The sequence below is a fragment of the Emydura macquarii genome, unplaced genomic scaffold (assembly GCF_026122565.2).
Source record: "Emydura macquarii macquarii isolate MOO-44397 ecotype Brisbane River unplaced genomic scaffold, CSIRO-AGI_Emac_v2 contig_1002, whole genome shotgun sequence".
NCBI lineage: Eukaryota > Metazoa > Chordata > Testudines > Chelidae > Emydura > Emydura macquarii.
In genome coordinates this window covers 1,952,879-2,021,452 of record NW_027131139.1, presented here as the reverse complement: position 1 = coordinate 2,021,452, position 68,574 = coordinate 1,952,879, and the positions used below count along the sequence as shown (strand labels likewise).

General features: G+C 58.9%; 2 protein-coding genes across 2 annotated transcripts; one reads left to right on the top strand and one right to left on the bottom strand.

The window, feature by feature from the left end:
* Positions 1–4,490: 4,490 nt before the first annotated feature.
* On the bottom strand, positions 4,491–9,727 carry RETN (resistin). Its single transcript, XM_067544643.1, has 4 exons — positions 9,641–9,727; positions 6,938–7,075; positions 5,256–5,333; positions 4,491–4,891 (listed from the first exon to the last, which is right to left on the bottom strand). The coding sequence occupies exons 2-4, from the start codon at positions 7,056–7,058 to the stop codon at positions 4,758–4,760; spliced, it is 333 nt and encodes a 110-aa protein (XP_067400744.1). The 5' UTR covers positions 7,059–7,075; positions 9,641–9,727; the 3' UTR covers positions 4,491–4,757.
* Positions 9,728–17,219: 7,492 nt separating this feature from the next.
* On the top strand, positions 17,220–62,332 carry STXBP2 (syntaxin binding protein 2). The gene is made up of 19 exons (XM_067544636.1): positions 17,220–17,310; positions 41,587–41,636; positions 46,441–46,522; positions 47,135–47,211; positions 48,164–48,242; positions 49,055–49,158; positions 50,224–50,372; positions 50,927–51,011; positions 54,364–54,494; positions 54,588–54,695; positions 55,440–55,497; positions 56,024–56,089; positions 56,725–56,805; positions 57,131–57,269; positions 57,705–57,811; positions 58,326–58,415; positions 59,818–59,903; positions 60,255–60,412; positions 60,959–62,332. The coding sequence occupies exons 1-19, from the start codon at positions 17,274–17,276 to the stop codon at positions 61,036–61,038; spliced, it is 1,767 nt and encodes a 588-aa protein (XP_067400737.1). The 5' UTR covers positions 17,220–17,273; the 3' UTR covers positions 61,039–62,332.
* Positions 62,333–68,574: the final 6,242 nt, after the last annotated feature.

Genomic DNA, 68,574 nt, shown 5'->3' with positions numbered 1-68,574 from the left:
CCAAAGGCAAGACTGGCTCTCTAGCCCTTAGCTAGGGCATGCCACTGTGAGGTGCTAGATCCCTGTTCAGATTCCTTCACTCAGGCTGTGCGGGGACTCGAACCAGGGAGCTCCCCGGCCCTCTGACGGCCCTGAGCAGGGAGCTACTGGTGATAAGGAGGTCTGGCTCCTCTTCTGCCCATGTGCTGTGCTCACCAGCCCCATGGTGCACCCACAGCGTTGGGCCCCACATCCAGGGTCAGCTGCTGAATGCAGAACTGCTCCGACAGGCACCTCCCTGCAGGCTGGGGCTTGCCCCACATGTCAGTGTTAGGATGACACAGCCATGGCCCTCAGGGTGACAAATTCACACCCCTGAGCACCATGGATCGGCCCACCTGCCTCCCATCGGCTGCACGTGAGTCTTTCCTTTGGGGGAGGCTACGCCCAGAACTGCCAGAAGCTCCCGAGAAGTAGGGGGGGAAGCCACCTGCACCCAGACTGTGCCCCGACCCCCGCACTCTGCCCCTGCTCCCGAGACCCCTCCCGCACTCTGCCTCTCCCCCCGAGACCCCGCCAGCCGCTTGCTCCTCTCCAACCCCCTTCCCGTCAGTCGCCCTTAAGTCAGGAAAAAAGTGGGAGGGCATAGCCGCATCAGCACAGCAACTCAGATTGATATCTGCAGGGGCTCGGGAACGGAGGGCCAGGGGCCATGGCCCCATCCCTTTCTTTCTGCCTTATGGGTGTGCCACGGGAGTGGGAGGGGGGGGAGAAGGGGACGGAGAGAAGCTAGTGGTGGGCGGAGCCTCACGATAAGAGGCAGAGTGGCGGAGGGAAGAGGCGGAGCGAGGGCGGGGCTTCAGGGGAAGAGGCCAAGCAGGGGTGGGGCCTCGGAGCGAGGGCGGAGCACAGGCGGGGCCTTGGGGGAGGTTGGGAGGGGGAGCCGCGTAAGGTCTGAGGTCTTGTTCTTGAGCTAAGCAGCAGCAGCCGTGTTAGGAAAGCCAGCGGCTGTAAGCTACGTAGCAGGTGTCCCATCTTCACCTTCCTGAAATGACAGCAAGACAATGTAAGAGCGGGCTGGTAAGAAGGTGCTGCTGGCTTAATAGCACCCACCAGCACCAGCCAGCTAAAAAGGTGTAAAGAAAACCTTGTCTGAGAGCGTTCAGTCTGGCACGGAATCACTGATCAACAGTGGTGGCTGTAAAATCTACACGTCATTGTTTTGTCTTTATGGTCCCCACTTCTCCATGGTTTATCTGAATGGTTTCTGTCTGGTTCATAGATTCATAAATATTTCAAGTGTGCAATTCTTAAATCAATGAAGGTGGCCGGGTCTCATTGATTAAAGAATTATTTTGCAGTCTCTTAGGATTGGTCAAAGAATTATTTTGCAATCTGGTTGGTTATAAGCTAAGTAAGACTCAAGTTTCACTATAAAAACTGGGGTCTAAGAGGGGGACCAGCTGGAAGAAAAGGGGAACAAGAAGACTAAGAAGGAAAGACCTGAAGGAAGAAGAAGAATCCATCCCCAAGACACAGCCCGAGATCAGAGCTGCTAGAATCCTCTGCACAATTGTGATGTGCAGAACCCAGACGAGACTGACCCTGCCTGGCCATCAAGGAAAGTCCGCCTGCCTGATCATAGAATCATAGAATATTAGAGTTGGAAGGGACCTCAGGAGGTATCTAGTCCAACCCCCGGTTCAAATCAGGACTAACCTCAGCTAAATCATCCCAGCCAGGGCTTTGTCAAGCCGCAGCTTAAAAACCTCCAAAGATAGAGATTCCACCACCTCCCTAGGACCGGTGAGCACAGCATTGTACGCTTAGCTTGTGTATTGTGTTTGGTGATTGTTAATAAATAGAGGTTAAGGTTATTACTGTGTCAGACTCTCTCACTGATAAAAGCTCCTCAAACCCACAGTGGTATACACCCGAATTGGGAAAGGGTGTGGGTACTTATATTAACTGGGTTAGTTTCACCCCGAATCCTACAAATTGGGTACAGGTGACCCTGAGCCCTAGAGTGTGAATTGGGTAGGGGAAAGTACGTTTCCCCCGGAGCCCTGTGGACTGGGAAAGGGTGGGATGCCCTCGTGGGTGGGTAACAGCAGGGCCACGGTCCAGGAGCTAGTGGTTCCCCCCAACTTCTGGGGAGTTTCCAGCGCTCCTGTTCCCGCAGCACAAGGCAGCGGGCCGGTGGCGTGGCACCAAAGGGAAGTGACCCGCATCTGGTATGTGCGCCTGCATGGCCAGCCATTTTTATTTGGGGAGGGTTAGCCCGTGGCTGCAGCTCTGCTGCCAGAAGAATATTTCTGTCGTCGCTGTCACCGGGGAGGTGGGGTTCGGGCAGCGATGGAAACACCGCTGCCATCACCGCAGGAAGCATTTCCATCCGCCACTGCAGCGCCCCTAGTGTAGACGTGGCCCTAGGCACCAAAGTCCAGGAGAGGGGCGGGGCTTAGACCACACCCTTCTTTTCCCATGGGCTGGCTGAGGTGGCTCCCATGGCGTTTGTGGATGCCATTCTCAGGCACATCCTGGCCCAGCACCGCCAGCAGGGGTCGGCGCGCTCCACAGGGGCCAGGGCGAGTGCTGAGCTGTGGCAGGGCGCAGCCCGGGCTGGCCAGGCATGAACGTTGCTGGCCCCTGTGGGCTCTCTGGGGCAGGGCTCCTTTTGGCTGCATGTTCCTCTGGGGTTTGAACAGCAGCTGGTGCCATGGGGGCCTGGCCCATAACTGGTTCCTGACTGCTACCATAATGCACCTAATAGATCATCATAGTGCAGCACGTCACCGTGCCTCTTAAATTTGGGGAGGCTGGCTCCACCCCAAGGCCCTGCCCCAATCTGCCTCCTCCCCCAGGTCGCACCCATGCTCTGGACCAGGCGCCACCCCTACATGGTCCCATCCCACGGAGTCCTCCCCCACCAGCACTGCTCGCTCCTCTCAGATCCCCCCACTCTCGCTCCGTTTCTTCCTCCCCAGCTCTGCCTCCTCTCCTGAGACCCCCCCCACCTGCTGCTTGCTCATGTGGGGAGGAGGGTAGAGGGCAGGAGGCGGAGTGGGGACAGGGACTCATGGGCAGAGGCCGAACGGTTGCTTCTGTCAGTGTGGGCTGTTTGGGGAGGCTTATAGATAATGTACAGCACCTGGCGCAATGGGGGCCTGGCACATGACCGGGGCTTCTGTGTGCTACCATAACACCATTAATCACAACATCCCCTCTTGATTTAGCCGATGTCTCTAAACCCAGACTTGATGTCTTTCCAGAGGCCCAGATCCTAGCCCCCACCTAACGTGCCTCTGCGCTGAATCAGATATCTGCATAGGCAAATGGGCCAAACCCTGCTGTCCGTGCTGCCCCTGCACCTCCACCCGCCTGGACGCTGCTGTGATGGGCACCTCAGAGAAGTCATTCGACAGGCACACAACGGGGGTCAGCTTCTGGCTTAGCATTTGGCCCTGGGGACCTGTGGGGCTGGGACTTGCAGGCGCCAGCCAGCTGCGTGAGCAGCCAGCGGGGACACCTGCAGCGGGGGGCCCGGTGTGAATTCTGTGTGAGGCGATGAGCTCCCTGTGTCCGTACCAAGCTGCAAACTCCTTCTGGAGCGCGGGGACCAGCTGCCGCCTGTCGTGCTTTTACCTCCTGTGATGTTCCAAGGGCCAGTGGCAAAAGGCTGATGGTGCGGGGTCGTTAACGCAGGACGATCCTCCTCTGTTCTGCTACGGCCACGCTAGACAACAGCCTGCCTCCCCGTGGTTTGTCGGGGAGGGGTCGCCTGGCCACAAAGGCACCTGGTCGAGGTCTGGGGGTCCCGGGGGAGGCTGAGATTGGTGACAGGACGGCAGGGGCTGATGTATTTAGTGCACAGGTCTTCAAACTGTGGGATGGGCCCCTCTGGGGGGCAGAGGAACATTAGGGGGGGTGCAGCAGGGCCTAGGCCAGCTCTGCTCTGGCCCCACCCTGCAACCGTAGCTCTGGTCTGGGCTCCCGGCCCTGCTCCTGGCTGCCGAGCTGACCGTGGTTCCCTGGCTTGGCCCGCGGCCCTGCTCCCAGCCTCGGCCGCCACGTTCTAGGTCCCCAGTGCCTGGCCACGGCCTTGGCAACCGGTTGCAGCCCCTGGCCACCGCAGCCCCTCCTCGGTCTCCGGCCTTGGCCCCCAGCAGCCGTTCCCAATGCAGCCCAGTGGGAGGATGTGGGGGCACGGATGGGGGAGGGGGGGCGTGACCTAAAAAATTTGGGGACCACTGATTTAGGGTCTTCGTCCATTTTCCCCAGCTAAAGAGGAGGGGCTCCCCAGAGTGACCCCTCGTTGCCCCCGCCCAGCTGCTGCAGGATCCCGAAGAGGTGAGGGGGACCCTGCTGTGTGAATTCAGACAGACCCTGAAGGATGCCCTAGAGACAGGCGAGCCCCAGAGGCCATGGGAGAAACCAGCGCTGCACCTGCAGCGCTGAGACCCAGGGAAGCTCAGATCATCCAGGAGGGGTCAGTGTCTGGACCCCCATAGCCATCTGGTGAGCCACCAGCAGGGGCAGCCCGACCTGATCTGGGACAGAGGCCTCGAGCGGGGAAACAGGCGAGGGAGGCAGAGCTGGGCCCCTGCCCGTGTTCTGACCCTGGTACCAAAGTCCTGGAGGGCAGGGGAAGAAATGAGCCAGAGAAGGCTCAGCAGACCCAGATACAAGTTTATTCATTTCACTGGGCACCAGGGGCACAGCACGGCTCTGCGCCAGGGCCCGCGCGCGGCGGGGCTGCCCCAGGCTGGGTCTCGGCCTCACTCGAACCCTATCTTGCAGCAACGCGCGGCCGTCCAGTCGATGCCGCTGCACTGGCAGTGGCAGGTGGAGTCGGTGCGAATGTCCCAGGAGCCGCAGGCCATCCCGCAGGCGCAGCCAGTGGGCTTGTACCCTGTGGGGGGGGTAACAGGGGGTGGGGTTAGGGGAGCAGCTGGTGGTGGGATGGGAGGGTGCGAGGTCCCCTGTTTTCTCCTCCCCACACCCAGAGCATGGCCCGGGGGCTCCCTTCCAGCCAGGCTACTAACCAAGCAAGGGAGGCCAGGGAGAAATGCCAGGGCCTGGCCCAGGGGCCCAGCTCCGCAGCCCCCATTGCCCCCAGGGCCCTGGAGTGCTGCGAATGGCACTGCTCCAGGCACCGGGCATTGCGTAGGCACGTCTGGTCCATCGCTGCCCCACCTCCACCCCCGCCCGGCATTGCAGAGGGGCCGGGATCTGTGCCCCAGGGGGCTGGGGGGCGCGCGGGAAAGTGCTCTCACCTGCAGGGCAGGAGACAAGTGCCCCACGGGCCGAGACGTCCTGGCAGACTAGCTTGGCTTTGGCCAGGGTGGAGGACACTGTAAGGCAAGAGACAGAGATGGGCGTTAGCCGGCAGCTGGGCCATTGGAGGAAAAGCTGCCCCCCCGCCCCCTCCTTAGGTGGAGAGAGGCTGCCCCTGCCCCCACTGCACTAGCCAGGTGTAACCCAACCCCGCTCCATGTGGCGCTCTGTCTCCCCCGAGTGGTGGCTGGGCTACATACAGCCCCAGCGGCCGGCGCTGGGCGCTCTAGCTAAGGCACCAGAAGTTCCTGGTTTGAGATCCGGAGATCCTGGGTTTGATGCCTGTTGCCCACAGCCCCCCAGAAGAGCGTTACCCAGGGGGAAGTCGCTGGGCATCCAGCATGACCCCCACGGGCTGTGAACAAAGGGCAGGGACGGAGGTAGCGGAAATAACTGCTGCCTGCTTCCCCCAACCAATGCACCCACGTCTGGGGGAGCAGCCGCCAGCCAAGCTGTGCTGGGAAAGCCGCATGGGCTGGGCGAGCTGAGAGTACTGCAGCCCATATCAGGCACCACTCCCTTACCCTCCTGCAGCCCCAGGTGCGGGGTCAGCAGATGCGTGAGAAGAGGGGCTGTGAGAGATGGGTAGCGACCCCAGCCAGCCCCGCTCAGCCCCTGGGGTGCTGTGCAAATGGCACCTCCAGGACCTGGTCTCCAGACGCTCCCAGGGGGTGACCAACCAAATGCAGCAGGTCTGTGGCTAAGGCACTAGGCTGGGCCGCCAGAGAGGTGGGTTTCATTCCTGCCTCTGCCACAGGCTCCCCATGTGACCTTGGGCGAGTCACTTAGTCTCTCTGGGCTTTGTTCCCCTCTGTGCAATGGGGATGACTGTCCTTCACTTGGCTACTCGATGTGCCAGCTCTTTGTGGCAGGGACCGGCTCTCACCATGGCCCGGGCAGCGCCTGACACGACGGGGCCCAGAGCGCAGCTGCTGGAACAGAGCGAATACAAATGCTGGCTCCGTGCTCTGCTCAGCTCTAAACTGAAACTGAAGAATGTCAGGAAACCACAAGGAAGCCAGCCCTGTTTACACACTGAATGGGGCTGGCTGGGAGCAGAGCTGGGTTGGGCAGTGAGAGAGTTTCCCCGGTGGGTGGGCAGGAGCAGGGATTGAACCTGGGACCCCTGGAATCTCTGCTGCCTAAGTCAAAGCCCCAGGCCTGTCAGCTCAGAGGCAGCAGCAGAAAGGATGTGGCCCGACCACTGGAGAGCAACAGGGATCTAGTGCGGGGTACAGATAATTTTGCTCTTGTAATTTTGCTGGTTCCACATTCCTCTCCTGTGGCTTTTCTAGGAAATTCAACTGAGCGGCTTATGTGTTGTACCTGACTTGTCGTCTCCCCCTTCCTTGGCACCATCTCCTGGGTGTTCTTACTGCAAACACTTAGGTGCCAGGGGCATTAGGTGCCTGCGGGCTTTGGCAGCAGCAGAACAGGAGTTATGTGGATCACAGGGTGTCTAACCGGGCCGGAGAGGCTAAGTGACTTACCCAAGATCACCCGGGGAGTCTGTGGCAGAGTCTGTATCTCCTTTCGCTGCAAATTCCCATCCCCCTGCCGCCCCTACCTGTGAGCACCCATCTCTGAGGGGGCCCTCCTCCCCGGTCCCCAGGACATTTACCTATGGAACTGATCGCTGACTGCACCTTCAGATCAACCACGTTGTCAATGATGCACTGAGCACCCGTGTAGTGTGCGGGCACCAGGAGGGTGAGAAGCAGGAACACGGCAGCCTTCATCATGCCAGGTGCTGAACTACCTGCAGGGGAAAGATCCGGCCAGTGCGTGAAACCCCAGGACAGGAGCCGTCTGGAACCCGTGGCTGGAGCCAAGGCACGCACACAAGGCGGTGGAGCGGGGCACAGGCACAAGAGAAAGTCACAATGCCAGGGGAAGGGTGAGAGGGTCGGGGGGGTTCGTCAGGCAGGCCCAAGGGGGCAGGGAGGGAGAATTGGGGAACAGGAGAATGTGGGGGGCTGGAAGGGATATTCAGAGGTGGGGGACTGTGACCGTAGGACACAGGGGAAAGGGTTTGAAGCAGGAGACTTTGAGGGTGGGTGGGGAGGCAAAGGATGGAAATGGGGGGCACTGGGGAGGGCTGGAATGGCACCCCCATCCTAGGGGCTAGCAGAGCAAAACTGCCTCCAAGCTGCCAGTGGGGACCATGTGCACTGATGGATGGATGCCTTTTCAGGCTGAAATTGCCACACACACACACACACACGTGCATACACGCACACAGCGGAAGGGGTTTCCCACTAGAGGTTTGGCCCCTTGGAATTAGCGCCTTAGAGAACTGATCCGCCCAACCTATCCCCAAAGCAAAATTAACGTCCCCACAAGAAGAGCCTCGTCTCTCTGCTCCAAGCTGCAGCTGTGACACTCAGGACACGATTCTAAACCGGTTTGGAGAGAGCCGTGCGGGTTGCAGTGTGGACGTTCTCAATCCAATGGAATCTCAGTTTGGTGAGGGAAGCCACTTAAACTAAACTGACGTACGTCTGGTCCAGCTCAGGCTGGGGCTCGGCTATGAACCAGTTTTGTACTGAGTTTTCCATTCGAGACTGATCTCATTCACGCCTCCCCCACACCGCGGGTGGATGCAGCTCTAATAGTATAAAAGCATTTACAGAAAAACAGATTTGTTTGTAATCAGTGCCATTAAATCGGTGCAAAACTGGGTTCAGACCAGTCCTAAATGGGATTCAAACCAGATTTACATTGATTTAGTTTAAGGGTGACATTTTCAAATGATTTAGGAGTCTAACTCCCCTTGACTTTCAAGGAGACAAGGCTCCTAAAGGCCAGATGGCCAAAGCCATTTAGGCACCTAAAAATGGAGACAGGCACCTAAGTCACTTTTGAAAATGGAACTTTGGCTCCTAAATTCCCTCAGCTGCTTCTCAAAATTTTATCCCAAGCTGATCCCCAGCCGAATGGAGAGGCATTCAATTTACATTGGATCCAGAGCATCCCCACTGTGCCTGAAACCAGATTAACTCCATCAGTTTAGAAAGCCATTGAAAATCAAATCACAGCCACCCTGCCATGGACGAGGCCCAAGGGAGTGGGGCACACGCAGGAGCCATGCCCAAAACCCTGCCCCACGGCACTGAAGAATCTCTCCCGACTAACAGTACAAACTCACCGTCTCGCCCAGTCTTGCAAGATGCTGCTTCTGTTCACAAGCTGCCCCTTTAAATAGGAGCAGCTGGAGCAGAGGTGGTGAAATCTCCTGTCCCACTGGCCCCATCCCCTAGTGTGGGGCAATCCCAACAAAGAACACTTCTCTTGAAACTTCCCTGTTTGCTCAACCCCAGCCCAGCCCAGATAAGGGTTGTTTATTTTCTGTCCCACTCCACACTTAACAGCTGGGACCCCATCCCCAATTGTGGGGCAATCCCAACAAAGAACACTTCTCTTGAAACTTCCCTGTTTGCTCAACCCCAGCCCAGCCCAGATGGGGTTGTTTATTTTCAGAGTCAAATTCCACCCCTTGCATAACTATATTACATGAGGGGCGTTACACCAGCAGAGCCTTTGGCTTTGAGGATCTGGACAGCCTGGGGCTCCCCCCCCGTGGGGATTTCCCGGGTATTGTAAGGGGTTTGCTGGAAGGCAGGGCCACACTGGCCTTGGAACCGGCTAACTGCAGATTGGAGATGAAGGAGACTAAGGGTAGGTCTGCAGCTAGAGGTGTAATTAGCTTTGCTTGAGTTAAATAGCAGGGTACCCAGGGTGGGGCAGGAGGCAGAATGGGCGAGCTGCCCCGTGCACGTGTTCCGGATCCTGGACAGGATCATACGCGGGGTGGCCAGCCCTGGGTGCGTTGGGCCCTGAGAAGTGGACCAGTCTCTGACCAGGCGTCTGTCTCGGTTGGATTCACTGGCGCCCCGGAGGCTCAGTTTCAGAAGCATTGAGAATGCGTGGCCTATGCCTGAGGAAGAGCGGGACCCCCGGGGGGTCTGGCCCACTGCAGGGCTTCTTTCGAGGGACTGTTTACAAGCTGGGACATAGCACAGGCCCTGTGAGCTGGGAATGGAAGCCAGGAGTCCTAGTTCCCAGTCCACTGCTCTAACCCAATAGACACAGGCCCCCCCGCCCCAGATCTAGTGATGGAACCCAGGAGGCCTGGCTCTGGCTCTAATCCACTAGCCAGGACAGAGAACCCAGGAGTCCTGCCCTGACCACCAGCCTCTCCAGTGCCCAGATACCCCAACCGTTGGCAAAGGTGAAATCCCAGGAGCAGAAGGCACCATTGACATGCTAGACCCAGGCCACAGTGGCCTTCCTGAAGAAGTGAGTGTGTGTAGGGGACACTCACCTGCCACTCTGAAGGTGCTGCCTGGAGGTGCTGGCAGGGTGGAGGAGGTTGGCTCCCCAGACCCTCCTTCACTAGTGCTGAAGTCCCAGATCTCAGGGTGGGGCTGGAGGCAGAATGGGCGAGCTGCCCCGTGCACGTGTCCCGGATCCTGGACCGGATCATACGCGGGGTGGCCAGCCCATCCCGCCTCCTGCGCTGCCAAGGCTACACGGCTATTTTAGCCAGCTAGCTCAGTCGGTTCCTGAGCTGGGAGTTACACCTCTGGGGGAAGTACTGGAGATGGGCTAAAAATGCACTGGCGGGAACGGTAGCCCAGCATGGGGCTGGGCAGGGAGGGCAGACAAGCAATCGGAGTCCAGCTTTCTAATCTCTTGCCAGTTGCTGGCGTGAGCCCCGTCGTCTCACACAGTTTCAGCCAGAAGAAGCCATCAGAATCCAGTCTGAGCCGTGTAGCACCGGCCAGTCCATGTCACCCACACGCCCCTATTGTTGAGCCCAGTGACTTCAGTTAGACTTTTCAGCCCTGAGGAAACTCAGAAAACAGGAGAGATCCAGGTGCCCCCAATGGCCAAGGCCTCTGTGATGGCAGGGAACTGATTAGGGGAGATATGCCCAGCTGATCCCAGCAGGCAACCACACTCCACACTGCAGAAGAAGCAAAAACGCCCCACAGTCCCTGCCAATCTGGCCTGGGGGAAGCTTTCTTCCTAACCCCAAACCTGGGGTCAGCATGACCCTGAGCATGGGAGCAAAGACCACCAGCCATAGACCTGAGGGCCATCCTGCCAGCCCCAGGGCGACTGGCACCTCTAGGCATCATGGCAAGAATCAGAACCGTTCCCATGATGGCGCTGCGCCACTGACATGCAGAAGCAACTAGCCTGAGATCTTATGGTCTAATGCACTGTACTAGCTTCTGTGCAGACATGGAAGGAGAGACAGTCCCTGCCCCCAGAGAGCTCACAGTCTAAAGAGATGAAGGGGAAACTGAGGCAGAGAGAGAGGAAGTGATTTGCCCAGGGTCACCCAGCAGGGCAGTGGCAGAGCAAGGAATAGACCCCAGCCCTCCAGAATCCCATCCCAGTGCTCTAGCTAGTAGAGAACACTGCCTCTAACGCTAGGGAAATGAAAGATGAGGCAGGGACTTTCCAAAGGGCATGCAATGCAAATCGGGAAGACCTGACTGGCTTGAGAAGCTGAACAGATGGTGTCTAGTTCCTGCCATTCTTGCTGCTAAATAAATATCCCAGAGGTAATATAGAAGTGTTGTAAATAGTGAGCTTACAGCACAGCAGGAACTAGAACCCAGGAGTCCTGACTCCCAGCCCCCCTGCTCTAGTCCTGGGTCAAAGGGGAATTTTCAGTAATATTGTTAGGATGCCTACGCATGCCTCAGTTTCCCTCTGAGCTTTGCATAGCTACCCAGTGGGTGCAGAAGAGTTAAATTTGCTCTTGGGGTGGCGCAGAAGCCATGAGATGGTGGGTCACGTAGCTGGGGGGGGGGGGAGTGAATGGGGCATGAAAGGGCTGGCTGAAACCGCCCCGTATCAATGGAGGATCCAGAAATACAGTGGGAACTCCAAAGACGGACTAATTGACACCTATCCGCAGGCGGAACATGTGACCTCAGCATGTGTCTGGGGGAGGAGGAGAATGGACTGAGAGGGGACAGAAGGCTGCCCCGCTCTCACCTGGGACTGACAAAGAGGGCCAAAAATGGATTCCACGGCAGCTTGGCGGGGTGGTCGCCGGCGTGGCCAGGATGGACGGTGTCGTAGCTTTTGCTTCTCTGTGCTAAACTAGGAACTTCCCAGGCTGGGTCCCAGCTGACTAATAAACCCGACTGCCTGAAAAGGCCTCCCGGTGTCACTGCGCACCCTTGCTGGGTGCATTGGGCCCTGAGGAGTGGACCGGTCTCTGACCAGGCGTCTGTCTCGGTTGGATTCACTGCAGCCCCGGAGGCTCAGTTTCAGAAGCACTGAGAATGCGTGGCCTATGCCTGAGGAAGAGCGGGATCCCCGGGGGGTCTGGCCCACTGCAAGGCTTCTTTCGAGGGACTGTTTACAAGCTGGGACATAGCACAGGCCCTGTGAGCTGGGAATGGAAGCCAGGAGTCCTAGTTCCCAGCCCACTGCTCTAACCCAATAGACACAGGCCCCCCCCCGGCCCCAGATCTAGTGATGGAACCCAGGAGGCCTGGCTCTGGCTCTAATCCACTATCCAGGACAGAGAACCCAGGAGTCCTGCCCTGACCACCAGCCTCTCCAGTGCCCAGATACCCCAGCCGTTGGCAAAGGTGAAATCCCAGGAGCAGAAGGCACCATTGACATGCTAGACCCAGGCCACAGTGGCCTTCCTGAAGAAGTGAGTGTGTGTAGGGGACACTCACCTGCCACTCTGAAGGTGCTGCCTGGAGGTGCTGGCAGGGTGGAGGAGGTTGGCTCCCCAGACCCTCCTTCACCAGTGCTGAAGTCCCAGGTCTCAGACACCGGGGGTTTGCACTGGGCTCTTGCTAGGTGTGCTGAGGCACTTGGCAAGGCACTGTGCTTCCATTGTCCTAGCCCCAGGCAGCTGCACACCCAGCCCCGCTCCCTCAGCAAATAGATTTCACACACACCAGAGCAGCCAGGTACTGGCCGGTGTAGGCAGCACATGGCAGCCTTTCTGCCAGGAGCCGTCGGCAGCAACAAGTGCAGCAACAACTGAACACTTTCCCCAGCCCCCCTAGCCTCTCCCACAGCACTGAGACCAGGGAAAAACATGGAAGACTTCATTAAGAGGAACAAGCACAGAGCTGGCATCCAGGAAAACACAGCAGCCACAAATCATCTCGCTACCTGCACTGCTTCTCCTCCCCTTCCCTGCTCGACGGACCATGGAGGGCCTTGGCTCTCCCGCAATTTGCCCCACACAAAGTATGTCTACAACTAATAACTAACCCACCCATCCCTGCGGTACCTTTGGCGGTGCCCACCCCAGTTTGCATCATCCCAGAGCCCTGGAGTGCACTGGGCTGGCCCCCCGCCAGCTCCCGGGGAAGCTGCCTAGTTCAGTACAGCAAGTTTGTGGATGACACTAAGCTGGGGGTTGTGGTAGATACGCTGGAGGGCAGGGATAGGATACAGAGTGATCTAGACCAATTGGAGGATTGGGCCAAAAGAAATCTGATGAGGTTCAACAAGGACAAGTGCAGAGTCCTGCACTTAGGACGGAAGAATCCCATGCACAGCTACAGACTGGGGACCAACGGGCTAAGCAGCAGTTCTGCAGAAAAGGAGCTGGGGGTTACAGTGGACAAGAAGCTGGATATGAGTCAGCAGTGTGCCCTTATTGCCAAGAAGGCTAATGGCATATTGGGCTGCATTAGTAGGAGCATTGCCAGCAGATCGAGGGAAGCCCAGAGGCTGAGTATTCTGACTGGAGCTAGCAGGGGGCAGCAGGGGCACACATACACTCGGTGCCACCGACTTGGGTGTCCAAGTTGAGGCACCAGGGGCCGGGATTTCAGAGGTGCTAAACACCCACAGCTCCTGTTGACTTCAGCTAGGCTCATGGGCATTTATGGTACGTCTATACCGCAGTTACACACCCACGGCTGGCCCATGCCTGCTGACTCTCAGGCAAAGCAGCTGTTTAATTGTACTGCAGACGTTCCAAGCTCTGGGACCCTCCCACCTCGCAGGGCCTTAGAGCCTGATCTCCAGCGTGACCCCAAAAGTCTACACCACAATTAAACAGCTGCTTAGCATGAGCCCCGCAAGCCAGAGTCAGCTGGCACGGGCCAGTCACAGGCGTGTAATTGCAGTGTAGACCGACCCCTTAGTGCCCCCAGCTGTCTCTGGGTGGGCACCAAAACCTGCAGCATCCAATTCTGGCCATTTATTCCCTACTGGAATTCCCTACCTGGACCTGAACTCTCAGGGCAGCACCACCTCACCATCTATGCTGGGATGGCAGCTGCCGGAGCCAAGTGGGTCCTCTTGGTTTGATGTATCGTAAGGGGCAGCACATCGCTCCGGGAAAGCTCAGTAATTGGATGAGTCTATTCAATTACAGGAAGCTGCTTCTAGCCAGCTCAGCATGAGGCGGCTGCATTTTGCCTGGGTCTGTGTAACAAAACTAAATCACAGTGGCTGGTGGAAGAAGAGCAATGAAAATGTAATAAGCATCAGTGGCAGAGCTAATATGAGGCCGGGGGCAACCGCCCCCCTCCGCGGCCATTAGGTATATGTGCGGCGCCTTTTCAAGCCAATAGGTATAATTGAAGGTGGAACCACCAATGCCCCAGCACCCTCTTGGTTCCACCATTGCTCAAAACCTGGCTCCACTGCTGCTAAGAATCCAGAGGTTATTGAGGAGGAACATGGAACTGACAGCATCCTTGCTTGGAGAGCCTATGCTTTGCAAAATAAGATATGGATTCTCATTCACCCAGCACTGAAATGCAGCCACCTCTGGGGTGGAGTGCAGCAGCAATGTAGTAACACAGCAATGTTATACAGGGATCACTTACCCGGCACTGAAATGCAGTCACCTCTAGGGTGCAGTACAGCAGGTGTGTTCCAACATACAGCAAGATTGCAGAGAACCACTTCCCAGGGCTAAAATGCAGCCGCTTCTAGAGTAGAGCACAGCAGCTATGTGACAGTGTGTTCCAACACTGCACAGGGATCACTTGCCCAGCACTGGAATGCAGCCACTTCTGGTATAGAATGCAGCAGCTGTGACACTACTCACAGCTTAGTGCAGGACGTGAAGAAGGCTCTCACATCCATTTGAAAGTTCTGGGGGAGTTTGCAGAGACAGAACACGCTGTTAACCTGAGCTGAACAGCAGCCAGGACATAATAGATTGGGTCTGCGCTGCGGGTAACCAGACAACAGCTCTGCCATGAGGGCATTTGTTCTGATTGACTGAGGGAGGGATGGGGCAGGAAGCCAATCAGGAATCATAGAATATTAGGGTTGGAAGGGACCTCAGGAGGTATCTAGTCAAAGCAGGACCAACCCCAACTAAATCACCCCAGCCAGGGCTTTGTCAAGCCGCACTTAAAAACTCAGACTCGGGGAATAAATTCCTTCTCCAAGACGCTTTGCTCCAGGACCTCAGAGCCCAGCCATTAATTACTGCACCTCCCAGCAGGAAGAGAAGGTCTCTGCATTCCACATGTCACAAACGGACAGGGCAGAACGAACCCAGTCATAGAATAAATCAATTGCACAGAACCTGGAATAGAACCCAGGAATCCTGATTGCCACCCCCTGGCTCTAACTGCTAGAAGCCATTCCCTTTGCAGAATCAGGATAGAACCCAGGGGTCCTGATTCCCAGCCCCTGCTCTAACCATTAGACCCCACTCCCTTCCAGGAGCCGGGGCTAGAATTCCGGCATAGTGCTGTGCCACTGGACGGAGATACTTTGCTGTGTGCAGCTGCTTGGCTCATTCGGCCTTAATGGAGAAATTCTGTAGTCATCGGGGGCCCTCTGGTGGCAGGAAGTGACTCAGTGGGACTTAGACGTACACTCCGAGCTGTTACGTGAATCATCCCCGCCATGTCCCGGACTGGGAGGCTCCAACGCAGGCAGAGAGCACCCAGGGCAGCTGGAAGGCGAGTTGAGGTCAATAGAGTTGGATGCCAGCAGGGAAATGTGACCAGGAGTTAGAGGGTCTTGGAGCAGCCTTGGCTCCAGCAGCATCCAAGGGGCAGGGCTAAGGACTGAGCCACGCGTGGATCAAAAGTACGCCGCTCAGCACCAGAGACCCAGGCCTCTTCTTCTTGAGCCAAAGAAGGAGACCACTTGGCTGCAAATCAGTAGTAGGTTGTTATCCTTAAATTGGCCAGAGCGTAGCTCCCATAGCAGCCTTGGGCCAGCCCAGAGTAGAGATCCATGGGGACGTGCCCAAGCCCCCACAGAGTTGCATCAGCTGCTGCCATGTAACTGCCAGCTCCCCATGGCCATGATGCCCAGCAAGGCACCGGGCAGCACATTCCTAGTGCCCCTTGCAGCTGTTCACTGACTCGGCTACTGGGGAGGGAGGGACAGGTGAGGACAGGCTCCCCACCAGGGGAAGGGCTGGGCCGGCTGGAGGGGGCTGGCCGAGTTCTGATTGAAATGATTGATGGTTTCAATGCTCCTGGGATTTTCTTGGGTTAGGAATGAAGGTCAAGGCACCTGGAGCCTTGTTACCAGAGAAGGCCGCACCCCGTGTAGGCCAGGCAGTGTGCCCACAGCAGAAATCAGAGTGCCAGGAAAGGCTGATTTGAGTGGATATGACCAAAATCCATGGGGCTCTGAGCAGAGTGGGGCTGGAGTTGGAGGGTGAGCAACCTGGGGGTGGGGAGCTGGTTGGAGTTGGGGACGAGGGGCCTGGCAGGGGGAGGGCTGGCTAGAAATGGGGGGCCAAGGGACCTGGCTAGGGTCTGCTGCCTAGAAATGGGGGGCCAAGGGAACTGGCTGAAGGGACAAGGAACCCAGCAGGGTGCTAGGGGAGGCTGGCTGGAAGGGGGGGGGGGTGGCAAGTGGCCTGGCAGGGGGGAGGGGAAGCTAGGTGGAGGTGGGGGCTGAGGGGCCTGACTGGAGGGGAGGGGGGGCAAGAGGCCCAGCAGGGGGCCCTGACTGCAGTGGGCTGAGGAGGCCCCGCTACCCCTAACCAGCCCTCGCTCTAACCCTGCCCGAGGCCCCCGCCTCCCCCTACACCTTGCATGACCGCATGGGGCTCGCTGGGGACCTGCATGGCCCCATCACTAGATGCCTGCCCACTGATGCCCAGCCCTGCGGCACGGCCACCACCTCACCGACAGCGAGGTGCCGGCACCCTGCACCCGCTCGCTTTAGACCAGCGCTCCTCCCCCTTTGTGGCTGGAGGGCCACAGTTCTCATTTTTACAGCCCCCAAGGGCCGGCAGCGCCCCCCCCCCGCAGGCAGAGGGAAGGAGTCTGCGCTGATCTCCTGTCCCCGGGCTGCAGCCGGGAAACCGCACGCGTCCTGTAGCCCGTGGGTCCACCTGGGTCCCTAGACAGCAGCTCCCTTCTGCAGCTGGGGGATCAGTGCCCGCCGCCCTCTGGCTCCAGCAGGACCCCAGCGCCTCGGGACCCGGGCGGACGCTTTGCCGGCTCCGGGGCAGCGGAGCGCTGAGCTCCCAGCACCTGGCTGCGGCAAGGGGCCTGCACCCCTCTGTAGCCCCGCAGCCGCTCGCTGTGCAGCCAATGGGGCGGGAGCAGTGGGCCACTTTTAAAGCCCCCCCCAGGCCACTTTTGGCCCCTGGGCCATGGGCTGGGAACCGGCGCTGTACCCCCCAAACCGATGCTGTACCCCCCAGTCCGGCCCGGCGCTGCCCAGAGCCATGCAGGGAGGCACCGGGGCCAGAGCAGAGCCAAGGCAGAACCCAGGTGTCCCGGCTCCCAGCCCTGCCCCGCCCCCCAGCTGAGCCCCTCCCACCGCCCTTGGGCCGGCAGGGCTCGAGGGGGGCGTGTCTCGAGGGGCGTGTCCCCGGGCTCGGTGGGCGTGGCTGGGAGGGGGCGTGTCCGACAAGTGCAGTGGGCGGGGCTGAAAGGGGGGCGAGCCCCGTGACCCCGCCCCGCGCTCAGACCCGGAAGCGGCGGCGGTCCCGGGCGGGGCAGCAGGAGGCGGAGATGGCCCTGGCCGGGCTGAAAGCGGTGGTGGGCGAGAGTGAGTGGGGGCCCGGGCCGGGTGTGGGGCAGGGGTGAGATCTGGGGGTATCTGTGCTCTCGGGGTCCGTCGGAGCAGCGAACCGGGGCTCCGTGGCTCCGGCTAGGAGAGTGCCTGCCCCCCCCGAGGGCTTCCCCCCCTTGGCAGCTGGGTCTGGGGGTGTCCTGCTCTCACTTCCCCAGCACCCCAGCCTGGCCGCTCGGCATCTGAGGGGGGGGTCCAGGACTCCCCAGTGCTGCCTGGCACCCTGTGTGGGGCGGCCTGGGGACCACTGGTGCCTTCCCCCGCTCTGCCCCCCAGGGTGATCAGGGAGCCCCCTATGACACCTGGCCAAGCATTGCTGGCTTTGGATGAAAGCCGCCCCGGATCCTGGAGCGGGGCCCAGGCTTTGCATCCTCACCCCTGGAGGGGCACTTCCTGCCTCAGGCCTCGCTTTCGGTCAGTTCCTGAGTCTCTCTGACACATCTCAGGACAGGTCGAGCTGCAGGGATCTCAGCACTCGATTGGCAGGATCCAGGCCCTGAAATCTGCTTCCACACATTACTGCAAACTTTGGGTCCAAGGTCTCTCTGTCTTTGGTTCCTGTCTGGCCCCCATCACTGTAGTATCTGGGCATCTCACACTCCTTGGTGTGTTTAACCTTACCATCCCCTGGCTATTAACCCCTGTGTACAGGGGGGCAATTGAAGCACAGGGAGACTAAGCAACTTGCCCAGGGTGTCACAGTGAGTTTGTGGCAGAGCAGGGAATTGAACCAACAGGTCTGGCAGAGCCAAGGCTCCAGTCTTCACCACTGGACCATCCATCTTCTCTTGCAGCTTCCTCAATCCTGTCTGCTCTGTGTGGATGTGAAATGCACTTTGTGAGGTTTTGTCCTGCTGTGCTGTCTGCAGGTTGCTGTGCTGAGCCCCAGAGATGGCTGCATTTTACATAGTTCATAAAGAAATATAGCCACATTTATAATTGTTATTAAAGTCTCAGTCGCACCAGGCCAAGAGACAAGAGATTAAGTAAGAGAGATGTAGATTCTAAGTTTTGCCATTGCTCAAGGCCACACGCAGTCAGTCACTAAACTCTGTCCCAATTTCCCCATCACTGAAGAGGAGCTGACAGTTACCCTGCAGGGGAGCGGTGAGGATTTACTCAGCTGCTGTATCAGTCTGTATAGCATTTTCCACGTGCAGGGCCCTTTACAAGTGCTTATTAGTATTGCTTTTACCACTGCTTTAGAGTTCCTGTCCATGATGCACCAGCCAGATGTCGTTTCACGTTGATGTAACATCCATGATATGGAAGGGATAAGGATCTGTCCCCATCCATTATGTTGTCTCCTTAAGTTCCCTTGCACACCTTGTCCTACTCGGCTTTGGACTGGGGAAGCTCCCCAGGGCTCCAGACAGAGGTACAGGAAGACAGACATCAGGTGTTTTCTACAGGTTTGACTCCGTTTTAAAGCCCAATTTAAAGCCCTGCTTAGGGGGAAAGAGGAGAAACTGGCAAGAAGTGAGAGGGTAGCAGCACTGATCCCACAGTCTATCATGCAACAGATGCATGGACAATTAATTAGTTCTTATGACACCCCTGTGGGAGAGGTGGATAAAGATTAGAGCTAAGCTGGGCCAGGCTAGTCAGAGAAACCACCAGGTGAAGTTAGGATTTGTTGATATTGGGCAGGGACCGTCTCATTTGTTCTTTGTGTCCAGCTCCTAGCACAACGGGGGCCTGAGCCATCACTGGGGCTCCTAGGGTAGGTGCCACTGCAGTGCAATGCGATGCCACTGCTCCAGGCAAGGGAGCTCCTGCTGGTCTAGTCTCTTCCAAAGAGCTGATTCTGACGTGTCTGCGCTGTCCTCTCTCCAAAGGCTTCGCACTGCTGCTGCCTTGGGACCAATCTTATTTAACCTTTTTATTACTGAACTTGGGACAAAAAGTGGGGAAATAAAGTTTGCGGATGACACGAAGTTGGGAGGTATTGCCGATACAGAGAAGGATCGGGATATCATACGGGAAGATCTGGATGACCTTGTAAACTGGAGTAATAGAAATAGGATGAAATTTAATAGTGGAAAGTGCAAGGTCATGCATTTAGGGACTAAACAAACATTTTTGCTATAAGCCGGGGACGCATCAGTTGGAAGTGACAGGAGGAGGACGTGGGCGTATTGGTTGATCACAAGATGACTATGAACTGCTAATGTGATGTGGCCGTGAAAAAAGCTAACACCCTATCTGATGCATCTTAGGACTGCATTTCCAGTAGAGGTAGGGAGGTGTTAGTATCGTCATACAAGGCGCTGGTGAGACCCCATCTGGAATCCTGTGTGCAGTGCTGGTCCCCCATGTTTAAGAAAGATTAATTCAAACTGGAACAGGTGCAGAGAAGGACTACTAGGGTGATCCGCAGAATGGAAAATCTGCCTTATAAGAGGAGATTCACAGAGCTTGGCTTGTTTAGCCAGCAAAAAGAAGGCTGAGGGGAAATATGATTGCTCTCTATAAATACATCAGAGGGATGAGTACCAGGGAGGGAGAGGAATTATTTAAATTCAGCGCCAATGTGGAGACAAGAACTAATGGATATAAACTGGCCATTAGGAAGTTTAGATTTGAAATTAGATGCAGGTTTCCAACCATCAGAGGAGTGAAGTCCTGGAATAGCCTTCCAAGGGGAGCAGTGGGGGCAAAAAACCTAGCTGGCTTCAAAACTGAACTTGATCAATGTATGGAGGGGATGGTCTGATGGGACAGCCTAGTTTGGCAATTGACTGATCTTTGACTACTGGTGGTAGATATGCCAGTGGCCTGTGAAGGGATGTTAGATGGGGGGTTCTGAGTTATTACAGAGAATTTTTTCTTGGGTGTCTGTCTGGTGAGTCTTGCCCACATGCTCAGGGTTTAACTGATCGCCATATTTGGGGTCAGGAAGGAATTTTTCACTAGGGCAGATTGGCAAAGGATCTGGGGGGTTTTCGCCTTCCTCTGCATGGGGCAAAGCTCACTTGCTGGTGGATTCTCTGAACCCTAAAGTCTTTAAACTATGATTTGATGACTTTAATAACTCAGTCATAGGTTAGAGGTTTATTACAGGAGAGGGTGGGTGAGGTTCTGTGGCCTGCATTGTGCAGGAGGTCAGACTAGATGATCATATTGGTCCCTTCTGACCTTAGAGTCTCTGAATCATTCCTCTGTAAAGATCCCGTAAGATCAGCACCTGATGCTCCAGTTAAACAGCCATCAGGGGAATGCGTGAAGCAGAACGTTGCTGTCTTGTACGCTTTATCACCAGCATCAAATCCAGTGGTCAGATTTTGTGCCCTAAATTGATGTGAAGAGGTGTCATGTTACTAAGGCCTTGTCTGTGCTTGGGATTAGCGCCAATTCAGCACACAGGAGCCAGCAACCAGTATAGGTATAAATCCCACAAGCGATGAGGAAAGCTGTAATCTGACTGTTTAAAATGCAGGTAAAGCACAGTTTGCTATAATGCAGCTTTTCTTGTCCACTTTCATATGTTACACCCATTTCCCCCAGCTCTCCTGTCTCCATAGACTGTCAGCTCTTTGGACCAGGGACTGTCTGTTCCTCTGTGTTCTACACAGAACACTTATGTGTTCTTGGTTGGTCCCCAGGCACTACAGTACTCATGATCCCCAGCTTTTATATAGTGCTTTGCGTCAGCAGAGCTCACAGTGCTTTGCGGAGGAGGTCAGTATAATTAGCCCCATGTTACTGAAAGGGAAACTGAGGAACAGAGAGAGGAGGTGACTTGCCTAGGGTCACCCAGCAGGCCAGTGACAGAACCGGGAATAGAACCCGTGTCTCACGAGTCCCAGGTCTGTGCTATGGCCACTCGGCTACCCTGCCTACATTGGGTCTTTGTGCCTATTGTTAGTCACCAGTGGCTGAATCCCAAGTATAAACCAGGCCTAAAACTTTATCATCCCAAAATGTCCTACAGAGCATTTACTGAACCCCCTCAACTGGTCGAAATAAGCAAAGAGTAGCTGGTGGTAACATTGATCGTATGCAGCGTAACAGTTAAGCATGCTACAATTTGCTTCTAGTTTGTAACAGGTTGCGAAGAAAAGGGTCACGCTTCATTTTAGGTATCCATTTCTAAAGGGTTAATAAATAAGAGAATTTAATCAATGGGTAATCAATTGCAGAGTCTACTAGCTGGGTAATACTGGTGCACTTCGAGCCATCACTTATGCTATTCATGTCTAACATGCTTATAACTTCTGTTAACTAAAAGTCTTCAAATACAGGCTGGCTGAAAATAGCTAACTATATATCATCCCTTATCTCCCCCTCGGTTTTGCTCTAAGTACTTTACTGCGGAAGAAAGAAGGGTTTAGTCCGAAGCCTTTTAACATTAAGTATAGCAGTAAGGTTTGCTGCAAAAGCAAGGCAGAATTCAGCCGGAAAAAATGAGCGAGCAGCAGGCAGGGTAATCCACATAGATTGGATTCTTGAATAACAAGAACGGGCTGTAACTTTAAATTCCCTCTGTTCAGGAAAGCTCTGCAGTTCTTAGGTATTTTCCCTCACTCCCCTTGTTTTATCAGTTGTTTGTTCCCGTCTTTGAACAATTCCATACCTTGCACTCTGGCGTGTGGCTCTGCTCTATTTGCTTGCAGTGCATGGCTGTTATCAGAAGCAGGTCGTAGAGGGGAATGGAGGGAGAGCTTGGAAAGAATGTTTTATCCAGGCCCAGGGTTTGATCCGGCATAGCCTGGCCTCCCCTTCCCTATTATTGCGTTGTGATGCTGGCTGTGATCGGAGTTTCCAGGCCTCTGATTCTATGCTGTCACACGCAGGCTCAGCCTTTCCCGCTCCAGAGAAGAGCAGCGGGGATGGGAGATGGTTTGGGGGTGAACTTAAATATGGCTAGAGGCCACAGAACTGGGAGTGTTTAGTCTGGCAAGGAGACGAGTTAGAGGAGTCTTGAGGGAGACAGTGAAATGGGGAGATGGGTTTGCAGAACCAAATCTACAACCATGGCAGGTTCAGGTCTGTGGCCCGTTTCCATTCCAGGACACTGAGATCCCAGTGTAAAAGCACAGAGAGATCAAAGGCACCAGTGCCGTCCCAGCACTGACCTACCAGGGCTGCTTTCTTATGCTGAGAATAAACGAGGCGTGAATGGCGGGTAGATACAGAACCAATAAAATAGAGGCTTCTGTGGATTGCCAGCAGCGAGCCTGCAGGGTTCCCAGCAGCACTAGACCCAGGAGTCGGGAGCCAGGGCTGGATATCGGCACAGGGAATCATATTTGAAGTCAGATGCTAACCGAGGACGATCTGACGACATGTCACAGGATGTCAGCAGATCAGTGCAGGAGTTCCCCTCGTCTGCACAGGGAAGCATTGCACAGCTGGCCAGGCGCGGCAGAGACTCATGCACTCGCCAGGAGCTGCGGTTCTGTTGTGGGCTGGAAGGTTCAAGGCTCAGAGCGACCCAGACACCAGGTTATCTCTAGATCAGCGGTTCCCAACCATGGCCTGGGGGCCAAAAGTGGGCCGGGGGGGTCTTTCAAAGTGGCCCGTCGCTCCCCACCCACTGGCTGCAGCAGGGAGCACAGCAAAGCGCTCTGCCTGGGTCCCTATGTGCTGGGGTCCCTGCCGGAGCCAGAGGGAGGTGAGCACGGATCTTCCGTCTCCTTGGCTGCAGACGGGAGCCACGGCCTAGGGACCCAGGTGGAGCGCACGGGACTATAGGATGTGTGCGGTTTCCCTGCTGCAGCCAGGAGGACAGGAGATCAGTGCAGAGGCAGCCTCCTCGCTGGACTCCTTCCGTCTGGCTGCAGTGGGGGGGAGAGGGGGCTGCTGGCAGAGACTGGTGACCCTTCAGGGTTGTAAAAATGATACCTGTGGCCCTCGAGCCAAAAAGATTGGGAAGCAGTGCCCTAGAGGTCTGAGTGCATAAAGCAGCCCCTGAGTTCAATGCAACGCAGACTTAAGGAGAGGAGTGAGCGATCCGTGTGAATAAAGAGCAGCGTGGCTCGATCCTCACTGCAATAGGGAAGTATTAATGCCTTTGTCCTAGGCACTGGTGAGGCCTCATCTGGAGTATTGTGTACCCTCCCCATCGCCCGTGCTCCGGGGAGACGAATTCCAGCTGGAGCAGGTGCAGAGAAGGGCTCTTCGGCTGATCAGAGGAATGGAGGGGCCCATCTTACAAAGGAGGCTGAAGGCTTGTTTAGCCCAGCACCGTGCAGGCTGAGGGATCTGATCACCCTATAAATACAGCGGGAGGAGACTGGACACCAGGGTGGGGGAGGATCTAGTGAAGTTGAAGGTCCATGTTGGCCAAGAACTAATGGGGGTAAACTGAGGCTGGAATTGACGAGCAGGTCTATGATTGTCAGAGGGGGGAGGTCCTGGAACAGCTCAATGGGGAGAGACAAGCGAGCTGGCTTTCTGCAGAGGATTGTATGGTAGGGCAGCCTGCAGCAGCCAGGCGCTGGACTCAGTGAGCCAGGAGGCTCCCGCGGGTCTGATGTCCCCGTGTCATTCGCGTAGGAGGAACCCCGCCGTTGATGCAGACTCACGAGACTGTGCCGTGTTTGCTCAGAGCAGCTGTCATCAGAGCTGGGGCGCAAAGGGGAGGCGGGGAATTGAGAGCTCTTTCCACCCGGGCTCAGGGTTTGGAGGAGCTGGGTCAGGTCCGAGTGCATCGCGTCACGATGCGGGATTTGATCTGACTCAGACACTGCTGGTCAGGCTCTGTCTCCAGCTCCAGGGACGGGCAGCCTGGGGCTTGCATGCGGGGAATACGGTGCTACAACCCGCGCTCGGGGAGTCCTGGCCCCCCCACACAAAAAGGCAGCAGTGTGCAGTGAGGTCCTGGCATCTGGCTGCTGGGGTCCGGCACCTGGGGAAGCCGGGGTCATGCTGCTTGCACCCGATACCAGGAGAAATGGGTTGCCATCCGTGTTAGATGGCGTAGGCTGAAGCCTGGCCTCTCCGGGGGGCCTGGTGGAAGCTCAGCCGCCTGGCAAGCAGAGTTCGGGGGGCATCCCAGAGGTTGTCACTACTGAGCATGTCACGTCCCCGTGTCCAGCACCATCTACCTCTTCCTTCACCTTTTCTGCGATGAAAGGGCATCGTCTTCGCTTGCTAAAGCTCTCCAGGGCTCTAGCCCAGCTCTGCTGGTGACCTTGGGCAAGTCCCTTCTCTCTGTGCCTCAGTTTCTTCCTCTGTCACGTGGGCATAGTACCTCCGCAGGCAGGGCTGCATGCTTGGAAGCTGAGATCAGGTCAGCGTTGCTATTTGGTGTCTAGAACGATGTTATCTGTAGCAGGAAAGGGCTGAGTGAGAATACAGGGTCTAGAGAGACCAGACAAGGGCATCCTGGACCCAGCCCCTGGTCATGGCACATGATTGGGACAAAATGATCTGAATCATGGAGATAAGATGGGAGTGGATTTGAAACTCGATACACACTTTCAGCGTGACATGGTGGCAGGAGGCCAGTGCTGTATGCACAGGGGCAGCACATTGCAGGACAAGGGGGAGGCAAGCTGTCTGTCTGTCTGCAGGTAGCCTTGTGTGACTACTCTTGGAATGCCACTGGCCAGTTTCTGGGACACATGTCCAAGGGGGCTCTTGGCAAATTGGCAGAGGGGAGCTAACCAAATGGCGCTCTCTACCAGCGGGGTGAAGCTGGTCTGAGCAGGAGATGGAGCTTCCTCGTGGGCTGGTCCCAGACTGGGGAACTGCCTGCCACATGAACTAGGGTCCATCCCAAAACTCCCTACCTCCTTCTCCAAGTGCCAGGCACCCTCGTCCGACTGGCCTTCTCTAAGCACAGAGCAGCGTGTACTTTCAAAAAACAAAACCTGCCAAAACAAACCCATCCTTGGTGCACACGGTTCTCCCTGGGGACAGAAAACAAACTACAGGTGGCAGGTGTTAGTCCCAGCTGACGCAGAGCGTGCAGGCACTGAGCTGCTGTGGTGAGGAGCGTAGGCGAAGAACAAAGGAGCGAGAGGTTGGCCTGGGCTATCACTAAGGGCTAGCGCTGATTGCTATGCGCTGCTCCCCGAGCTGTGTGAAAGGCGTCAGGCCAAAGCCGGGGAGATCATTATGCATGTGGCAGGCAGAAGGAGAACTGAGAAGGGCCTGCTGGAAGAGAGCTGTTAGAGGGGCTTAGATACTGGAGGTGGAGATTGGCCAATTATACCTGTTGCAGCACAGAGGGGAGGGAAAGTTAGTGCCCACCCGCCCCCATGAGCTGCTCCTGAGTGAGGGGCAAACTAGAGACAGTTCTGGGCCCCTCTCTGCCAAGCTGTGTTGTGACTCTCCAGCATTTGGGATGGGGACCTTTATAAACTCCCGTTTATAAAGATGGGCAGGATCCCCTGGGAGGCTAATATGAGGGGGAAAGGAATCCAAGAGAGCTGGCTGTATTTTAAAGAAACCTTATTAAGGGCACAGGAGCAAACCATCCCGATGTGCAGAAAGAATAACAAATATGGTAGGCGCCCAGCTTGGCTTAACAAAGAAGTCTTTGATCGGCTTAAATACAAAAAGGAAGCTTACAAGAAGTGGAAGCTTGGTCAGCTGACTAGGGAGGATTAAAAAACACTGCTCGAACATGCAGGAGTGAAATCAGGAAGGCCAAAGCACAATTGGAGTTGCAGTTAACAAGGGATGCGAAGGGTAGCGAAAAGGGCTTCTATAGGTATGTTAGTATCAAGAAGAAGGTCAGGGAAAGTGTGGGCTCCTTACAGAATGGGGGAGGCAACCTAGTGACAGAGGATGTGGAGAAAGCTGAAGTTCTCAATGCCTTTTTTGCCTCTGTCTTCACAGACAAGGTCAGCTCCCAGACTACTGCACTGGGCAGCACAGAATGGGGGGGAGGTGAGCATCCCTCAGTGCTGAAGGAACAGGTTCAGGACTGTTTAGAAAGGCTGGATATGCACAAGTGCATGGGGCTGGATGCAATGCACCCGAGGGTGCTGAGGGAGTTGGCTGATGTGATTGCAGAGCCATTGGCCATTACCTTGGAAAACTCGTGTCGATTGGGGGAGGATTGGAAAAAGGCAAATCCAGTGTATAGTGCCCATCTTCAAAAATGGGAAGGAGGAGGATCTAGGAAACTATGGACAGCCTTACCTCAGTCCCCGGAAAAATCATGGAGCAGGTCTCAAGAAATCCATTTTAAGGCATTTAGAAGAGAGGAAGGTGATGAGGAACAATCAGCATGGCTTCATCAAGGGCAAGTCATGCCTGACCAACCTGATTGCCTTCTGTGATGAGATGACTGGCTCTGTGGATGTGGAGAAAGCGGGGGGCATGATATACTTTGACTTTAGCAAAGAATTTGATACAGTCTCCCACAGTATTCTTGCCAGCAGTTTAAAGAAGTACAGGTTGGATGAATGGACTATGAGGTGGATAGAAAGCTGGCTAGATCATCTGGCTCAATGGGTAGTGATCAACGGCTCATTGTCTAGTTGGCAGCTGGTATCAAACGAGTGCCCCAGAAGAGGATCCTGGGACCAGTTTTGTTCAACATCTTCATTAATGATCTGGAGAAAGGGGTAGATTGCACCCTCAGCAAGTTTGCAGGTGACACTAAGCTGGGGGGACTGGTAGATACACTGGAGGGCAGGGATAGGATACAGAGTGATGTAGACAAATTAGAGGATTGGGCCAAAATAAATCTGTTGAGGTTCAACAAGGACAAGTGCAGAGTCCTGCACTTAGGACGGAAGAATCCCAGGCACAGCTACAGACTGGGGATCGACGGGCTAGGCAGCAGTTCTGCAGAAAAGGAGCTGGGGGTTACAGTGGACAAGAAGCTGGATATGAGTCAGCAGTGTGCCCTTATCGCCAAGAAGGCTAACGGCATATTGGGCTGCATTAGTAGGAACATTATCAGCAGATTGAAGGAAGTGATTATTCCCCTCTATTTGGCACTGATGAGGCCACATTTAGAGTATTGGGTCCATTTTTGGCCCTCTCCCCCCCACCCCCACCCCACTACAGGAAGGATGTGGACAAGTTGGAGAGAGTCCAGTGGAGTGCAACAAAAATGATGAGGGGGCTGGAGCACATGATTTATGAGGAGAGACTGAGGGAATTGGGCTTGTTTAGTCTGCAGAAGAGAAGAAAGGGGGATTTGATAGCAGCCTTCAACTACCTAAGGGGGGTTCCAGGGAGGATGGAGCTAGGCTGTTCTCAGTGGTGGCAGAACTAGGAGCAATAGTCTCAAGTTGCAGAGGGGGAGGTCTAGGTTGGACATTAGGAAAACCTTTTTCCCTAGGAGGGTGGTGAAGCACTGGAATGGGTTACCTAGGGAGGTGGTGGAATCTCCATCCTTAGAGGTTTTTAAGGCCTGGCTTGACACAGCCCTGACTGGGATGGTTTAGTTGGGTTGGTCCTGCTTTGAGCAGGGGGTTGGACTAGATACCTCCTGAGGTCCCTGCCAATCCTAATCTATGATTCCGTGTGCCAGTCCCAAATCTTCAAAAGTGGCTTCTGTTTTTTGGGTTCCCAGTTGTGATGCCCAGGCCCTGATTCTTGCAGAAGTTCTGTGCACCTGCAGCTCCCATTAACTTCAGCTCTGGAAATCAGGCATTTGTTGAAGGCGACACAGAGAATCAGGCTGAACTGAGAGGAAGGGTGGCCCAGTGACTAGAGCACTAACCTAGGGAGCAAGAGACCTGACTTCAGTTGACTGCTCTGCCACAGATGGCCTGTATGACCTTGGGCGAGTCACTCAGCCTTTGTCCCTCAGTCTCTCATGTGGATGGTAGCACTGCCCTGCCCTGCCCTGCCTCGCCCCGCAGGGGGTTGTGACGCTAAATCCAGTAACGACTGTGCAGTGCTCAGGTACTAAGTGATGGGGCCATGGAGCTACCCAAGATAGAGCTGGGAATAAAACTGAACCCAGGAGTCCTGACTCCCAGGCTGGTGCTTGTCCCTCTGGGGCTATTCTGAGTGGGACATTCTGGAGTCTGATGCAAACCCCGTCGCTCCTTCTGATTGACTATTTCGTGCTGCCACTTTGTCTCGAGCGGTTTCCTGTTGCCCCGAAGCATTCTGTTAGCTGGGCTGTGTGAAGCCAGTCATGCCATCTGCTAGGAAATGAGTTTGCTGGGTCTCAGCCCAGTCCACAGTGGAGAGGGGGTATTGTGGCGTGTTCTGTTCTCATCCCTGCAGAATTTCAGTGCCTCCCAGTTGTTCATTGAGCTCTGTGACTAATCTCTGTCGCATGAGATTCATTCTCACCCTTCCCCAAGGGGGAGAATCCTGGGTGCCGGGGAGGACTTGCTCCATCGTTTACCTGTCCACACTGCTCTGTGTGTGTATCAGAAAAGGCCGGTCAGGGGAGGGCACCTGGCACTTGGGGTGGGAAATGGGGAGGTTTGCGTGGCAGGCTGGGACCGGCCCTGAGGGAAGCCCTGCCTCTTGCACAGACAGCTTTGCTCCGATGGCAGAAAGTGCCCTGGGGCCCGACAAGCGGAGCTGTGGTTGGGCTCTTTTAGAGATCCTGGGCACAGGCCCTGGAGCGCCTTGGAGAGAAGGACTGAGCCCTGGACCTTGGCTGGATTGGCAGCCCAGCGGCCAGCTGTGGAGCTGATTCTCAGCAGAGAGGCCAAGACAGAACGGGCTGCGGAGATTGAGCTCGGCTCCCCTGCCAAGTCCAGCCGGGGCCCAACTGCAGGGGGCTGTGTGTGCGTGCGTGCGCGTGCGCCGCGGTCCGTAGACGGAGAGCTCAGTCTCAGCACTGGCATCACAGTCCCTTTCACCGGCGCAAGCCCCCACGCCCTGGCCGATGGGGACGGCCCTGGAGCACGTTGCTGCCTGCGTGCTGAGCCCTGCGCAGCTTACTCTGCACCGCGCAGCAGCAGATCCCGGCTGCTCCAAGAGCACCAGAAGCAGCCGCACTTTGGCTTAATGTGGGAGCTTGTGGACCGTGTGCATGTGCCTGGCGTTGCTCCTGCCAGCTCTGGGCGAATGGTTAGCAATACAAGTCTCTCCACATGCCATTGCTGCGGCCAGCCCTCTGGGCAGGGAGAGCCGTTCCCAGCTGCCTGGCGTTCCAGCGCTGGCTCTGTAGTGCGTGCAGTGCTGGGGCGGCGGGGGTTGTGCTCTTTGTTCAGTTAAATCATGCGTGTCCGCAGCATCTTCCGCCTCCCAGGGGGCCAAGGCGCTTCGCGGGGTCCACGTGTCCCAGCACTGCTGAAATGCAGCCACCTCTGGGGTGGAGAGCAACTGTTTGGAGGACGGCCAGCGCAGTGCAGGGAGGGGAGATGGATGCCGATTCCTACCAGTGCTCTGGGACAGCCGGTGTCCACGCAGAACGGACAGTGTCCAGTTAGGGTCTCATCCAGCAGACGTCGTCAGTGGAAGGGGCTCCAGGATCTTATCTGGGACGCTCCTAATTGTGAATCAGGAAGTCAGTTACAAATCTTCAAAATCCCAAAAGTGATCGAGGAACCTAAATCTCCTGGGCTGAGGCTCCTAAGTCACGAAGGGCTTTTAAAAACTGTGCCCCTGCTGGGACCGTCTGTTCATGCAGGTCTCTGTGTGCTGGGGCCTGGCTGGCCCAGGACGGTGGCAGAGAGCTGTGAAACGCCTCCCAGGAGAGCAGTCTGCGCCCAGGTTGGGGTGGCAGCGCCTGGGAGCTTTCCCCGCGGGTGGCTCTTGGCTGGCTGTGTGAATGCACTGGTGGATGCAGTTCAGCCACTGGTTAGCAGCCAGGCTGGGATCCAGTCTGCCCTGGGCTGTCCCTCGAGGTCCGGGTGGAGGCACCGCAGTGTGGGGTGTGAGGGCAGGTTACTCTGGCATTGCCCAGGCTGCGCCTGCCCAGTGGCTCGAGGCCTGCCGGGCTGGCATCCATTACCGAACACTGCACCTGACTGAGGCTCCAGCCTTAGCAATGAGTCTTGCCAGGGGATCTCCTCAGCCCCTTGGCCTTCCCCCGGGTGTCACTGCCCAGGGGGTCCCACCGTGAGTGGTCAGCGAGTGGCGCCTGGCGTGGGCTGCCAGCCGGGTGGGAGGGTGCTGCTCCCAGTGTGCTGGAGCATCCCGCTGGCACGAGCTGGTGGATGGAAGCTTAGAGCCGTGTGCAAGGAATGTTGTGTCTTCTGACAGGCCCTGCGTGCCGAGCCGTCCTGCCCTTGCATCGCTGACACCTTGCGGATGTGCTCTGACTCCCTGCTCGCTCCATCAGGCTCTGTATCATGGGTGGGAACAGAACCCAGGAGTCCTGGCTCCCAGCTCAACCACTAGATCCCACTCCCTTCCCAGAGCTGGGACTAGAACTTAGGAGTCCTGGCTCCCAGTTCTTCCAGTGCTCTAACCTCTAGACCCTAATCCTCCATAGTGCTAGGAACAGAACCCAGAAGTCCTGGCTCCCAAGCTCCCTGCTCTAACCACTAGATCCCACTCCCTTCCCAGAGCTGGGAACAGAACCCAGGAGTCCTGGCTCCCAGGCCCCCTGCTCTAATCCACAGCCAGGAGTTGTGGGGGCAACAACGTAATTAGTTTAAAGATAGGAGTGGGCTTGTGTGGTGAAGCTGCCTGTGGTGGAAGGGCTGGGCTTGGCTGCCCCGGTGTGGGTGTCCCTTCTGCTTCACATCTTATGTTCCTAAAATCTCATGTTTCAGGGCGACAGCCAGTCGCCTGCAGGGGTCAGGAAGGGAAGTTTTCCCCTGATGCTTTGTGGATGGATTTTTTTGGTCTCCTACCTCTGAAGCATCGGGGATGGCCACGGCTGGAGATGGGACTGGGCAGGGTGGGCTGGGGCTCTGAGGTGGCACCGGGCTGGCTGGTCCTTGCCCCCATGCTCAGGGTCTAACTGATCGCCATATGTGGGGTGGGGAAGGAATTTCCCCCGGGTCAGATTGGCAGGGGCCTTGGAGTTTTATGGCTTCTCTGCAGCGTGGGGTGCGGATCATTTGCCGGGTCATCTGGATTTCCTCTCCCGAGGGCTGTGATTCTGGGCTCTGATTTCGGTTGCTGGGCTTGGCGTGCGGGTGCTGGGTCGTGCTGGCCACCAGGAGGTCAGGCTAGAGGATGGGGTGGCCAATTCGGGGGTGAGGCTGGGGCACTGGACCCTCGCCAACGACGACAGGCCTAGGCCAGCCAAAGCCCGGTGACGCAGGGGGTCCCTGGCAGACGTGCGGGCGGCTGGCAGCAGCGTTGGGGCTGGTCGCTAATCCCCTGGCATAGCCCTGTACCAAAGCCATTAGTTCCTTAGCGGCTTTGCTATTCCGTCTGCAGCATCTGCGCGGCATGACGTGTTTGCTGGCATTGGCACCAGCGCTTGGCATGCCCCAGCTGCCCCAGGGACTCGCTGACAATGAGCCCGTTCAGCCGACATCCTACCTAAGACGCTGGAGACCAGCAATAATGTGCTCTTCTGAAACCTGTCCTTCGGCACCGTCATACAGCGTAGCTAGCTGGCAGCTGCTCTCCTCCCCAGAAGTGGCTGCATTTCAACCATGCGGAGTGTGCGCTCTGGAATCGTAATGGCTGTAGAAATGGATGTTGGGGTATAGCAAATGACTGTCTGTGTGTTTTCACGGCCTCTTGACCAAGGGGCTCCCCTTCTCTCTCGAGCGGTGGGGGGGAACTAGACGCTGATCTCTGTGCATTATGGTGGTGATTTTCGGAAGTGTGGTTGTTACCCTAGAGCTCGTGTTTGAGTCCCTGCTTTGGTGTGTGTCCCTGCCAGGCTCTAGCTAGTCCCACGCCCATTGCGGGGTGTGCTTGAGTGTGGGGACTGGGGGACTGGCTGGCTCAGAGGGACAGGACTGGCCGGCACTCATTCAATCCAGGCCACTGGTTATTGATGGGTCCCCATCCTGCTGCTGACAGCGCTACCTCTTGGGAGCTCCCTGGAGATTTGGGAGCATACCATGCGGATTGGGGGGCAGCAAATGGTTGCCTGAGTATGGGCAAAATGCTTACACTGCATCGCTGTGTGATCTCGGTGAGTCCCTGCGCCACCTGTTGCCTCAGTTTCCCTATCTGGAAAAATGGGTTATATCTCCTTCCCGGGGGCTGGGTGAGGCATTCTCTCAGCAAACCCCTCTGTCCCACTCTCCATCCTTGTGCTCAAGGATTCAGGCTGAGTTGAAAACACAGGGAAGCTTTCAGGGAAGGGAACAGGACTACCAGCCTCTGGCCCTTGCTAGGTAGCACAGGGGGTTCCAGGAAGCATTGGGCACTGCCCCTGCCATCCCATGGGGGTTTTTGCAGCCGTGGGACACTCCAGTAGCATCCGTGAGCCTGTCTCGTCTGCCTAGCGATGCTGCCCCGTGCTGTTGGGCTGGGTCGGTTCTGTGACCGGGCTCCCACCACCACCACACGGCTACAGCAACTGGTGCTGACCGGCTAGAGGCCGACGTGCCCTCTCCTTGTGCCCTTCCCCCGAGGCCTGGGCATGGAACGGTGGTTGCAGGGCCAGGGGGCAACTTGTGAGATCTTAGCCTTGTACCGTGTCCATAGGCAGCATCCTGCCATAGCAGCAGCCTCAGTGCCACCTGCCGCCCTTATCGCTCTGTGCTCTGTCCGGCCCCACAGGAAGTGACTTGCCAATACAAACGGGCTGTGCGGCAGAGATAACTTGTTCCCTGGATCGGCCTCCGTTCTGCAGCCGCAGCCCCAGGCCAGCCCCGAGAGCGCTGATGGCTCGAGCGCCTCTGCTGTGCTGGCTGCGTGGACGTGAATGAGAACAAACCCAGTCCGCTTGTGTCCTCAAGTGGGCCGGGTGCCCAGGCCAGGCGTGGCTGCTGCTCCTTTCACTCGAGCGGCTTGGCTTCCGCTGCCTTGTCCGTGCTGGCCTCTTAGTTCCCGTCTTCTGGCCACGCCCTGAACCGCCATCAGATCGACACGTGAGGGCTGTGTTACTTAAGAAGCCCAACCCACGGCTGAGTCTCCAGCCCGAGCTGAGAGCAAACGGCGCCTGTTGCTAAATCCAGACCATAGACCCGGGGGTTTAAAAGACCCGTGGAAGGTGGATTCAGTTCTGATGTTGCCTGGTTACCCCTAGAACTGGGACAGGGCGGCCGGCGGTGCTAATAATCCTTAGCTCTTCTCTAGCGTTTTTCCGTAGTAGATCGCACGATTATGGGGGCCTAACACGTGACTTTTGAACACTTGCGATGGGCAATACTGCCCCGGTGAAGAGGGGTCTTTGAACAGGAATAGCAAGGGGCTGAGGGTCAGGAGGGAGGGGGGATGTGACAGGATCCCTGTGGTACAACCTGGAACTGTGGGTCCGCTGTGCCCCCTTAACTCTCCAGCCTGGGCTGTCTCTCACAATGCTACGCCAGTGACAAGCCAGCCCCTCCAGGCACTGTGATCACCCGGCCATCAGCGTGTGGAGACCCACTCCCAGCTACATTGCATTAAGGGTCTCCAAGCCACTCATGACACATACAGAGAGGCACCCGCCAATCACCCCAGCCCTGCACCCCGGAAATATACCCTGCTCCAGACTCCCTTCGACAAAGGGCAGGGGACGTGCACCAGCCCTTGTTAGCCTGAGCTGAGATTTCCCAAGCACTTCAACCAAAAAGGCACTGTTTTAGGTCAAACATAAAACAGATTTATTCATTACAGAAAGAAGGTTTTTACGTGATCTAAGCAGCAGGCGTAGAGATCAAAGTTGGCTACGTGAGAAATACAAATCAACTCGCCATCTCGGTTCTATAGACGAAGCAAGATCTGAATCGAGCAGTGGATGTTTCAGGCTGTTACAGTTCTTATTTCACAGGTCCCTCTCGGCCTGGGACCAATGGCCCCCGTTCCAAGTCTTTGTCCTCCAGGTGATCTTCCAGGGGTTGAAATGGGGAGGAGAAAGGCCTAGTGGTAACGTCATCGACCCTCACTTACTTTCTCTCCAGAGGCTAGAAAGATCCTTGCTGTGACGTGGGGGTCAAGCAGCCCCCACTGCGTACGGGCCCTCTCTGAGGAGTCTCCTGGACGGGCCATCAACTCCTGTGCAGCTGGTCCTGCTGTAAATCTGTCTCGTTAGTTGCTCCTTTGTTGCCACTGAAAGGCCGGCTGTGGGCCTCTCTCAACGTATTTCAGTACCAAACACACAGCAACGCTTCCCAGCGTCACATGCGATAGTAACACACACAGCTCAGCAGGACAGCGATGTTCAACAGGGCATGACTTCTCCAACAATGCCCTGCAAGGCAGACTTTGTACTGAACACACCACAGTGGGGAATATGGGGGTTCCAGGGTGCTCTCTTGAGGTACGGAGTGTCACGGGGGGAAGCCCAAGGCTGGGACAGCAGGGTGCTGGGGGTCAGGAGTGAGGGGCATTGGTAGGGGATTGTGGTGGAGCCCAGGACTGGGATAGCAGGCGGATAGCCCAGAACTCTGGGTCAGGAGTGAGGGAGCTGGTGGGGGAGCAGCCCAGGGCTGGGGAACTGGTCGGGGGCAGCTGCAGTTCAGGGTTGAGATGCCTGGGCAGAGTTGCATGGAGAAAGCAGGTTCGTAACTGCCTGCGTTGTGTCTGGATCCAGTCTGTGCTGTTGGCATCTTGCTGGGAACGTGAGCCCCAGGTGCAGACGCCGGTTACAGCTCGGTGCATGGGTCGTCTGCGTGCGGTGTTTGTAGACGGAAAGGCTTCCAGGAAAGCAGTAGGGAGGCCAGCGTGGCCAGGTGTGGAATAGCCCTGGAACTTCTTCAGGGCCGAGCAGCCAAGTCCTGATGGGGCTAGGGGAGGGGCGGCGAGAGGCATTGCTTGAGTTATGGGGGAAATGTGGGGGATGGGGGTGTGCTCACGCATGCTCGCTACGGGGAGTGGGGTCTAGTGGATAGAGCACAAGTCTGGGCCTTGGAGCTATTGGGTCCTATTCCCAGCTTTGCCATGGACTCAGTGTCTGACCTTGATGAAAGGATTTCCCCTCCCTGTGCCTCAGTTTCCCCACCCTAAAATGGGAATAATGCCCACCTCCATGGGGGGGGGCTGAGGCTTCTGTAGCCCTTGGCAGTTGCTGCAGCTGGACCTGTGACCTGCCCCCTCCCTTCACCTCCTGGGCAGCTGCTGCTGGGCGGGGTTGGCTGCCGTGTTGCACCTCAAGCAGGAAGGCCCCACCTGGGGACCTTGCGGGGTCGTTTAGCGGCGGTGAACCGAGGCCAGGGCGCTGTGTCCCCCTGGCCGCACAGGGAGCTGCGCTCCTCCTCCAGGGCTCGGCGTGGCCCTAGAGCCGTAATTCCCAAGGGCTGCTAGGCAAACACACTGTGTCTGCAACCCCTGACGACTCTGCACGCAGCCACCTCCAGCTCCATCGCAGAGGCAGACTCCCCTCGCTGGGACGCCCGTGGCCAGGCTGGTGACAGCTGGCCTGGGAGTGACACTTCTCCACTCAAAGAGAAACACTTAGAAGCCTCCAAATTGTTCCCTTAGCTTAGGATCCGTGCACCCTAGTGTCCTTCACCGTCCCTGGTGCAGCCTCTTCTGTAGGTTTGTGCAGCACCCAGCACAGTGGGGCCTGGATCCTGACGGGGGTTCTGGCTGCTCTCTGCTGTGAATCCATTGTTATTTATCTGGGATCTGGACTGGTCCATGTGCCCAGAGCTCCAGGCGACACCTGCCAAAGAAGCAGAATCGTTGCTGTGGAGGGACAACCCCTGCACCCTCTTTTCAAGCACCTCGGCCGGGTCTGCGCTATGGGAGATCTCCCCCGTGCAGCCCCGTGCATGGCAGCAATAGCGGGGACTCGGCGCTTTTACTGCCACGTTGGCCCCACCCCACTCAGAGCAGCCCCTGCGCCCTGGAGTTAGGTGCACCAGGGTGTACTGTCTACACTGCACTGGGACCGCAGTTGTGAACGTTGCCTGGGGAGATCCAGACCGTCTGGGCAGGGACAAGCCAAGATTCCCACTCACTGCAGGGCCCACTTGTTGGGGTGAAGGGGAAGGTCGCCTCCCGTGTCCCTGCCAGCTCCGGCTCTGCTGACAGCACCTGACTGAGACCTAGCAAATTTGTCTCGCATCAGATGGGAACTAGTGACTGGAACGGGATCCTGCCCATCGGCGTGGGGGTGAAAGGCACCCTGCTCTGGCACTAGAGGGTTTGTTGGATACTGGAGGTAGGCAGCAGCACGGGACTGCGGATTACAGCTGGCTAGTAAGAGTAATTATTGTGCTTCCTAGCAGCACAGCTCAGCGCGCTTTACAAAGGAGGTTAGTATCATTATCCCCAAGGGGAAACTGAGGCACAGAGCGGGGAATTGACTTGTCCAAGATCATCCAATGGCACAGCCAGGACTAGAACCCCGATCGCCAGTGCAGTGCTTTACCCACTAGGCCCCACAGCTCACCTGACCTCCCCTCAGCCCATGTGCTTCCTCCAGATTCCATACCTCCTGTCTGAGCAAAGAGCCCCGCCGGGTTCCCTTCGCTTTCTTTTATCCCATGAGTGCAGGTAGAACCACCCGCGGAGGGGTCCCCTGCTTTCAGAGCTGCCCTTTCCTCCCCCTGCCCTGCCGCTCCCTTGTCTATATTCCTCCAGAGGCCTGATTTTCGCTGGGCTGCCCCTTCTCCAGTGCCTGGCCTCCCCCCTTCACTGTGACCTTAGCCTTTCAAACAGGTCTGACCGGTTTTTGTAAGGCTTGCGAGCTATCCACGGCAGTGCGGTCCCGTGCGTTGGAGGCCGCGCTGACTCTGGGTGTGCACTCTGATGCAGGCATCCTTTAATGGGCCGCCAACCGGCCCAGCCGCAGCATCGGGTTTGTCTCCACGTACGGCCCCGCTTTAGTGAAGATGCTCCTAGGCCGATAAGAGAGCTGCTTCTGTCGGTGTAGTTAAGCCACCACCCCGAGAGGCGGTAGCTGTGTCTAGGGGAGAAGCCCTCCGGCCGACATAGCGCTGTCTGCACGGGGTGTGGTCGGTGTAACTGAGTCGTTCAGGGGTGCGGATTTTTCACATCCCTGAGCAACGTAGTTATGCCAGTATAAGTCCGTGGTGTCAGCCTGGGCTACTGAACGTGTCCTGACCAGGTAGTCCCAATGCCAATGAAAGGCCGGGAAGCGAGCCCTCCCTGTGCAGCAGTTCTGTAGAGGAGCGAGGGGGTGATTTCACCCCAGTATTGGACAGCGGCGAGGCCGAGACAGGAACGCTGCGTCCAGGCTGCTGTGCGGATTTTTAAAAGGCTGGGGGAAGGTGCGGGGAGGAGCCGCAGCACTGATCCGCAAAGGCCTGCTGGTGAGAGGTGCTGCTGTCATCTCTTCGCTCCTCTGAAAGCAGCGGGGACTTGATTTCAGCGTCAGAGGCCTTTCCTGGGGAGAAAAATACTGGGCACTAACGGGCTTTTAGTGGGGAGAGGCAGAGCAAGAGCCTGCGGCTGGACGTTAAAACCAGACTGTTTTTTGCAGCAGGAGGGTAACTAAGCATTGGAACAACCCCGCAGCCGAGGGGCGGAGTGGCCGTCTCTGGAGGTTTTCTGCTATAGCTGTTTTGGAAGAGGCTTTAGCCAAAGACAAGTGATTAGGCTCAGTGCAGGGGGACCTCGGGGAGGTTCTTTGGCCTTGTTACACTGGAGGTCGGACCGGGTGATCTGATAGTCTTGTCTGGCCTTCAACTCCATGAATCCCTCCTGTCTCTTTTCTTTTTGCTGCCAGTTGGTGCATTTTTAGCGTCCCAAATCCAGATTAGCGGCGGGTGAGGAAGGAAGAACGTGGATTATCTGGTTTCATTCCCAGCAATTGAGTTAATTCAGTTTTAGGTCTGGATTTGGAAGGAATCCCTTGGCGACGATGACTAAAGAGGCTTGTTCTAAGTGGCACGTTGCTGCATCGCATGGACAGCTTTTGGTTTCGCTGCGGGGAAAGTTCAGCAGCTTGTCAGAGTTCGGGGACAGGCTGGTTTAGGAGTCCAGACTCCTGCGTTCTACCCTTGGTTCTGAGAGGGGAGTGGGGTCTCCTGGATTAGAATAGGGGGGTGGGAGTCTGGACTCCTGGGCTCTATTCCCAGCGCTGGGAGGGGCATGGGGTCTAGTGGTTAGAGCTGGGGGGACTGGGAAACAGGGTTCTACCCTGGCCTCTGGGAGGGGAGTATTGTCTAGTGGTTAGTGGTCTAGTGGTGGGGGTTGGTAGTCAGGACTCCTGAGTCCTATTCCAGGCACTGCCACACTGCAAGTTGCTACCCCCCCTCAGTACCTCAGTTTGCCTGCCTTTAAAATGGGGGTCACCCATCTCACTGGGAGGCTGAGAGCTTCAGTTGTGAAGCCTAGAGATCCTTTGAAAAGCCCTCTAGGAGCACAGTGTTGCTGTCCTGATGCCCTGTCCAGTCGGGGTCTTTGCCCCAGTCTGAGCAAGGGAGGAGTGTTAATTACCCGAGAGCTATAAATGTGTTCTCTGCGCCACTCTCCTGGAGTATCAAATATGCCATTTGTCGGTATGTTGTATCCTCACCCTTCGAGTCTCGAGGCTGTGAGCCCTTCAAGGCAGCGATTGGCTCTGATCTGTGTCTGTACAGCACCTGACACAATGCCAGTCCGCCATAGGTACTTTTATGGCTCCTGTTGCCGCAGTCTTCCAGATTGGGAGGTGATTTACCCTCCCAGTCCCCAGGAGGCAGGGCAGGGCTTTTCTCCCCGTTGCACAGACAGACTAAGTGGGCGTATGCAGTCTGTGGCAGACCCGAATCTCCCAAACTATTGCACTCAGCACAGGGCCAGCCTTTCTCACTGAAGCGTGTCTGACTGGAGGCTGCCGGAATATAAATATTTAAGAACCAATCTGCCCTTTGCTCAAACTGGGCCACTGTTTCCCCAAGTGCCTCTTGTTAAACCCCTCTGGATGGATGGCTCCAGCCCCAGCCGGAGCTCCCTGTTCCGCAGAGATGTCTCGTGTGCCTCGAACTGGTGCTGGCGTTCTGAATGGCCCGGCTGCTCTGCTCTTGTTGGTCGCGCACTGGACACGGGACCTGCAGGAAGAAGGCGCTCCCAAAGCTGGGACCCTTTGGGAAATGAGCCTTGTAGCTGCAGAATCCCCCAGCAAATGGCCCCCTCCATAAGTAGTGTGTGCATCTGTGTCTGGAGCGTAGTATTAAGTGAACGGCAGCGGGTTGAGGAGTAGCCTGTTTGAATTGCCGGGCGTGTACGCTGATGCTTGCCAGGAACCAATGCTCCAGCTGGAATCTGAATTTTTAGTGGCAGTGCTCAGATGCCCTGTGTCAAAGGGTAACGCTACACCAGTTACGTAAGTGTGGCTAACGGGCTAGGCTCCCCTTCTGACTCGGCTCTTGTTGCAAATCTGTGTCCACCTGGAACTTGGCGTCTGTCACAGCCGTGTGCTGTTGCCTCTGGGAACCTCGCAGCAGCAGCGGGGTGTAGAATCCAGTTTCTGCCGCTCCAGAGGTCCAGGTCCCTGCTGCCTGTACTGCAGGAGAATCCCTTTGAGGTATCGGCAATGTAGGGCATGTGACATCCACCAGAGGAGTTCAGATTCCGACCTGTAGAGGGCAGTGGGGACACACGCTACAGTATCTCTTGTTATGCCTGCTGAAGGTAAATCCCTGGGGTGTGTAAAATTCCCTTTCTCTGTGATTTTTCACATCTCGCTACATGGCCGATAATTTTAAAACTGGACGGCGGCTGGGCAGCGGGCGAGCTGAGACCCCTGACCTCATTGTTTCCTTGCACTCCTCTTGTCCGTGTCTCATACGTGGGAGCTCTTTGGAACTGCATCAGTCTTTGCGTTCTGTGTTTGTAGAGCCTGGTCTATGATGGGCTCCTAGGCTGTTCTGTGACACCTCTAACAAATAATGTACAGCGCCCAGCACAGCGGAGTCCCTGGGCCATGACTGGGGGGTTCCTAGGCAGGATTATAAACCTGGATAAAAGAGCTGCTGATGGGTCTAATTATTATGATTGGATATTTCCTGTAAAGTGTTCAGGGCCACAGAGCTAAATGGCCACAAAGTTCAAATAGCCGTGGGCAAGTTAGGAGCAGCAAGCGCGAGGAGAGTGGGGGGATGTAGGGTCCAGGGCAGGGAAGGAGGCTCTTGTGCTCACTGGGAAGGGAGTAGAGAGACACCAGCCACAAGAGTGGCTTTGACCTGGCTCCTGAACTGATGGGTGGGTGGGGAGGCCACTGCCCTGCTGTCTGTGAACCAGATTCGCGCTTGGGGTTGCTGATGCGTCAGTTTTTGCTGATCATGTGCAACTTGTCAATTTCACATTTGAAAATAAAAAATTTTTGGCACCCCATACAATGCCCGGAGCCACATTTGATAGAACCCAGAGCTGCATTTGTATGAGCAAAGAGCCGCATGCAGCTCTCGAGCCGCGGGTTGGCCACCCCTGGTCTAGCGTGTCTCATTCTGTCCCCCAGGCAGGGAGTTATGGCTCCTGATTTTGCAGCCAGGCCTGTTTCTTGTTTCACCTGGTTTGGATGGAGCCGGTTTGGTGAATGCAGGTCAGGCTGGCTGGAGCCTGCTCTGTGCGATGGCCCCAGCCGCATTGGAAAGGAGGGGGTTTCGCCAGAGAGACAGGCCTAGGGGTATAGATAACGCCAGTATCTGGTACTCAGCTGTGGCTTCCCACTGCTCACCCTGACCCGTGCTCTAGGGGCCAGCCGGGATCAGGCGCTTCATAGGGGCAAATCGAACAGATAATTTTTTTTTATTACGGTAGCACCCTGAAGCCCCAGTCATGGGCCAGGGCCCCATTGTTCTGGGTACTGTGCATTATTAGGTATATTACGGTAGCACCCAGGCCCCCATTGTGCTTGGCGCTGCACAAACAGAACCGAGAGGTGGTCCTTGCCCCACAGGGCTGACTATCTCATTGCTTAGATTAGCCATGGAAGCTGCATGGAGACAGTCCAGCAGTTTCCTGAGAGGGGCTTGTATCTCGGAGGGGTTCTGTGTGCAGGACTCACGACTTGAAGCCTTTGTAGTGCTGTCGCCCCCCACCCGGCGTAGGGTGTCTGGATCCCCGCCAGCCGAGAGCACCAGGTGCCAGACAGGATCTGTTGACTTGCAGCACGGGGCCGCATCCTTGGTTCAGCTGCGCTTGTGTTCCCCTTCCGTTCTGCCATGCTGGATCAGACCCATGGGCCCAGCTCGCCCCGTATCCTGCCCCCTCCCTGCCGCCTCAGCTCAGTCCCCGTCACGTGACAATCCCCCATCTTGATCACTGCCTGGGGCTCCCATAGGAGCGCATCGCTAGCTGGCCGAAGAGACCGGAGGAGCAGGCTCTGAGCCCTGCCCGAGGGGTAATTCCACCAGCCAGTGGATCCTGCTGCAGGGGGCAGCCACTAACTCCCGTCTCCTTCCCTTGCAGAGATTCTCAGCGGTGTCATTCGCAGTGTGCGGAAGGAAGGAGAATGGAAGGTAAGCGGCCGGGGGCTTTTGCGCGGCTGCCCGGGTGACACCCTGGGACAGGGAGACCTGGCGTGTGCAGCCTGACATCTTGCAGGGGATCTGAGAGGGGGAGGGCAGCTGGGGAAGCCACCTCCGAGCCCTGCAAGAGTTGGTCACTCAGGGCCACTGTGATCTCAGCTGTCTTGGGGTACCGCAGACCTGGAGGGTCCCATCCCTCCCTCTCTCCACACACAGGTGCTGTTATCATAAATCCTGCTCCTCCCCCTCCACCCTCCTGGGATTTGGTAGGAACCTGGGATTTTCCCAGCTGGATCAGTTCCTTGCTCTGTCTAGCCTTTCATCCTTCCTCAGCTGGGCTCGTATTCGCCTGCCTTCCCGCCACGCTGGACCAGATCACGGCCCATGGAGCCCGGTTTCTTCCCCCTGCCCCCCACCGGATCAGATCACAGCCCATTGAGCCCAGTATCTTCCCTCCCCCCACCTTGCACTGGATCAGACCTCTTGGCCCATCGAGCCCGGTATCTTGCCTTGAGCTGTGGCTCAGACCTGAGACTTCCGGCAGGGCCATAGGGGAGAGGATCAGTTACTTTCCGACCCCTGAAGCCAGGCCCGGCTGCAGGAGAATGGATTCTCCTTAGCTTACAAAGCTAGCATCTCGGCGGGGTTCCCGAGGGCCCATGAAGCTGGTCTCTGCTGTGCTGGGCAGCGGGTAAAAGCTTGGGCCAGGATTCTCTCTTGTGTGGCATGCAGCTCAGGGGTGAGTAACGCAGAGCATGGCCCCGGGCGTCCCCCCACTTCCAGCGTTTCTGCTGGAATCCATCTGCCTTTGCACTTGCCACGGCCCTGCTGACTTGCCTGCCATGTTCATGCTGCAGGCAGGTCCTGCGGCTTGTTCCCCTCCCATCGGCCTGCTCTTGGCTCTGTTTGCTGCTGGGACTCTGCAAAGCAGGATTCCCCGTGATCCCCCCGATGCAGGAAACAATCCAGTGTGAGTGGTACCAGATACGCAGGTGCGCCCCCTCCCCCGAAATCACCCCAGAACACCAAGAGTTTGCACTCCACTTGTCCCCGGCTGCTGGATTAATGGCAGGGGACGTGCATGGCCCTACGGAGGGCCCCGATCTTCACTCTCTGGCGCTGAGCTCTGGGAAGCCTGGCTCCCATCTTCGCGAGCTGCTTGTCTTCAGTCTGCTCCTGGCGAGGCTCCCGCAAGCTCCGGCTGTCATGTCTGCTGCGATATTGCCAGATGCGCGTTCCCTGGCTGATGGGAGTTATCCTGCCTGAGTCAGCCAGGGCTGACGCCCCCGGCTCCATTTGTCCCCTTGCCCCAGAGCGCAGCGTGAACGCTGAGGGGGCTTGGAGGGGGAGAAGGGGAATCGAGGGGGCGCAGAACCCCAGAGATACCGTGGGCAAGGCGAGAAGGCAGACAGGCTGTTCAGGGGTGGAGAAGGACAGGGAGGGAGTTTGCCGGGCCTGGAAGGGGAGAATCAGGGGTTCAAACATTCACGAGTGTCCATGACTGAGGGGGGCCCGTCTCCCATCCTGGAACTTTTGACCCAGACCCACAGAGCCAACATGGCTGGGGTGGGAGACGGAGGAGGTGGGGAGCATGGGGTGAAGGAGGAGCAGGAGAGCACCAGGCATGGCAGCAGCGTGCGATTTGGGCAGGCAGGTTACTGAGCCCACTGTCGGGGGCCGTGGAGCGCTGGGCTCATTGTGGCATGGCAGAGGTAGCACCGGACTAGCTTGCCCAGAGGATCTGGTGCAGCGGGATGTGGAGTTGCCGGGCTGATGGCCTCCAGGGTTTCCCTAGGGCATAGTTTCTCAACCTGTGGCACGCGTACCCCTGGGGGCATACGAGACACTGGCAGGAGGCACGCAGCAGAAAACCCAGTGAAGGGAAGCCAGGTGGCTGCCACCGACTTCTGGGGAAGCCAGGTGGCAGCCGCCCGCTTCCCGCCCGGTCCCAGCTCCCAGGTGGGAGCCCAGAGGCAGCCTCCTACGCCCTGCGAGCTGGGCTCACAGCTGGGTGGCTGCCACCTGTGCCCCAGCTCTGAGCCGAGAGACAGCCTACCATGTCCTGGGTTAAAGATGGGCAGCAGCTGCCTGCTGCCTGCCCACGTCCCCGGGTCCCAGCCTGCACAGAAGCCTCCTCTGCCCCAGCTCAGAGCAGGTGGCAGTCGCCCACCTCCTGGGCTGGCAGCCAGACGGCACCAACTGCAACTGCAACTTGCCCAGGTGGTGCCTCCCATCCCTCGCTCCAAGTCTGGTGCCCAGAAAGCCAGGCAAAGAGCCCAGCGGCTTGCCCAGTCCTGGAACCAGGCTGTACCAGCAGACTTACTTGTCAATTTCACTGCTCTAGTTGAACAGTGAAATTAACAACTATGACAGCCCCAGATTTTACCAATATAAAAATGTTAAGAGGGGCCCACCCAGTGTGATTTGCCCCAGGCCTGCACTCCCCTAGGAACAGCCATGGGGAGCGCTGCTATTCACTCTGGTGGGCTGCTACTGCCTGCTCAGACCTCACAAGTTCCCACCTGTGTGAGAAGATCACCACGTGACCCCGCCAGCAGGCCATAGTGACTGGCTGGCATTGATCTTTGTTCCTATATGGAGAATGGGGAGAAGGAAGGAGGGGAGAAACAGCAGGGGGTTTTGTGATCTGCCACAGAGCACTGCACAACTCAGAACTCTCCTGCTGTATGAGAAATGCAGCCATCCAGCGGTAAAGGGGGAAAAGATTGTATTTCTCAGAGTGGAAAGTTGAGTGTTGGGTACTTATTAAAATTTTCAGAACTTAGGGGTACTTGCTATTTTAAACGGTTGAGAAACCGTGAGCTAGGGGAACACAGAGACTCCTCTCCCAGCTCCCCTCGCCTCATTCCGTTTCTCCATGCCCTGATCCTGGTTCTGGCTAAGTGCGGGAGAGGGGGTATCTGGATTAGAGCATGGGACTGGGAGCCAGGACTCCTGGGTCTGGGAAAGGAGCAGAGTCTGACAGGTTAGGGTGGAGGGGGCTGAGAGTCAGGACTCCTGGGTTCCATTCCTGCTTCTTTCACTGACTCACCGTGTCACCTGGGGGTAGAGGAGGCTGATCTCCAGTCTGAGGATGGAACCATTCTGAATGGCCGGCTGTCCCAGCCTCGTCTCGTGCATCTTGTACCAGTCACTCTGCTCGGAGCTGCTCTACCTGTTGCTTTTCATGTAGTCCTTGACGTGTCCCACACACCACAGGGCAAAGGCGCAGCTTTTTAGCAGTAGGACTCTCCTGTCTGAAACCTGGTGTGTCCTGCAGCTGTTATACACAGCAGCTGCACTCCACCACAGAGGTGGCTGCCTTTTGCTTGAGTGAGTCATCCTTGGATACATGGGACCCTCAGGGAGGGACGATTCTCGGGAATTGAGTGGCTCTCGACTCAGTCGCCTGCCTGTGGTAGCAAGTTCTCACACAGGGTGGATAAAAATCAGTGATTTTTTAAAAAATTTAAATCCGACTTCTTTCGTTAAATTAGGCTTATTTTTAAAATGAAAAATTTATTTAAATTAAACTTGAAGTTACGACAACGTGTGTTGAGGCCTAAATTTACTATCATCTGTTAAAATCATTTAAACGAAATGGGAAAAGATATAAGCAGGGTATGTTTGCTGCTGAAGTTTTAAAGCGACACATCACAGAATTCGTGGAAATCGATGGCCCAGCAGCTAGAACCAGTGTTTGTTGAAGTGTTAAACCAGCGCTCACCTTTGCAGGTGCAGAGGGACTATTTCCTTCATTTCAATTTATTCAGTTACTTCAGAGCAATGATCGGTTCATTCCGGTAAGAAACTGACTGGGAGTTGACGACAAAGCAGGAAAGTTTGTTTTCCTCTTCCATTCTGTGTGTAAAAGCTCAGTGAGAGAGTATGAGATCTACTAATTCTAAAGTCCTGGAAGACACAGTTATAAGAAATAATCAGTTCAATTAACTAATTACAAGTCATTTCCTTCGTTTATCACATCAGCTGGTTTTAAATGCAAAATGTGTTTTGATAAGAAAAAAAATGTATCCGACACGTTTAAGGTAGTTTTATTCAACTAATAAAAAACACTTTTAAAATGCTGGTTTTCAGCATTTTTAATTTAATTTAATTCCACTTTCCATCCCAAACGAGCTTGATGCAAATCACAAGTAAAATGAGAAGAATCCAGTCAATAAGAAACGTATCGTTCACCATTTTCTAGCATCATAAAAAATGTAACAATTAAAAATCTGCATAAAGGCAAGTTAAGCGAGAAACTTGTGTAACTAAATGTGTGTAGACACGACACATCCTCCTGGTTAGCAAAAGGAAGTAGCAAGCGTAATGTCAAGTCTGTATTTAGTTGCAGATCAATGTGTTTGCTTGGATACCAGCCAGTGAGCATTCATCTTTCTTTAGGAAAATATCTAAAAATTACAAAAGCAAGACATGATTAAAGCTGATGGTCTAAATCTAGGTTTTCTCTTGCTGATTTAAATAGCAGTTTAAACCCGTGATGAAATCAGCCCGCTCTGGGCTAGCCGGATCAGAGATCTCATGGGCCACGGAGTCTCTGTGTGTTCCCCACGCACGTGCTGACTCTCCCGATTGCGTTCCCCAGCGCTGCCCTCCGTGCCGGCTTCATGACGGCCCTGCCGCTCAGCTGTGGAATGGCTGGGCCGGGAGCAGTCGGCTGTTAGCATACGCTCTGCTCCTTTGGCTGTGCTGTGGGTGATGAGGGCGGGCAGCCGGGCTCAGGGCAGGGACTCCAGCTCATTCAAAGCAGCACACTCCCCTCTCGCTGCCCCAGGTGCTGATCATGGACCACCCCAGCATGCGCATCCTCTCCTCCTGCTGCAAGATGTCGGACATCCTGGCCGAAGGCATCACGAGTGAGTGCCAGTGCATAGCATCCCTCTCTCCCGTCTGCCCCTCCCCTGCCCCCAGGCCTTCCCCCCACCCCCATTCTTGGGGGGCCGATCCTGCAGCTGGATGCCCCTCACAGTCAGGGAGCTGAGTTGTCTAAACTCATGTTTGCTCCTAGTTTCCTCGTTTGTAGCCCCCAGCTGCCCTCCGTGCTATTGGTACCTTCCCAGCCACGTCTGGATCCTCTTCGCTGCTTGTCTCAGACTCCAGCAAACTCATCAGTGCTCCACGGACGCGAGGCTCCCATGCCGAGGGCAGGGCCTGGCCGGGGTTTGCCCAGAGGTGGATAGCAGGGCGTGCTGGCTTCCTGCTCCAGGGTCAGGGAGTCTTGGGGTTAAAGGGCTAAGAGCTGAGCCAGCGCTCTAGCAGGGTGCCCCCAGCACGGTACAGAGGACCTCTTCCCCCCCCCCGCATGGCCAGGAACTGCTGCCAGCTAATGTCGCTGTGCCGCTCGGGTCCTGTCCCCCCACCCCCATTTTGGGACCTGCCATCCCAGCAGAGAGCAAGTGCGGGCAGGTGACTAGGACACATGGGCATGCTGCTGGCCTGACCCTGGCCTGCTGTGGGCTCTCTCCTAGTCGTGGAAGATATTAACAAGCGCCGGGAACCAATCCCCAGCCTGGAGGCCATCTACCTGCTGAGCCCTGTCGAGAAGGTAGGAGCCGCGGGCGGGCGGAGCGACCGGATGGGGGGGAGAAACCCAGTGGCAGCTACCAGCCTAGTGCTGCCGGGGCCTAGATCCTGGGGGGTGCAGAGCGCAGCGTGGGGGCGGGAAGGGGCTCTCCAAGAGGCTGCTCCTCCGGTGCCCGGCTGCTTGTGCTTTGCCCCACGAGGCTCATGCTGTCCTCAGACCGCTCCGCAAAGCAGCCCAGTCAGGGTTGGAAGGGGGAGAATGGGGGGGTGCAGGAGGCCGGGGAGAGGCGACCTCAGCTGAAACCCAGAGCAGGGGAGGAGGCGAATGGAAAGGGACTGCGGGGGGGGCAGGGTGAAGCTCAGCGCCTGCAGGGGCTGCCGGCAGAGGAGGCGCTTTAGGAGCCGGAGCCTGGGGATCGGGACCTGGTGACCGGGATCTCGTCGGTCAGAATGGGCAGTCACGGGGTCCAGACAGCTTCCGGACCCGCAGACTGCCCATCCGGTCCCTGCTTCTCCATCCTGCCTGGCCAGCTGGCGTGGCGAAGCTGCGGGTGCCCAGCACAGCACCCGGGCGGGGAGGGAGGAAGGAAGGGAGCTGCGGGCGCTGCCAGGGCCCTGACAGTGGCTGCCTGGGATTGCTGCTCCGCCGGCTGTTCCCTTGGCGCTGGTCAGAGCCGGGTTAGTGTGGCAGCGAGGCCCGTGCCAGGCCGGGCGCAGACCCTTGTGTGCCAGCGAGAGATGTGTGTGAGCCTGAGGCTGTCCCTGGCCTATGGGCACATGCCCATCTGCAGGCGGGGAGGGAGCCCAGAGGCAGGGGCTGAAATCCAGCCCCTTCTCGATGGCGTCATGCTGGGCCCTGTGTCCCCTGGGGCTGGGCTCCCTGCGGCCCCGGCGTGGTGCTGGGCCCCTCGGGTGGCCGGGTGAGGCCGGTGGGGGAGCAGCCGGTGCTGACGACCCCCTCGTCCCCTCTGCAGTCAGTGCAGGCGCTGATCAATGATTTCCGGGGCACCCCCACCTTCACCTACAAGGCGGCTCACATCTTCTTCATCGACAGTGAGTATCGGGGGGGGGGGGATCCTGGGACCCTGGGCAGAGGCACGCTGGAGCCTTGGGGTGGAGTCCCCCCCGTCCCCCTCGCCTGCAGGCCAGGGTGCAGTACCCAGCTTTACGCTCCACCCTCCTGCGGGAAGATGTAGCTCCCCCCCGACCCCACCCCACCCCACCCCACCTGCGGCCCCAGCAGGCTTGACCAATCTCCGAAGGCCCCTCCTATCCCTCCTCCCACCCCCCTCCCACAGGCCTGCCTCCAGCCAGCGGGGCTCACAGCTACCTGCCAAGGGCACCCAGAGGGGCTGCCTGGGACTACCATTCCCAGCATGCATTGTTCCATGCGTCCCAACTGGGGTGGGTGAGGAGAACCCTGCTGAAGTTCCCCCAGTGTGTCAGGGTCACGCCTGCTCCCCCCCCCCACCCGCCCCCGTTATACCGGCAGGGGGAGTCCAAGCCCCGCCCCACTCGGATGGACCCCAGCCCCCGTTCCACCTTGTGCATCGTCCCCAGCGTTGGGCACTCGGGTCAGCGGGGGGCACTGAGGGCAGGTGTGAGCCGGGGCTGCAGCTCATACCCCCCCCCCTTGCTGCCGATGCTGCGGAAGGCAAGAACCAGGCGTGACTCTGGTTTGGGGGGCTGGGTTCATCGGGGACGCCTGCGTGGCCTTGCTGGCTTGCACAGGTTCACCCCGGGCGTGCAGCACTAGTGCCCCTGCTGTGCCCGTCCCGGCCCCGTCCGTGGGGGCTGGCGCCGTGCTGCGGGGGGGTGCGTGGATCCCACGCCTGCCACTCCCACCCGGTGCCATTTCCCTGCAGCCTGTCCTGAGTCGCTGTTCAATGAGCTGGGCAAGTCCCGGATCACCAAGGCCATCAAGACCCTCAAGGAGATCAACGTAGCCTTCCTGCCCTACGAGAGCCAGGTGAGGGGCGGCCGGGCTTGGGGGGCAGAGGGTGATGTGACATCCCAGCCAGCCTCACCCTCGGCAATCCACAGTGGGGTGGGGGGCACCTTTCACTTCTGGGGCCTGGGTTTTGAAGCCAGCACAGGGTGGCACAGGCCAGCCGTGGCTGCCTGCACCCCGAGACGTGGAATTGCTGGCCGGCCCCGGGTGGGGATGGTAGATGTAGGAGGAAGGCTCAGACCCTCTGGGCCCTGCCTCCACCAGCTCCTACTGATGGTTTATTCCAGCCCACAAGTCAGCCCGAGGCTCCACACACCCGGCCTCTGCACAGCAGCCCCTTCCCCTCCCTGTGTCGTCAGTCGATTTCCCCCATCACGCCCCTGTGGGGCAGAGCTATATCGTCAGCCCCATTGTACTGATAGGGAAACTGAGGCACAGAGAGACACGAGCCTGCTCTACACACAGGAGCTTTGCCAGCATAGCTATGTCGGTTACAGGGACATGAAAATAAAATCCCCCCTAGAAATCCCCCCTGGAACTGACACGGCTGTGCTGGCAAAGTCATCCTTTCTCTGCTGTAGTTGATTTCATCTGGGGCATCGGGGCCAGCTGTGCCCTTTGGCTGGCGTAAGCGGTGTCTCGTCGGGAGGGTTGGCTGACTCCTGTCCAGCTGCACCAGCCAACCCCACTATTCCACTGGCCTCCAGGCGCGTTTGCCCCCATGGCAGACGTGTGTTGATGCCGGGTTTACCTGCAGCTATGCTGGGGCTTTCGCCAGTCGAGAAACATGGCCAAAAAATCCTCCCCTCTGACCTGACACTGCTTCACCTGCCAGCTGCCCCAGCAGTCTGCCGCCCAGCCAGGAGCTCGGCCCAGCGTGCCCAGGCACCACGGTGCATGGATCTCTGGCCCGTCTCCCTCTGCCACGCCAGGAGTGGCAGGTCCAGGGGGTGAGGGCTGCTTTGCACTGCCATGGCGCACAGAGCACTGGAGGTGATGAAAACCAGCTCGCTTGGGTATAGGGGGAACGCGAGGGGCCAGGGTCTGATCTCTGCCCCACCCCCCATCTCTGCCCCCCCCCAGGTGTACTCCCTGGACGCGCCACACACCTTCCACAACCTCTTCAGCCCCTACCGCTCCCTGGACAAGAACAAGCAGATGGACATTCTGGCCGAGCAGATTGCCACCTTGTGTGATACCCTGAAAGAGTACCCGGCCATCCGCTACAGGAAGTGAGTGTGCCCGGGGGTGGGGGAGGGTACCCGGCCATCCACGACAGGAAGTGAGTGTGCCCAGGTGTGGGGGAGGGTATCTGGCCATCCGCTACAGGAAGTGTGTGCACCCTGGTGTGTGTGGGGGAGGGTACCCGGCCATCCGCTACCGGAAGTGAGTGTGCCCGGGGGTGGGGGGGTGGCGGGCGTGGGTACCCGGCCGGCTGCTACAGGAAGTGAGTGTGCCCGGGGGTGTGTGGGGCGGGTACCTGGCCATCCGCTACAGGAAGTGAGTGTGCCCAGGATGTGGGCAGGAGGGTACCCGGCCACCCGCTACAGGAAGTGGCGTCCGGTGCCCGGAGGGGTGGGGTACCCGGTTCTTTGGTACAGGAAGTGAGTGTGCCACCGAGGGGTTGGGGAAGGGCACGTGGCCATGTCCTACAGGAAGTGCGTGTGCCCCAGGGGAGGAAGGCGAAGGGCACCCAGCCCTCCGCTACAGGGCGGTGTGCCCGGAGGGGGTAGCTCTGCCCGTGGGAGGAGCTGGTTCTAACCTGCCGGGTTTGTCTTTGCTGCAGGGGCCATGAAGATAACTTCCACCTGGCCCACGCCGTGCTGGCCAAGCTCAACGCGTTCAAGGCAGACAACCCCAGCATGGGCGAGGTGAGCGAGCCGGGCATGGGCCGTGGGGCGGTGCTGGTCACACCCTCGCCAGGGCCAGAACCATGTGAGAAATGGGAGGAGGAGTGATCTAGAATCCGCTTGGAGATCTAGGTGGGGGGATCTAGAACCCGGGCAGAGATCCCGGGGAGAGGTGGGTTGGGGATCTAGAACCCGGGCAGAGCGCCCGGGGAGAGGTGGGTTGGGGATCTAGAACCCGGGCAGAGATCCTGAGTGGTTGGCAGAACACAAGCGTGTTTTTTTTTTTTTTTTTTAAACTAGCATTCCCCGCGTAACCGGACAAGAGACCCCCAGCCCTTCTCTAGCGCTTTCCGTGGGTAGAAAGTGTTCTACAAAGGCCGGTATCACCCCCTCTGTGCAGATGGGGAAACTGAGGCACCCACTAGACCCCACTGCCTCCGATTCCCTCCTGACCAAAGACCCCCAGCTTGCACGGCCCTCTCGTGCCACAGCCAGCTGGGGCTGTTGTTAAGTCCCTCTTTGGAAAGCGATTCATTGCAATGCACATTTCCACTGCAGGGCCCCCCCCCCCCCCCGTATCTGATGCCCTGGGTGGTCTTGGGCAAGTCATGTCCCCCTCTTGTGCCTCAGTTTCCCCATCTGTAAAATGGGGTTAATGATACTGGCCTCCTCTGTAAAGAAAGAGCACTTTGAGATCCACTGATTGGTCCCCCCACGGGCAGGGGGCTGCCTCTGGCCCAGCTGGCTGCCACGGCCCAGACCTTTTGTAACTACCAGCTGGCAATTATTTCAGCTGGCAGCGCGTGCCTGCCTCCAGAGGGGAGCCTGGCACACACCTGGCTGCCCAAACCCTCTATGCAGGGAAGGGATTTACACGGTGCTTGTTCACAGCCAGAGCTATTGCTCAGGACAGCAGAGCTGGCTGCAGCCCCCCTCTGATGCGCGCTAATCGCACTGAACCGGGGCCACTCAGATCAGGGCCAAGGAGCCGGGTTGGCAGGAGCTGAGAGCAGCGTAGGGAGGACACGGTCCTTCTGCTCTGTGCATACCCGGATGCTGCTGCTTCCCCCCCAGCGATAGGCTCCCTTTCCTCCCTAGGCTCTTGCCAAGTCTCCCTCTCACAGGGGTAAGTGCTATCCCCCCACGCAGGGGAAACTGAGGCATGGGGCAGCGTGTCAGGAGTTGGTGGCAGAGGCAGGAATAGGACCCAGGGGTCCTGACTGCTCAGCCCCCTTTAGTCGAATCTATACAGCACACCCACCGGAGGGCCACGAGTGCGGACTCAAGCCCCCCGCTGTCTGTGCAACACTGGCTGCACACAGGACAGGTCCGTGCAGCACCAGCCTGGCTGGCCAGCCCAGGTATGCCCCCACCTTGCAGGTGCAGGGGTTGTTGGCACAGGCTAACCACCGCCTTGCTCTGGGCAGGGTGGCATGGCCCAGTGGTTACTCCAGCCACTAGCTGCACTAGGGTATCCCCCCAGTAGAGCCAAACTGGGGCAAAGGCGTGAGCCTGGCCATAGGGAACCTGCCCAGGCAGGGTAGGGCTGGAGAAAGAGGATGGCCCAGGGGGTTGGGCACTAGCTGGGGAGTTGGGAGCCCTGGATGCAAGTCCCTGCTCTGCCACAGACTGCCTGGGTGACCTTGGGTGAGCCTCTCTGGGCCTCAGTCTCCCTCTGCAATGGGGTGACAGCTCTGCCCAGCCCCACGTGCGGGGGAGGGGGCAGGATGCAGCAATGATCAGGTGCCCTGATGCTGCGGTGATGGGGGCCGGATACTCACCGAAGGTAGGTGCTCTGCCTTCAGCCTCAGCCCATTTCCCCCAGAGGCTTTGGAGACCTCGTTTCCCAGGCAGGGCAAGGCCTCGTGCTGCTGGGAGGGTGGCGGCTGCTCCCGAGGGTGGCTGCAAATCAGGCCACGCAGGGAGGTGGGAAAGTTTTGGCCAGTTTGGCGAAGCGTCAGGTGCTGCATGTCCCTGGCTGCCTGCACCACCTAGCGAATGGCAGGCGCGGCCCCTTGCAGCGATGCTCCTGGGGGGGGGGTTCGGTTCCACTGGATCTTCGGCAAGGGGGGCACAGGGCTGGTCCCATGCTGCCCAAGGAGGCCCATGAATGCTGATCAGGCAAGGAACGGGGCAGAGCCAGCCCCCCACATGATGTGGGGCAGGGATGCTGACCATTTGAATGGTCTCCATCTAGCTGGAGGCTGGGGACCACCCAGGCTGAGAGATGGGAGCTAATCCCAGATCCCGGCTCAGGCTGCCTGGCGGGGAATGGGGCCGATGCCCCAGCTAGTGGCATAACAACCTATGGCCCCCTTCTGGGACCTTGTATCAAAGGGTCTCTGGGCCTGACGTTGGTTAATGAAGCCCCATCTCTCCCCCGATTCCCCCTCCAGGAGACCAGGTCTGTATTGTTGCCCCCATGTTACAGGTGGGGAAACTGAGGCAAAGATAGAGGATGGGAACTTGCCAGGCAGCGGGAACAGAACCCAGGAGTCCTGATTGCAAAGCACGCTCTGCCCTGTGAGCATCTCTAGCACCCCGGGGAGAGTGGCAGGGTGCATGGCCAGCGTGACGCTCCCAACCCTCCCAAGGCCTTTGCATGGTGCTGGGAGCTCTGCGCCAGGTGGCTGCAGGAGGCCTTTGCATGGTGCTGGCCCTAGGAGGGCCGTGCCCAGCAAACGACCAGCCTCAGCGGGGTGATTGGCATTGCATGGAAATGCCCCGAAGGGCGGCCCTGTGGGTCACCGGCTCCAGGGGCTCGCCTTTTTCGGGGGCATGTGCCAAGTGCTGTGCCATGCACCTAGCGCGGTAACAGCTCCCCGAGGGGGGGGGAGGGCCGTTTCCTCCTGACCCCAGCGGGGGAGCAGCTGATGCCCTGAAGCCTGAGCTCACAGAGCCTTTGTCACTGTTATACCAGCCCGTGTCCTGGCCGGAGCTGTTAGGGGACTGGCCGGGATGCAGGAGACCCAGGTTCTAGTCCTGCTTCTGCCACCTGCCGGCCGTGCCCCTTGGGCAAACCACTGCTCTTCTCCGAGGCTCGGTTCCCCCCGCCAGCCCCGCCCTCCTTTGGGGCCCCCACCGCCTGCGCTGGGAGGCTCACGCAGTCCAGGGTGAATATGGCGCATAGACAGACTGGGGCCTTCGGGCGTAGGGCCCCCTTCGCAGCACGTGGGGCAGGGAGCGATTCGGGGGGTGGGGAGCTGACTTGTAAGGGGCACGCTCCTGTGGGTGGAGGGGCACTAGCCGAGTGCATGCTGGGGGGCCAGGGACACTCCCCATGTCTCTGGGGCAGACACCCCCCCTGCAGGAGTCCCCTGTGCTGCCCCCCGGAGCAGGGGGGGTGTGACGCGTCTCTCTGCTTCGCCCCCAGGGCCCCGACAAAGGCCGCTCGCAGCTGCTGATCGTGGACCGGAGCCACGACCTGGTGTCCCCGCTGCTGCACGAACTCACCTTCCAGGCCATGGCCTACGACCTGCTCAGCATCGAGAACGACACCTACAAGTAGGGCCCTGCCGCGGGTGGGGGGGGGATCTGAGCCGGGCATGCTCGGGGGAGGGGCGCCACGGTCTGACCCCCGCCTCCCCTCCCCCGCAGGTACGAGACGACGGGCATCAGCGACTCGCGGGAGAAGGTGGCGCTGCTGGACGAGGACGACGACCTCTGGGTGCAGCTGCGCCACATGCACATCGCGGACGTCTCCAAGTGAGCGTGCTTGGCCCCGCCCCCTGGGACATGCCCCGCCCCTGGCATCGGACACGCCCCTCTTCTCCCCACCCACTGCAGCGCTGGGACCTCCTCTGCCCTCTTAGCCCTGTCCCTCTCCTGCTCAGGGCTGGGATACCCCCCTCAGACACACCCCCACCCCCATTGGAAACCGCCCCCCACCCCCTGCTAGGACTCTCCTGCCCCCTTGGACATGCCCCTCCCACCCAGTGCTGGGGCCCTTCCCCCATCCCTCAGTCGTGCCCTTCTGCCCCCTGGATGTTCCTCTGAGTGCTGAGACCCTCCCCCCCCCGGCCCTGCCCCTCTACCTCCAAGGATTCCCTCCCCCACCCCCCAAATGTGGCGGCTCCCAGGGCCTTGCCTTGCAGGGGGGTCCGAGCGCTCCCTGCCGCTGTCCAGTCTCCTCTCACGGATCCCTGTACCCTGTACCCTGTCCTCCCCGTGCACCCGGCTGCCCCCTCGCCTGCCTTCTGCTGGGCCTGCCGCTGCCCCCAGACCTCCCCAGCATGGCTAGGGGTTACTGGGGAAGAGGCAGCCCTGCTGCTCCCCCTCCCCCTCCCCCCGCCCCCAGAGGCTCTCCTGTCAAGAGCGCTGGTGCCTGTGATGGGGGGGCTCCATCCCCTGTAGCAGCGGGACAGGACGCCCCCCTCCACCCGTCTCCAGGGCAGTGCCCCTGTTGCCCTGCGGGGGGAGCTGTAGGCCTGACTCCTCTCCCCACGGCAGGAAGGTGACAGAGCTGCTGCGAACCTTCTGCGAGAGCAAGAGGCTGACCACGGACAAGGTGCATGGGGGGGAGGGTGCCTGCAATTGGGGAATCCAGCCTGGAGTGAAGGGGGGGCCATCCCACTGCCCCTGATGGGGAGGGCAGGCCGTGCAGCCCCCAACAGAGCGCTGGAGCGCGCCGCGGTGGGGGAGGGCGGAGGCCTGTGGGGCGGGGTCAAGCAGCAGGATCGGGTGCGTGGGAACAGCTGCCCGCGGGCAGCAGGGAGCCAACGCTGGCGCCAAGGTGGGAGGAGATCTAACTGAGCCGGGCATCTCCGTGGTGCGGGGCCCCTTCACCCTGACCCCGGCTCATTCCAGTTCCTGGTCGATGCCAGCTGGCGATGCCCACGCCAGGTCGACACAGGGCCCGTGCCACCCCAGAATGCGACTCGCGTGATCCGCCCTGGCACGCGTGGCGGGGCTGCTGTGGCTGCCCTGCAGGGGTGGCCGTTGTCAGCCCTTCTGGTCTGGGGCTCTGCCTGAGCCAGCGGCTCCCTGCGCGTGGAGGGGCCGGGCTCTCACCGCCGCGTCCCTCCTCCCTCCAGGCCAACGTCAAGGACCTGTCTCAGATTCTGAAGAAGATGCCCCAGTACCAGAAAGAGCTGAACAAGGTAATGGGGCCGGGGCTGTTAGTGGGCAGTGATGGGGGCAGGGCATTGAGTGCCCGGAGCTGCCAGACTAGCCCCCGCGACGGCAGCCCTGGCTAAGGTCCTCCCCTTGCCGCTGCAGCCTTCAGGAGGGGGCGTCTGGGGGCGTGTGGCTGCCAGGAGGGGAGCTCCACCCTGACCCGTGGACAGGGCACAGGGGAGCCTCCCTGCTCATCCCAGCTGGCAGGGTGCCAGGCGGAGCACCCCTGCCATCTTCCCGCTCTGCCCGGGGCGATGGAGTCGAGTGCCGAGCGCCGAACCAGCCCACAGGAGCCATTCCCGGTGCCACTGAGCCATGGGCCAACAGAAAGCTCCTGGCCCCTGGCACAGGTACACCGGCACCTGCTGGCCTCCAACCCCCAGCCGCATTGTAACTGACAGAGCAGCCCCTGACTGGTTTGGAAGCTGCTTTCTCCTCCTGATCCTTCCCTCCAGCTGCCCCGCTCTACCCCAGAGGTGGCTGCATATCCGTGCTGGGCAAAGCGATCCCTGTACACTCAGCTTGTATAGCCAAGCGGGCGGGGAGTGCGGGTGCTCCGGGCCAGCTGGTGATTTGGGGCCGCAGTAACCTCCCCTTGCGCTCCGGTCTCTCCCCACAGTACTCCACGCACCTGAACCTGGCTGAGAACTGCATGCGGCACTTCAAAGGGACAGTGGAGAAGCTGTGCAGCGTGGAGCAGGTGGGTCAGAGCCTGGCTGGGGGCAGGGGGGAAGCAGGGCCTGGCTCATGGACTCAGCCGGGAGAGAGGGGTCCCAGACCCACAGGCTCTCAGCAGCCAGGCCCAGCCCCCCTTTTCCCCCGCAGCACCAGGGGGACATGGGGCTTCGGTTACTCCCTGGAGGCTTCGCTCGCCCCAGGGGATGGGCTGTTTCCAGGGGGCGCTGACCCCGGGGAGGGGTCCCTGGCACCAGGGGCTTGGCAAGCTGTGGGTTTGGGGGACCGTCGCTTCTCCCAGGGGCGGTAGGGCCTGACCTAGGCCTTGTGTGGGTGCCTGCCCCCCCCAGGACCTGGCCATGGGGACGGATGTCGACGGGGAGAAGATCAAGGACCCCATGAAGATCATTGTGCCCGTCCTGCTGGACCCCAGCGTGCAGGCCTACGACAAGATCCGCATCATCCTGCTCTACATCTTCCTGAAGAACGGTAACGCCGCAGCCTGGGGGCAGCGCTGGGTGCCTGCTGCTGGGGAGTGGGGGGGGGACCTGCTGCTGGGGCCAAGGGGGTGGTAGCCCTGTTTAAACAGATGAGCATGCCCACCCAGCCAGCCATGCAGGGCGCATCCGGGCCGGCCGCTGGCTGTACTGCCTGCCTTCCCCTTGCCCGCCTCAGGATGCCACGAGCCAGCCCATGCGCTGTGTATGCGTGTCCGTCCGTCCATCCCTCCCAGCCCTGGGGTGTGGGGGCGTATTGTGGAAGGGGGTCCCAGGGCTGCTGATCCCTGCAGAAAGGGTGCGGGGCGGGGGGATGTCTCCCATGGGTGCTGGTCGTGGGCATGTCCCTGGGGCCGCTGTCCCAGCATGGGGTGTACCTCCCGTGCGCGTCCCGTGGGTGCTGGCGCTGACTCTCTCCCCACTGCAGGCGTGGGCGAGGAGAACCTCACCAAGCTGATCCAGCACGCCAACATCCAGCAGCAGAGCAACATCATCCGCAACATGCAGTTCCTGGGCACGTCGCTCACGCCCGGGGTAAGGGGCTGGGGCCAGGGGCTCGTGGGGCCTCCACGTCCCACACAGCTGGAGAGGGGAGCCCATGCCCGGGGGCAGATCTGTGCTGCAGAGGGGAGCCCAGGCCATCCTGGGGGTGCCCCTATGGCGGTGACCTACTCCTCTACCCCATAGATTGGGGTCACTGTCCTGGGGTCACGCCCGCTGCGTATGGGGGTGACCCCGCCAGTTACTCCCCATGTGGGGGTGATATCTTCTGCCAGGGGCCAGGGGTTGGAGCTGGTGACCACTGCAGGGGGTGCCCTCGGCTGTCTGTTTGGGGGGAAATGGGGGGCAGCTGCTCTGTTCTCCCATCAGTCTCTCTCTCCTCCGCTCTCTCTGTTTGCTCAGCGATCCACTCTCTTCTTTTCTCTGCCTCTCCCCCGCCCGCCCGGCTGGAGCGACTCAGGTAGGCCGCGCTCTCCCCGTCTGCCCCCATTCCTGCCCCACGCCCCGGCCCCGCTGCCCCTCACCCCCTCTACCTTCCTCCCCCCAGAGCGGGCAGCTGAGACCCGAGAGGAAGGCGCGGCTGGAGTCCACCTACCAGCTCTCCCGATGGACCCCCGTGCTCAAGGATGTCATGGAGGTACCACTGCTTCCTGGCCTGGGGGGTGGGGGTCGCACCTGGCAGGCTGGGCCCACGGGTGAGGGGTTGGTTTGGGGTCTGCCACGTGAGGGGTTCAGAAAAAGTCCCCTTGTGCCAGCCGTCCTCAGAGGTCTTAAATCATAGATATAAGTGCAGAGGAACTGTCTTGCCCAGGGCTGACATGCAGCCACCTCTGGGGTGAGTTACATAAGGATCTCTCGCCTGGGGCTGAAGGATGGATTCCTCCTGAGATGGGATACAGCAGCTGGTAACAGCCACATGGTGGCGCTGCCCCAGAGTTTAGGGTGGGGGTGGCCAGCGTGTGGGGCTGGAACAGCAGGGGATTCAGGCGGCAGAACGTTGTCGCTGGCACTGGGGTGCCAGGGTCCTTGGCCTAGCCGCCAGTAACCAGCAGCTCTTCGATGCTCGTCTGACAGGTGAAATCCTGCAACTCAGCACCCCACAGCGCCGCAGTGGGGCTAGCACTGACTGCCAGGGGAGAGCGCCCCCTGCTGAGCCCCTAGCACCACATGGGGGTTGTGGAGAGCCCTTTACTGACCCACTAGCATCCCCCAGCTGCTTTTCCTTAGAGGTCTCCCATCCAAGCCCTGCCTGGACCCCACCCTGCTTAGCCAGTCACGTCTGGTGTTCTCTCCTCCTCCCCACCCCTGCTGGGGGCTGAGCCCCCCATTGCCTTGCCCAGTGGGGCACTCCTCAAGGACTGCCTTCACTCTCCCATCTTAGATCCTCCAGGCTGAGAATTAATTCCCTCCCACCCAATAGCAGACAATGGGGGGCTTCCAGGCCCTGGCTCCAGTGCTGTGATGGTGCCTGCGGTGGGATTTCGGGGCTGGCGTTTGCCGTAGCCTCAATCCAGAGCTTAATCCAATCAGGGGCGCCCTCCCCTCCGCTCTGCGCTGCTCTGTGCCAGCCGGCTGGGCAGGCCTGGCTGCAGAAGGCTTTACGCTTCCCCTGTGCGAGTCACCGCGGCGGATTAATGTAAAAGCCCGAATTATGTGGCATTAGGGACGTATCATCTCCTGGTCCCCCCGCACGGCCAGGGCGCACTCACAGCAAGAGCCTGGATCTGCCACAGCGGGGAGGGGGGGGAGGGGCACTGAGAGCCGCCCCCTGGGTGCGGGGCCCAGGAGGCCTCTTCCCTCCCCATAACGGTGCGGGGGGGATATTCCCAGCTGGGCACTGAGCAGGTGAAGGGGGGTTGTGAGGGGAGGAGGGGGGTGTCACTGGGGGTCAGCACACTCTTTGTCAGCTCCCTGTCCCCCCCCTGGAAAGGGGGCCCAGGGCTGCCCCCCCAACCCTGCCCGGGGGCTGTCAATCATTCAGTGCAGAGACTTGGGATCCTGCCACTCAGCCCTTGCTGACTCCCTCTCTTCCCCCCCAGGATGCCATTGATGACAAACTGGACAAGAAGCTGTGGCCCTTCGTGTCGGACCCGGTCCCTGCTGCCAGCTCCCAGGCAGCTGTCAGGTAAGGGCCAGCCTGGCTGGGCTGGGGGGCAGAGCCCTGACACCCCCCCCCCCGAGGGGGCAGGAGCCTCAAGGAGCAGGGCAGCCTGGAGCCCTGGGCCCCCTCCTGACACCCCCCCCCTGCCCAGACAGCCCCACAGCACACCAGGGCCACCACCCCAGCCTCGGCAGGTGCCCCCTGCCCTACCTCCTATGGCCAGCTTTGGTTCTCCTGTGCCACTCTCTTGGGCAGGGCCTGCCCCCAACCTCCTCTAGGCCCTGCCCCACCCAGGGCAGGCTGCGCCCACTCCTCCGTCGGCATTTCCCCAGCGAGTCCCTCGTATGCACACGGCCCCCTCCCCTCTCCCTGCAGCGCCCGCTTCGGGCACTGGCACAAGAACAAGCCGGTGGCTGAGTACCGGACGGGACCGCGCCTCATCATCTACGTGCAGGGCGGGGTCTCCATGTCCGAGATGCGCTGCGCCTACGACGTGACCCGGGCCACCGAGGGCAAGTGGGAGGTGCTGATTGGTGAGTGCAGGGAGCCTGGGGGGGACATGCCCAGATCAGGGACAGGGCAGCCCCTAGAACCGCCCGCCCAGTGCACACTGGGCACCCGGCTGCCCTCCCTCCTCATTGCCCCCAAGGGCCTGGGATCAGGAGATGGATTTGCCCTGAATCTAGCCTCTGGGCTGGGCTCTGCCCCCCTGATCTCCTGGCCTGTGGCTCCCCAGGCCCCTCCCTGCCCAGGGACCATGGGGTGTCCCCATCAGACACCCCAATAACACCCATAGGGATGTGGCTTATTGGAGGATCCCCCTGCACACCCCCCTGAGATCCAGGGGTGAGGAACGCCCTCGGCAGGTGGGGTGGGGCAGGGCAGGGGGTGGATTCTTGCCTGCCCAGGTAGGGTACTGCAGCATAGGGGCGCTGTGCCAGGCGGTGGGGGACCTGGCCGGGAGAAGGGGGCAGGAGACAGCCCCTCACCCTCTGCAGTAGCGCTCCAGATGCAAGGATGGGGGGTGACGATGCCCACCCCACTGCACCCACCTCTGCCAACCACCTCTCTCCCCCCAGGTTCCACTCACATCCTGACCCCCAAGCGTTTCCTGGATGACGTCCAAGCCCTGGACCAGCCGGCCCCCTTGGAGGCCTAGAAGCAGCCACCTCCCCCAGAGACTGTCGCCCCCCCAGCTCGCTGCCCTCCAGCTCTGCCTGCTCGTCTCAATAAGCCACTTTCCCTCCTTACTGGTGGCATCAGTGTCAGTTCTTTGAGGACAAGGGGGTTGGCCAGAGCTCCTCCCCCCACAGGTACCCCCTGCTCTGGGGGCTGGGGCCAGGCCAGGCTCCCTCCCTCTGGTCCAGTGTCTTAGGCCTGCTGCCCCCCTGTGCCCCGTGGCCGCCCTGCCCGGGGGGAGCATGGGCAGAGTCAGTCTCCTTTATCTACCAGGCTCAATCATTCCTATCGCCCCTGCCTGGGAGCCAAAGCAGAGCCACCCCCAGCCCAGCTCTCACCCTCTGCCAGCGCTGGGGGGTGCAGGGGCTGCCACCAGCATCTGCCTGTGGGGAGGGCTGTCTGTCCAGTCTGCAAAGGGTTAAAGAGAAATGCCCCTTCTGCCCCCTTCCCCGCCTTGGGGCGCTGGCGCAGCCCCAGCCCCCCGCATCCCCTCCCGGCACAGCCTGGCCTCTCGGCCCCATCCTCCTGGCGGGGATCTCTGCTCCGGCGTGGGGGGGCAGCATGGGAGCTGCTGCCCCATGGCAGTCGCTTGGCCTGTCACCTGGGCAGGGGCCACCCGTGAGCCCTTCAGGGCTGGTAGGTGGGTGTGGGGCCAGGGCAGCCTCAGGCCAGAGCCGGGCGGCACCTAGGCCCCTGCGGGACGTGGCTGGGCTCCCTGCCCCCCTACCCAAAGGTGCCTGGGTCAGATGCCCATTGCCCCATGGCAAACACCTCCCCAGTGCCTTTCCCTGGGCACCAGGGCCCCTCCCGGCCACCTGAGCCCCAGCTCTGGGGGCGTACCCAGCTCCAGCCCCCTTGGGCTCGGGCTGATCCTACCCAGCTCCCCCTCCCCTGTAGGGCGTGGGAGCCATGGCTGCAGTGCCCTCCCAGCTCCCCTCGCCCCCCAGCGGGGCAAGGGCTGGTAGAAGTGACCCCATGCCGGGGGGGGGGGGTGAATAGGACAATGTCTGTGTGTATTTTCCCTGCTCTGAGGCACCCGGCCCCTCCCCCCCCTCTTGTCACACACATGGGGCTGGCGCTGCCCCCCTGACTGCTGCCCTCCTGGGATTGTGCCCTGGGGTCGGGGCATGTGGCTGAGAGCCTGGGCTGCAGGGAGTGGGAGATCCCCCCAGCCCCTTGTCCCGCTCTGCGGCCCGGGGGTCAGGCCCCACTACAGGGCCCAGGCATCCTGGCTCCGAGCTGGCCTGGCCAGCAGAGCCTGGGGGCAGCTCCCAGAGGGTGGCTGTGGGGTACGGGGCGGGGGGGTGGTTATGACAGGGCTGCTCCTTTCACTGTGGGAGCAGGGCCCGGCCCCCCGGTGCAGAGCAGGGCAGGGCAGACTCACCCAGCCGTGCCCGGCACCCACACAGTTCCCCCGGGTCCTGCTGCTGCCCCTTGCTCTGCTGCTCTGGTCTGTGTGTCAGAGGGGCTGGGGTCCCCCAGCCAGCTACAGGGTCCTGATCAAGTGCGGGGATGGGGCCCAGAGCTGCCCCACTGCCCGCACAGAGAATGCCCGCCTGTCATCAGCGGCCCTCCTCCCACCCGCCGGAGCCAGTGAGAGACTGCAGGGCCCTGGCCAGGGACTGCCCCAGCTGTGGGGGAGCGGGGCCCAGAGCAGTGGTGCCTGGGACGGGGGATCCTCGCCATCGATCACGGGGAGAGGTTGGGTCTCACCTTTTGGTGTCTAGCTTCTTAACCTCCTCGCCTGCCATGGCTCATCCCTGCCCATCCTGCCCTCGCTGAGCCTGTCCCCTGCTCCCGCGGTGCTCAGGGGCCGCTCAGCCAGCCACCCGTGTCCGTGGACACCGCAAGGGGGGCGGGAGGCTCCAGGCCTAGGAGCTGTGCTGTGCCAAGGACCAAACCCGCCTTTCCCGGGTCTGTGAGGCTGGTTCTTGCAGGGATGCTCTGGAGCAGTGGGTGGCCCTGGTTGCCTGTAACCCCAGTGGGGCCCCTCTGAGGGCCAGGCCCACGTGTCTCAGTGGGAAATGGAGGCAGCTGCACCCTCTGACAGCCCCTCGACCCCCCTCCCTGGCCAGCGTGTGGGGCAGGGTAGCACTGGCATTGCTGGGGGGGCCTGGAGGTCACTGGCTTGGCTACAGAGCCACGTTTGGTGCAGGGATGGCCTGGCTGGGCGCACCCTGCTTGCATGATCAGCCTAGGCCGTGTCAGGCTCGCAGCCCTTCAAGCTGAGGCCCCCTGCCTGGTTCACGGGGGGGCAGGCGCCTGTGTCCCAGCCTGGTTGGGGGCTGCCCTGGGTGGGAGATGGGGAGGCAGAAGGAGATAATGCAGTTCCCACTGACAGCACTAGGGGGAGCAGCTGGGTCCGTCTCTCCCAGCACAGGCGCCCCCTGCAGCCCAGACTCTGCATCACGCCCTTGCTGTGCCCCTGCCAGGGGCTCCCCCAGCACCTGCCGGCCTAGGAGCGCCCAGGCTTGGCAAAACATAGGGGTCCCTCCACCTGCTGGGGGGGGAGGGGGAGGTTGTAAAATGCCCAGCAGCACCCATGTGCCACGAAATCCCAGTGACAGGCACCCACGCCACAGCAGGAGTGACTCACAGGGAGTCGGGAGCAGAACTGGGCATGGAACCCAGGAGTCCTGCCTCCCAGCCCCTGAGCTAACCCCTAGCCATCACTATCCCCCAGAGCCCTGCATGGAACCCAGGAGTTCTGCCTCCCAGCCCCCTGCTCTACCCCCTGGACCATCCTTCTCTCCCCTCCCACCCCTGCCAGTGATGACAAACGGAGCCTGCTGGGGAACGTGGCGCGGCCGAGGCCAGTCAGGCCAGCTCCTCTCTCCGTGCTGCGCCAACGAGGGAGGTCAGCGCTGCGTGCTGACGGGGGGCTGCTGGCCAGGGGGCCGGGTCCTGGCACCCCAGTGCAGGTACTTGACATGATGTGCTGCTTGGCCCCAACCCCAATCTGCTCAGCTGCGGCGCTTTCCCTCCCTGATCCCTCCGGGGAATTATCGGCCGCAATTAACATCCATTTGGATAATTGCTGCGCGGCCGCCAGGCGGGTGGGCGGAGGATTGGGGGCGCAGAATTAAAACGGTCCAGCAGAGACACCTGCCAAGCTGGGCATGCGCCAGCTCCCACCGTGGCTGCTCCCACAGCTGGGCCACCCGTGGGGCTCTGTGTGCCCCCTAGGCCTGCCCCACCCACATACTCTGTGCCTCCCTTTTGTTCCCCGCCTCCAGCAGCATGAGCCGGGGGCAGGCCTGAGGCAGCCACCCATGGACTAGTCCGTGCCAGGCGGGCAGGTGGGGCTGGCTATGCCCCAGCACCTTACTGCCCCAAAAGCCGGCAGGCGGGCCCAGCCTCCAGTGCCCTCCCCCCCACAGGGCAGGATGGTGCTGTGCCATTCTCTGCCCTAGCCCCAGTGAGGGCACCAGCCTGTGCAGCTGGGCCTGGGGGAGCTGAGCGCGGGGCTGGTCAGAGCCCTGGGGGCTGGTGGGAATGGGGGTGCCAAGCTGCCCTTGCCTCCCCAGTGCCAGCTGTGCCAGACCCCCAAGGCCCTTGTGCCCGGCATGGGGGGGTCATGGAACCCCTGGCCAGCCATGGGGGCACCAGGCTTGCGAAAGAGCTCAGCCTCCAGAGACCCCCATCGCTCGGGGCGGGGGGGAGAGGCAAGTCCCAGGGCCAGGCCTGCCTGCTGGAGGGAGAGTGTTTGGGGGTGACTTGGGGGGGATGTAGCCGGGCTGGGGGAGGCAATGGGGATAGCAGGGAGGGGGTGGGGTTACAGTACAGTACTGCAGCTGTGCACAGGGGGCAGGCAGGACTGGAGGGCTGAGGTGGGGCAGTGGGGGGCAGGGGGGTGACAGTGCCCCCTATAGGAAGTGCCCCTATAGGCAGCGCTGGTGCCTCCAACAGGCCCTAGAGCAAATATTGTGTAAAGATCTGAGTAAATCAAGCCCCGGCTGAGCCAGCCCTGCCACCCCGCCCCATCCCTTGTGGGCATGCCTGCAGCCCGGGGCCCCCTGCCCTACGCCCACCTGGCCAGGCTGGGGGCTGAGCCATCCCACACGGAGGCCCGCAAACACCCCTCCTTCCAGGCAGAGACCCCCTGTGCCTCCTCCCCAGAGTCGCTGCCCCCCAGATTGCCCCCTACCCCCCAGGGCTGGGCAGGGCCGGGGAAGGCGCCCAGCCTGCACCAAGTTCACAATTACGCAAGCGGCCCGCTTATCATCTGCCTGTGCAGCCCAAAGCCGGCTAACCCGCCGCTTCAGTGTCATTTCATTGCCTGAAATTAAACCTCTTTTCCTAATTACTGGACGGTTTCCAGCAGCTGTGCGGGGCAGGCCTGGGCTCGGGGGACGCAGCTGCGTCGTGTGATCGGCCTGACTTACAGAAATGGCCGGATGGAGAGTAACACGCACCACCCCCAAATCCCAGGGCCCCCCACCACAGCCAGCCCCCCCCCCCCAGGCTGCAGCATCCCAGCTAACGATGCTGTAGCTAACGAGGCAGCTTCTGAGTCCCACCCACCTCCCTCTGCCACTGCAGGAAACTTAAGAGTGGCTGGTTCCTGCACAGAAAGCAGGGGCAGATCCATGGGCCCATTCAGCCCCGCATCCCCTCTCCGTGCTACGCTGGCCAGTGGGCATGCCCCGATGCGTGGCGTGCTTCGCGACGTCGGTGCCACAATTTCACCAACCAAGGACTGAGTGTGAACTGCTCCAGCCTCTAACAGCCTTACCCTGGAGTCCCCTTGGACACGCCGGGCTCTGTTGCCACCTGGGGTTAAGGCCCAAAAGGTAACACAAGCTGATGTAATGTGCAAGTGCTCTACGTCCTTTAGGGCTAAGCTAGGTGACTAGGCTGGTCTCGGTGGTAGTAGATGACAGAACGAGGAGCAATGGTCCTAGCAGTGGGGGAGGTCTAGGTTGGATATTAGGAAAAACTTTTTCCCTAGGAGGGTGGTGAAGCACTGGAATGGGTTACCCAGGGAGGTGGTGGAATCTCCATCTTTAGAGGTTTTAAGGCCTGGCTTGACAAAAAGCCCTGGCTGGGATGATTTAGTCGGGGTTGGTCCTGCTTTGAGCAGGGGTTGGACTAGATACCTCCTGAGGTCCCTTCCAACCCTCATCTTCTATGATTCTAAGCAGCTTGGGGATCTCTTGCTTATGCTTAGAAATCTTGCCCTGGCCGAATGCCAAGCCCCATAGTGAGCCAGCGTCTTCTTGCCAGGGGTTTGTAGTCATTTCCCACACGGGTCAATCAGCGCTTGGCTCCTCTTCAAAGACATGGGGGCAATCAACAAAGTCTTCAGTGTTTCATTTGGTTTCAGTGGGCCTTCGTGTGGGCAGGTCCAGCACTTGACAGTAATTAACGCTTCTTCTGTGTTTGTCTACACTATAAAATGAAGTCGACTGACATACAGACACCACAATAATTACACCACGTGTGCGTGGCTACACTTTGCTCCTTGATTCGGTGGTGCGCATCCACACCAGGAGCTCTGGCACGGACGTGCTGTTAGTGCGGGGCATCGTGACACAGCTTCTAAAAGCCAGTGACAGCTGCCGTAAGCAACATCTGCACTGGCACTGCAGCGAGCTAACGAGGTGTCCCGGGACTCTGCGCCGCTCACGGGGGTGGAGATGCTAATTCAGCACAGCGGGCGCGGTATGTCGGCGGGAGGGAAATTGTAGGGTGGTCAAAGCAACTCACACTAACTTTCTCCCACAGCCTACACAGGTTATAGGTGAGATCAAGACGTGCGGCAGCCCAGAAGCCGACACACTAACCATGCGCCTGTCAGGAGCTGGTTTAACAGACCAGCCAGACTCACTTCCCGCCCTGGTCTGCCAGTGTCACAGGGCCCATCTAGCCCGGTATCCTGCCCTCTCCCTGCTGCCTCTCCCCCGATCAGATGAATGGGCCCAGCCGCCCCAGCACCAGCTGCTTCAGAGGACGGTGCAAGAACCCCCTCCTAGTAGCGAATAATGACATAACCAGTGGGGGGGGAGGGATTTCCCCCTCACGCCGACAGGCAGCAGTGGGCTTGTCCCTATTTTCTAAATTCTGTCCTGACATCCTTACCCCTGGCCCCCCTCCTTCTCTGAATCCTGCCAGACTCAAAACTTCAGTGGCATCCAGTGGCAGTGAGTTCCCCAGTTCCTTGACACTTGCTTTCACAGCATGGCCCATTGCTCTTGCAACACTGGGCAGGTGAAGGGGTGCACATAGATGCGCCCACTTTCGTTGTATTCTGTACCTCTAGCACAGCCCTTCTTTTTTCCCTCCTCTTTAAACTAAATCCTGACCTTTTTTGTCGGTAAATCAGCCTTTTTCACTACATTGGTGTAGAAAATATTTTCTTCTTTCGAAACGTGTCTGGTTTTTTACTGAGAAATTAAAAAAAAAAAAATTCTCTCCCCCCGCAGCCCTCCCCGTTTCTCTCCCCATTTCCCTTTTCTCATTTTGCCACTGGGGGATGAAAAAACCCACACAACCCCCAAACATTTGTGGTTCTTCTTCAAGCGACGGTCCCCAGGTGTATTCCACACACGGCTGCGCATGTGACCTGCGTGCCGGAGCTGGAAGGTTTTCTTGGCAGCGTCCGTTGACACACACGTGCATCGTGCTCCCAGCCATGGTTATACCAGGCCGTGCAGGTCAATACCTCTCCAGTCTCCTCTTAGCGCCATATGGCCAACATCGGAACCGCTGCTCCTCCGCACTCGGAGTCTTTTAGCTGAAAGTGATCCACCCATTTGTACGTGGTTCTTGTTTTCCTTGTAGCTAGATAGCTGTAACAGTAGTTGTAGCTAGCGTTAGTTTATCCCGACTGGGGTCTGCCCCCCGCCCGGGGCTATGCCCCACGATCCGGGGTTGAAAAGTTGTTTCTTGCCTGCGTTCGTTCTCCGTGAGCGACAAGCACCAGAGGTGTCTGTCCTACCTCCTTCCCCGCTTGCTGTGTGATTTGCAAGTCTTTCCCACCGCGGACCTGGAAAGCCCAGGAGCCGCCTCCGAAAATAACTCATGGAGGAAGCCACGAGCCCGCCTGCCCGATCGGATCTGGGACCGTCAGAACCATCTGGGTAGAGTCCATCAGCGGCTGTGAGCGCCTCCCAGCACCTCTCGCACCCCGGATGCGGCGGTACCGGCTGTCATGGACAAGCCCAGACGTGAGGGTAAGACGCGCTCTCATTGGCAAAGGAGCCTGTCTCCGCCGAGGGCTGCTTCTAAACGCAGGGTTTCCTCCCCGGGCCGGGCCAGGTCGGTGAGATGTTGCAGCCAACGTCGCTGCCCAACCTTCCCCGCATCCAGGGTAAAGCAAAGCGCAAAAAGGATCCAGCCGCGCTGCCGGTTGCCCCGGTACTCACTCCGGCATGCACACCGCCTGTCCCATTCTAGCCAAGCCCACAGACGCCACCTTGGCCTTCTGACATCTCCAAGGCCACTGCCTGGCCTCCGGGCTATTTGGCTCCACTCCTCTCCACGGAGGCACTGGAGTTTCCCTACCTACCCTCTC

Excerpts from the sequence above, each read along its gene's own strand:
- RETN (XM_067544643.1), bottom strand. The coding sequence starts at position 7,058 with ATGATGAAGGCTGCCGTGTTCCTGCTTCTCACCCTCCTGGTGCCCGCA. Across the intron at positions 5,334-6,937 it reads GTCAGCGATCAGTTCCATAG|TGTCCTCCACCCTGGCCAAA; the intron begins GTAAATGTCCTG and ends CTTGCCTTACAG. Across the intron at positions 4,892-5,255 it reads ACTTGTCTCCTGCCCTGCAG|GGTACAAGCCCACTGGCTGC; the intron begins GTGAGAGCACTT and ends CCCCCCCCACAG.
- STXBP2 (XM_067544636.1), top strand. The coding sequence starts at position 17,274 with ATGGCCCTGGCCGGGCTGAAAGCGGTGGTGGGCGAGA. Across the intron at positions 54,495-54,587 it reads ATCGAGAACGACACCTACAA|GTACGAGACGACGGGCATCA; the intron begins GTAGGGCCCTGC and ends CCTCCCCCGCAG. Across the intron at positions 56,090-56,724 it reads ACCAGAAAGAGCTGAACAAG|TACTCCACGCACCTGAACCT; the intron begins GTAATGGGGCCG and ends CTCTCCCCACAG.